We start from the raw sequence: 72,089 nt of genomic DNA, 5'->3' as shown, positions 1-72,089 counted from the left end.
GGGTGGTGTCGGCTGAATTGAGGTAGGACTAAGTGGGTACAAGTGGGAAAGGGCCATTTGTGTTTGTCCATGTTAATCAAAATGTATTAATTTTGGTCCCAATGAGAGTGAAAAATAAATTAGGATAAAGTTGTTTATTGATTAAGGAAGGTCTGTTAAGGGTCACAAAATGCTGCATGATGTTGCATATGTATTTCTCTCTTTGATTCGTCAGTTACATGTAACTTGCCACATAAAACAGGAGGCTAACGGCCAAAAAGCTAAATTTAAAGCATTAAAATGTAAGTTTGCTAACATATGAATGATATATTCTAGACTACATCTGTTTCTTTGCTCTTAGTCAAACTAAGCTGCAATTGTAACTAAAACAAACCATTTTAAAGGAATTGCAGAGAAAAGCATGTGTTTCTGCAGCTTCTGTGTTTACTCAGCACATAAAGGACTGTTTTAAACGGGACGTGACAACCTTGTCGTGTTCTTGGCTGTCTCGGGCCAACAACTATCACATCCACCAATGTAATCAGGTTTGAAGAATTAGATTATATACTGTGCCTTACATACATAATTTGATTATTTCATCAGAGTTCTGGATGTGGTGATGGATGATAATTCACTTAATGGCAGCCCCAACTTCAGAATATGCCTATAATAGCAAGAGCATGTGTTAATTCATCTTGTGCCAGGATGAGTGTGTATTAAATAATCTATTAGATTTGTGCCAGCCTGCTGCATCACAGCATCGTGATGCTGATGCATCAATATCAGGGAAGGGAAAAACAACACTGCAGTGTTGGAGAGGTCAGCAGCAGGTGTAAGGCGACATCATGAAGGTTCTTGACTGCTTCTCGATAACAGACCTTATGAAAGAAACGAGCAGCCTGTTTAACAAAAATAGAATTAAAATCCTCCCATAGGGTAAATGCTATGTTGTTGTAAGATTTTTGCTTGTTTGTTATAAATAAAAACTAAGATAAGGCGTTGTTCTGAAGGGTGAAGTCTGCTGGCATTTATCTTTCTGTCTTGCACTAAATTTAAGGAAGTCTCTTGCTGAACACACTTTGTTGTTTTTTGTTGTTAGAGCATGCAAAGAATCTTCCACTATTTTCAGCAGTTTGTGCAGCATTCATCTCTGGACAATCAGCTTCAGCAGCTCCAGAGTGATCCCCAGCACAGAACCAGCCTTCTGGATGAGCTTGTTCATCTTGTCTCTGGTTCTGATGCTGCAGCCCCAGCAGATGCTGCAAAGCTGATTGCAGTTTCCACAACAGACCTGAAGATATGCAACTTTTTGGTGCAGGCATTGAAGGATCTCAACTTCCTTAAGAAGTAGAGTCTGCTCTGTCCTTTCTTCTAGATGCTTCTGTGTTGCATTCCCAGTCTACCTGAACTCCAAGGTACTTGTATTGCTCTACCACCTCCACCTCTTTTCCCAGGATGTAGACAGTACTTTGTTTACTCCTATTCCTCCTGAAGTATTTAACTTCATCCTAAAACCTTTTCGAACTTTAAAAGCTTCTATTTTGTGTATTAAACGTTCACTTTTTGTTGAAGAAATGTTTTTTTTTCTAATCTTTTTTATGAAGAAATGCACCACAAAATAGAAATAGTCTTTAGTTTATTGGCTCCTACTTCATTAATTATCATTACAACCAGAAACTCTGCACACTACTTGATTTCAGATGAGTTGAGCATTTGGCGAATCAGTAAAACAATTCTATTATTTACCAAAGCTGAGTAGTTTATCTGTAAAGTAATCTATGGGATTTTCTTTGTGTTCAGAACGACAAGTCACCAACGTGGTGTTTGATCCACTTTGTTTTCACACTGCCCGATGGTAATATTTTGACTTGCTGTGGTCTCGCTTCATTACCAACCATTACTGGACTATTAACTGGCCAAGACCAGAGCAAGTTATGTCTCATCATATTTTCTTGTCTTATTTTTTTGGTTGTTGAAATGTCTGTTGTTGCTTCATCATTTGCCCTTCAGTACATTACTCCAGGTTTTACCAGTAGTGCTAAATAAATGTTTTATTTAACCCAGCTAGGTTAAATAGCTGGGCGGCTAAATAGGCTAAAAACTACTGTTGTAGATGAAGAAAGTTTCAAGGGCCACAGACGATGTCTCACTCTGTTTTGGTTTTGAAATGAAGTCATGTAAGCTGCTGGACTTCTGAAAGCCTGAACCCGCTACTCTAAGTGTGCTCACTGGTTTACAAGCTGTTGCCAGTCTGACAAGATCCAGATAAAAGTTAAGTCATGAATAATCTATCTGCTGCATGCTCCATAAAAAATGTAAATATGTAAGAATGTAGAGTGTTTTGTGTTTTCAAAGATGAAGCAGTGGGTGCAGAGACTTTAAAGTCAGTTTGGGGCATGCAGACAGGTAAGCAACTTGTCCATGAACTGGGATCTCAGACAGGCTTACTGTTTGCTGTGTGGTACCTGATATGAATTTTTCTTTCAGTTTAGTCACCTCCATTTTTCAGATCTGTGACATGTATGCGAGAGCAGAAAAACAGGTCAGATGAACTTATGAAACAAAAGAAAGACTGACAGGAAGCACCTTGCACAAGCTTTTACTTCTGCCTCCATTTCTGTAAGATAATGAGGGAAAAGTCGAGAACACGAGGAAATGTTATGATGCTATACACACACATACAGGTCTTAGAAGGGAGGCATGCAGCACAACCCACTGATTCCTGGTTAAACCTGCTCCTTCTCTATTTACCTGGCTTGGTGTGTGTGTATTTGTGTGTGTGTGTTGTACTCTCGAGACTGATTTTCTTCCTGCATGCGCAGTGTGTGTGAGTGGGTGTACTGTTTTGCAGAAAACTGTGGGACCTCAGATTTCTCCTCTGAGATGTTCTTTTTAGCTGATAAAAGATCAGTGTGTGTGTGGGCATATGTGGTTTATGAAATCATTTCACAGGTTTACATACAAGATTATGACATAATTTAACTAAACTGAAGTAGCTATGCAGGCAATGGTAAAATAAATGTAGTAATGGTTTGATTTATTGTCTGTACTGTGTGTAACTGCAGCTGTGGACCAACATGACTGTTATGTCATGTTGAGATCAGATTTATGAAATGAATTACCACAACTTCAGACCAGAGATAAAAATAAATAAATTCTAAGAAATAATAAAGAAATGATGATGATGTGCTCTGCAGGTTTGCAGAGGATAGGCAGACAAAAGAAGGAAAATAATTAACTTTAATGAATAAAAAAAGTGCTGCAGTTGCAGGGACTCCATAGACCTATCCCGATTACAGTGAGGAGTCGAGCACAACAAAACCTGACAAAGAGAAAAGTACTAAACATAACAAATGAAAATGAGGAGCTGGTGAGGAACAGAAAGAACCAATTACACGGCAGCAACTCAATGCATTTAGTCATGTAGACATGGTTTGTTCACTTGTTTGTTAATTTTAGGTTATTGAACGGGGACCATGTACAGCAGCACTGATCACAAAGGAAAACATACGTTGTACCAGACTGTAGCTCTGAGCTAATTTCCATCTGCAGTCCCTAAAACACAAAAATACGTTACACACAAACAAAATACAAAGCATATATAAAGACAATAGTGAGGTACTTTACACACACACACACACACACACACACACACACACACACACACACACACACACACACACACTGTTAATTCATTTTTGTGTATTTCTGGTTCCGGACAGTGCATTAACTATTACACTGTGATGTCACTCGTACGTCGTGGAGGCTCACACATGCACCATGCTAATTCCAACTATTAATTCTTAACAGTGGAATTTTTATTTCTTGCATTTTATCCATTGTATTTTAGCTTTTTTATTTAATTTCTTTTATTTCTTTTTAATGTCATTGCTTCCTGCACCCTGCTGTACTGCTTTTTAATGTTTTATGTAAAGCACTTTGAATTGTCTTGTACATGAAATATGCTACACAAATAAACTTGCCTTGCCATGTTCATACTGCTCATGTTCTGTTTTGAGTTTTGTTAATTTCTGGTTCAAAAAAAGTGCATAAATAGAGTTTACTTTCTAAACATATCCTCATGACTCATTTGTCGATTTTAAGTCAGCAGACCAATTTGACCCTGAACGGAAGAGGTAAATGGCCTGTATTTATATAGTGCTTTACAACATACATCACATTCACACATTAGGTGCGTTTCCATTACCCCTAGAATTGCGCAAAAGCTAAATATCGCAATAAAAAATGAGTATCGTACATTTCGAAAAACTCAAATATCTCCAAAAAGTTTTTACGCTCTCATGAGGTGGTTTTTCAGACGTGTCGATATAGAAGTATAAAATTGCAACTGTATTTATCGAAATGTTAGAAATATTGCTTTTGTTTTGCAAAATACTGTAATGGAAATGCAACTATTCACACACTGATGGTGGAAGCTGCCATGCAAGACACTAACCACGACACATCAGGAGCAATTTGGGGTTCAGTGTCTTGCTCAGGGACACCTCAACATGAGTTTGACAGGCAACCCTCAGGCTACAAGATCAGTGTTGGCAACTTAGGAACTTTGTCACTATATTTAGCAACTTGTCAGACCCCTCAAGCAACTTTTTTGTTCAAAAAGCGACTAATGACAAATCTAGTGACTTTTCCTGGTGTTATTAGAGACTTTTGGAGACTGATGTAAATTAACGTAGTTTACTTTTCTCAATGGCAAATGGGTGCTGCTCAGAACCTTCCCCTGTCCAAAAGCACTCAGAAGAGGCTTGTCCTCACGCAGTGACAGCAACAGTAGTTCCCACCTGCCTTCAGAGCAGATGATCACCTCTTCTCTATGACCAGGCTGAAAATGGAATGTTCAAATCTGCTGCTGCCTGATCCCATGCTGGCTTAAGGTGGATTTATGGTTGCGCACCGTTTGCGTCTGCGTCACCGCCGTATGTTTGGCATAGCTCCGCAGAGGCTCGACGCGCACCTGACGTGCACCCCTGCTTCACAGACGGTTACGTGGAGCTACTCCTTTGTGGTCAGTTTGGGATCACGTGATGCAGGATATCTGGATCTTCTCGCTGAATTTGTGTGGTAACCACCGTTTTTAAAAACAATAATCAGTGGATCGAGTTGATGAGAGGCTGATCAAATTATTTCATCTTTATTTTCCACAAGCTAATAAAGATGCTTGAACCATACTGGATGCCATTGTTGTTTTAAAACAGAAAATACCTATCGAACTGAAGTGAACCATCAAAAATACTCCAACCTGGTGAGTTTACAGGCCGATACCACCCCTGCTGCCACCTTCAGGTTGGGAGGAGAAACTGCAACACAACACCAAAACTACGTGTACCTCCTGCGAAAGCAAACTCACCAGCGTCAGCTACGGCGTAAACGACCGCGAGCATAAATCCGGCTTTACCGTCAGAAATTAAGGTCTATTAATGAAGAGTGTGGACGAAAACATTTAAAAATTTAAAAGTGTTGCGACATGTTGCAGATTCCTAATTAGAAAACAACCTACACTTAATAAAAAAAAACAAAAACAAAAAAAACCCTAAAATTCAAAGAAAATATTGACCGATTTTTAAAATTTATTTATTTATTTATTTTTACATTTTTAGGTTTTCTTTCCGTCAGTTTTTGCCTTTCCCATGACATTCCCCTCCATGATAGCCTCTATTTCAACCAAAGACTCTTTGTACAAGGCTGAGTATGCAAATTAGACAATGACGTCATTTAGCGACTTTTAGGAGAGCTAATAGCTACTGTTCTTACTGAGGCGTCTCATGTTAGTAATGAAGTTATTTAGTTTTAAACTATGTTTATTGGATTTTTCTTTTTTTTTTTTGGACAGCTATACAGGCCCTGACCAAAGATCATCCACATGACCATCAGATGTTGCCCCCAAGCAAACTGTTGTAATTTCTGTCCAGGCCATCTCCTCATGTTTGGAGCACTTCTTGCCCACACAACACCTGCCCTAATCCATGTCCAGGCTGGAAACTGACATTTGGACCACATCTGAGCCATAAGTGCCAAAAAATAGCCCAGATCAGGCCCAAATGTGTCTGCCATCTGAGGGATTTCACAACCTTTTTTTCACACAGTGGCTGCATTTTGTTTCATGGTACTGCGTCACACACCAACAACTGGAAAACACATTTTGGGAGTCTGAAAAGAAAAATACAAAGAAGAACACAGCAAGATACTGTATAAGTCAAGAGTCAACTTGGACAGATTCTTACTGGCTGGAGAGAGCTCAAAGAAGAGACAGGATGCGGAATGAGTCTTCTGAAGGCCCAGTTATGCTCAACATAGAAGACAGATACGCAGACAGACACTTCCGTCCATCGCTTGCGTTGTTTACGCACATAATTTGGTCAGTTTTCTCGGGCCTTGCAGATCTGTTGCATGACACAGCAATATATATATATATATATATATATATATATATCACGCTCTTTTTGACATCGTCCAATGGCTTGCAGACTTGAGTTGGGCGTGACCAGCTCAAAAGCTGACTTGATGTCTCTCACACAAGTCACTGCCATCCTGTTGGGCTCCAGCACCGTCTTGATTATGTTTTCTACAGACAGTTTTGCCTGATGAATATTTGTGGATGAAGACTACTGTATTTCCATATTTGTTGATGCAAATGTCTTGCTTGGAGGGATGTGAGTAGCAGCTTCCTGATTTGCTTCATAATCATCAGACTTAGAATTATCCTCAAGATGGTCTTCATCTTCAGATTTTTCTTTCACCGTCATGATCTAAGATGAGTTCCAGAGTGTCCAGGGCTGTCATCTGTTTACTTCTGCTGCTCATTTTGAAAAACTCTGACAGGGTTTATATCATATGCAGCTGCAGAACGCAGTGTTGGTAGGACTCCCTTTGCGGAGAATTTTCACATGTTTAGCCCCTCCCCTGATGAGTGTCCACTCAATGTGGGTGAAGCTTAACCACGGGAACAGAAAATATGGGAAATGAGCCATTTTAATTTTTGATTACATTAATTAAGACAAGCATAATACGTTTAACACCTCCAAAATATATGTTTAACTTTTTTTTTTTTAAGTTTTCTAACATTTAAAATTGGTTAGTTTACCCTACAATATCACAGGAGGGTTAACAACCACAGCCTACCTGAATATTGATGCTGGCCATGTCCATCCCTTGTAACACCACAGTGTTTGTGTATTTATTTAAAGGGATCCCCATTAGCTGACGCCATGACATCAGCTAGTCTTTCTGAGGTCCAGACTATAAACTATCGAAAGCAAGCACTACAGTCTAAAATAGAACAAAGTTACCATCTTCTGACAGCTACTTCCAGCAGACTAATGCACCATGTTACACAGCTCAGTTTTCACTGGACTCTAATGGCATCCAGATCTCAATCCAGTAGAGCACCTTTGGGATGTGGTGGGACGGGAGATTCTCATCATGGATGCAGCAACTGTGTGATGCTGTCTTGTCAATATGGAGCTAAACCTCTGAGGAAAGTTTCCTACACCTTTTGGATCTATCACACAAGACATAGGGCAGGTCTGAAGAAAAAAGGGATCCAACCGGTACTAGAATGCAGACCTGTTAAAGTGGACTTGATTGTATACAGAGGAAAGAATAATTAAAGTCTTTGTTTACAATGTTTTAAAAACACGTGCTAACATCTGGCTTCTTTGAGTAATGGGAAATTCTTCAATCAGCATTCAGTCATCTGCAGTAGTTGCAGATAAAAAAGAGACTAAATGGATAAATTTCAGCTTTCCCACAAAGAGCTTAAATTTATCCGTTTCGTCTCTTTTTGTAACCCCGCAGAACACCAAGACTTCTGTCAGTAAGAAAGGATTTAGGAAGTTTTAGAAAGTGTAAATGCAATTAAAAACTCATTTAAACTTGCTTGTACATATGGTAGAATTTGACTAACACCAGAAAAGTAGTTCACACTCCTACACTTACGTTATCTTTCTATGAAGAGAACTGTGAAGAAGTCTGGACATTAGTCGTAGTAGAAGAATAATTTTCTTTCCCTTTTTTTTTAATGTGACTAAAATATTGATTAAAAATTCAAGGATATAAAGAAAATGTGCCTCTTGTTTTTTCCCAGCATTCACACCTACTGCATCCCGCCTCCAAACAACACATTTTGTTCCAGTGCAACAGTAGGCTTCTTTCCAGACAATATGCCAACTTACTAGAGCCATATTTAATTTGCTTTGCTCTGGCTGTTGATTCATTTTTGTTTCCTGATTGGAGGAAATATATTTCCTCACATTAGCTTTGATTTGTTTATATGTATGTGTTCTTTCTCACTTTTCAAAAAGATGTACTCTTTTGGGATGATTGCATCCTAAATGTCATGGCAGCACTGCCCGGTCTCAGCGAGCTAGCAGGCAGTGACATGAACATAAACTGGTAATTAGGCTGGCAATTGAAAAGATGGGCCTCAGTAATCCAGAGATGTTATTTCAGAGATTGCTCTCTAATCTCTGCAGGGCAAAGACAAATGCACACAAACACATGCTCAGACAAAGTTGGTGTGTGGTGGCAGCTTGCTGCTGCCTGTCAGTCTGGTTAAACTGCACTCAGACCAGGTGTCACCCTGAGAAACCATGAGCTTTGTTCTCTCTGACTGGGACAACTAACACACACACGCGCACACACACTAACTGTCTTGGCAAAAGAGCAGCGTTGTCATGAGAAAGACGAGTGACATGGGGATTTGAGTGTGGGGTGGAAAGAGAGACAGACAGAGAGAAGATGTGGCTCGTCCCCTGCGCCTTGCATCACACAGAAGTCCTTTTGGCCTGTCATTCATCGTCAGCTTGTATTAGAAGCCGAGGGAACCCCCCGGGAAAGGGAAACAGCCATGTGGAGACAGGGATGAAAACTGCAGGATTTACAGAGGAGAGGGAAAGATGGTGGATGGTGAGGTGAGGGGAGGGAAGTTAGAAAAACAATATTATTGGAATCAGCAGGAATTATGGAAAACTGAAGAAAAGTAGGGCTGAAAGAAATACGATGTAGAACTTTTACATGAATTAATAATAATAATAATAAAAAATAATGGTCCCCTTTTCAAACAAAAAGTGAAAAAAAAATAAAAAAAATAGAGGAAAAAATATTTCCCCCTAAACTTCTAACTTCTTCCTCACGTGATCTCTCTCTGATGAGTAGAAGAAAAAAAATAAATAAATAAAAAAATTGAGACATTTGTTGTCCTGATTCCCGGATCTGGCAGAATTTGGGCTCTGTTATGTACAAAACCGGAAACAACCAACTACAGGATAATATTCAGAAACCCTTGGTGATGATTACAGAGGAAACCTGAACTTTAGAAGCAGGAATGTTGAAACAACCATGAAGAGGATGTGCATCTCAATCAGTGGTGTGAAGGTTTGGAATAAACTGAGCCAAGAACTGAAGTAATGTTCAAGTGTGACTGTGTTTAAAAAAGGCTCAGACTGATGATTTGCAACACGTACAGTGATATAAAGCTGCGGTAAATTCGATTGGGTGGCTCTAACGTTGTAAATGGGATTATGTATATGAGTGCTTGCAGGGTGCATAGTGTATGTTGGTGTGTGTATGTGTGTGTGGATGCAGGTGTCACTGGTTGATGGGAATGAGGATGTGAAATTACTGCTTTAAAATTTATTATGGAAATAATATTAGATTTGTTTTCCCCTATACAGTGTATATTTTCTTCTTTTTTCTTTTTCCCCCCATGGATTCATGGGAATCAGGAAACGGGATGATTGTAAAGGGTAATTGTTGATTATTGGAGAAGAGGTAGGATTAAATATGTTTTGCATCTTCCTACCCCCGTTCTGACATGTGAAGTGTGTTATGTGTGTTGCTGTGTGCGTGTATGTGTTGGGGTGTGTGTATAAATATGTAGATGTGCATATAGATGGGCGTATGCAGATTTATTTATATACTATAGATTTATTTTATGCATATGTATATACATACACATAGTTTGAAATCAGTGATAAAGACTGTTTTCTTATTGTGTTGGTATGTATTATGTTTGATTCAAAGATATCAACATGTCTGAAACAAAAATCAAATCCTTCTTCCTCTCTTTTAATTTTTTTCCTTTTTTTTGCAATTTTGTTCTGAACATAAATCATAAAACTGTGTTAAAACTATTATCCAATTTTTCCTTTTGGTTTAGGAAATTCAAACAGGAAAAACAACTCAATAATAATAATAATAATAATAATAATAATAAAGAAGTCATTAAAAGTATTAAAAAGGCAGTAAAGCATGTACAGTAAGCATTTAAGAAGTTCAATATTATTGCATAGACTATTGGTTATGTTGTCATCTACTTAATTTTTTATTTAGGTTGTCTTTGAGTTATGGTGGAGTCACCTGGTAACATCTAAGTTTATTTATACACACACACACACACACACACACACACACACACACACACACACACACACACACTATATATATATATATATATATATATATATATATATATATATTAGGGGAGGGACTTTAACGTGTTAATTACAATTATTAATTACAAAAAATTAATGCATTAAAATAATTAACACATTTGTTCAGGACCAGACTGGACATGAAACATTGTAAAGCTGCTGCTGATGATCCTGTCCTGGCTTAAAGTCACATATTAATGGCTTTTAGTGAAGAGTGTGGAGGAAAACATTTTAAAAGTTATGTAACATGTTCTAGACTCTTAATCAGAGAACAGCTGGAGCTGCCAGTTGAAGTACTTAAAATGACTCTTTAACTTTAGGCCTGTATATTTTGGGCCAGGGAGTTTTTTCTCTTTCTTTTTCTACTGTTTAAAATTTAAATGCAGTTACATGTATTTTTCTGGATGTAACTAGAGCTTTAGTTAACAATATTAATATGTCTGTGTCTATAATTTTATTTGGTTGCCCATTAAAATTAAACTGCAATTAATCAAGATTATTTCCAAATCCTGTAATTAATTAGAATTTTCTTTTATTCTAGTCCCATTAACTCATATATATATATATATATATATATATATATATATATATATACATATACATATATATATATTGTGAAACAAGCTCCTGTTGGGCATCATAGTGGCTAAGATAAGTGGGCACATGGATCAATACATGATAGAGACACATAAAGGCATTGGTAAGGGTACCAGAGTAGCAAAACACCAGCTGCTGGTTGATAGAACTGTCACCCAGGACTGCAAAACCAGACAGACCAACCTATGCACTGCCTGGATTGATTACCAGAAAGCCTATGACTCAATGCCACATACATGGATCCTGGAATGCCTGAAGCTGTACAATTTGACTACGCTCTAAAAGCCCTAATTGCAACCATTAATGAGGCTGTGGCAGACCACCCTCGAGGCCAACTTCAAGCCAGTTGCACAAGTCCCCATCAAATGTGGTATATACCAAGTAGATGCTCTCTCCCTTCTCCTGTTCTGTATAGGCCTGAACCCCCTCAGCCAGTTAATAAACAAGACCAGCTATGGCTGCTGATTGAGAAATGGGCCCACCGTCAGTCACCTCCTCTACATGGATGACATCATGCTGTATGCTAAGAGTGTGGGAGACGTTGAATGTTAATAAAATTAACTCCTAAATATATCACTGGGACATCCCTTTTTTTTAAAAACGTTGCGTAAACGTTATCTACATCTGCTGTTTTTTTTTACTCATCTTTGACTTGAAGAGGAAATATTATGTTTGAGACACTTTCCACAGCTGAAGGTCTGATACTCATTCTGTCATGAAATAATTGTAAGCCTCTAATCTGACATGTATGCTTTTAATTCTGCCCCTGTGAAGTGCAACTGTTGATTGCCGTGGTAGTATGTCAAGGTACCATAAATTGGGTACCAATATTTTTGCCAGTTTGATGTTTTGGAGTTTTTTAATCAGGAATTTGGAAAATCTTACGGATTTTGAGAACCAACAAGTGCGTGTTTTTTTTTTTTTGTTTTTTTTTTCGCTGTCTGACCTGACCACATAAGTGCAGAACTGGTTTGGATAGTATTAAGTCTGCTAGCGCCATCCCTGATGAGAAATAGTTAATAGTCTCTCTATAGTGGGAGCGAGGTCCCAGCTAGCTTTTTGCCGCCCAACGTAGCGGCCTAACTGACCAATGTGACGTCAGCGAGAATGGTCCATACACTAAGCACAAAGAGGGGGGCCGAGGGCTAGTGAGCATCAGGGCCACTATCCAAGATAAAACGTCCAAGCTCCATGAATACATCAGGAAGATGGCCCCAAGGGATGAAGCACTGAGTGAATGCCACAGGCAATGGAACCTGGAGGAGCCTCATTAGATTTTCAGCCTTCTCCATTGAGCAACACACCTTTCTCCTTCACACCTCTCTCCATCTCGGAAGTGCAAGATGAGTTCACTAAGCTGGATCCAAATAAATCTGCTGGCCTTGATGGTCTTCATCCCATGTTCCTGAAAGCAGCTGCTCACATTATTGCAGCACCTGTCACAAGTCTGTTTAATAGGTCCTTACAGTACGCTATCCTCCCCTCTGACTGGAAATCAGCCATGGTTTTTCCACTCTTCAAAGGTGGCTCTGGCACTGATCCAAACTGCTACTGACCCATCTCAATACTTCCGTGTTTAGCCAAGGTCCTGGAGAAGCTAGTGCTCAAACAACTAAACTGCTTCCTTGACTCAAACCACATTCTGTCTGATCTGCAGTCTGGCTTTCGGCCTGGCCATGGATGTATAACAGCCACTGTGAAGGTCCTGGATGACATCATCACAGCGCTAGACTCTAAGCAGGTCTGCTTAGCCACCTTTATCGACCTTGCCAAGGCCTGTGATTCAGTTGACCAAAAGATCCTTCTACGAAGGCTCTCCAATATCGGTCTGTCCATCTCCTGCTGTGACTGGTTCTCCAGCTTCCTTTCTGACCATGCCCAGTTGGTGAAAGCAGAAAATATCATGTCAGAACCACTCATTATCTCCAAAGGTGTGCCTCAAGGGTCTATTTTGGACCCCAGCCTTTTCTCCATTTACATCAATGACATAGATAAAGCTGCTGGCAGCTCCCGGATCCACCTGTACGCCGATGACACCATTTTGTATTCAGTCTGCCCCTCTCCACAAGCTGCAGCAGCTGTTCTTCAACTCAGCCTCACTTCAGTAGAGCAGTCCTTCCACAACCTCCACCTTCGCCTCAACTCCAGTAAAACAAAGTGCATCCTTTTTAGTCGGAAAACTTACCTTACCAATACTCAGTCAATAGACAGCATGGCTTTGGAATATGTCAATTCCTATAAATACCTGGGCATCTGGCTGGATTCATCTCTGTCATTCATCACCCACATCAATAATCTTCAAGCCAAAATAAAAGCCAGATTAGCCTTTCTTTTCCGTAATAAAGCCTCTTTCACCCACGCAACCAAATGCACTTTAGTCAAATTGACTTTACTTCCAATTCTTGACTATGGTGACATCATTTATAAAATGGCAACAAGCACAGCCCTTAAAAAATTAGACACTCTCTACCACTCAGCCATACGCTTTGCCACAAATGCCCCTTTCCACACCCACCACTGTGATCTCTATAAATTGGTGGGCTGGCCCTCCCTTCACACCTGACGACTCCATCATTGGTTTATTTTCATTTACAAGTCTATCTTGCACAAGACACCTTCCTATCTGTCATCTCTTCTCCACTCCGCTCACAGCACTCATCACACCAGGTCATCCGAATTTATTAAGCTCATTACTCCCAAAACTTCCACTGTTTTCGGCCGTAACGCCTTCCACTTTTCCGCTGCAAATGACTGGAACACACTGCAGAACACTCTTAAACTTCCATCTCTGATATCTGTTTCCTTGTTTAGACAGAGACTTCAACAGATTATTGTCGACACTTGTTCCTGCTGACGATGCTGACTCTCACTTATGCTTATCTTTTCACATAGATCTGTCCCATATACTGAAACCTACTCCCTTCCCCCTTTCATTTTTATATATTTGTATTTGCTCTGCATTGTTAGGTGTATTTTTTGTATTGTTGTAATGTGGTTCTTGTGTATGCACAGTTGTATGTTTGTATGTAAATACGTTATTTATTCCTGCTGGGGCCTCTTGGCCAGGTCATGTTTGCAAATGAGAACTTGTTCTCAAACATTTTTACTTGGTTAAATATAGGTTAAATAAAAAAAAAATAAAAAAATGGGAGGACAAGCCCCTGCATGGATGTACCACCTGGTGTGAACCATGAAACACAAGTTTCCTTATCTGGTGAATAATAAACGCAACAAAAGAGAACAGCTGATCAACAACAGCTGTCACGATTCATGGAGCAACATGAGAGAAGAGGGAAGAAACAGCTGCAGACGAAAGAGAGTTACTAGCGCAGACGTGTTTGTGCAAAACACTGGAAAAGTAAACAAACAAACAAACAAACAAACAACAAAACAAACAAACAAAAAAAAACCACATGAAAACTGCAGGTGTGGAACCCTCTCACCGGTAAAAGAGTGTGTGTTAAAACATCCTCATTCTCCATAGAGGCAACGGCCGTGGGTTTCTCCATTAATGTTGTGTTCATTCCCAAATCCATCCATAGAACCACCAGGCTGATTTTCCATCACGCCTCTCCACGTCCTACTATCATAAAGGAGAAATGATAGATGTATGGGGCTTGTCATGCCACGCATGTGCCTTGCAGTTGCCTTAAAAATATTAACGCAATTAACGGCGGTAACTAATTTATGTAATTAATTGCGTATATATTTTAATGCAATTGACACAACTGACAGCTCAATTATATATATATATATATATATATATATATATATATATATAACAGCTTTAAGCTGTCTTTCTTGAAATGTGGCCTGGTGCTTATTACTACTACAACTATTACTACTACTACTACTACTACTAATAATAATAATAATAATATTTAATAATGATAATAGACTTTTCAAGGCACTCAAAGCACTTTATAGTGAATCCATTATCCATTCACTCTACATTCACACCTGTTTATTTTAACGGTAAAAGTCTTCAGTGCACACAAACAGCAAATGCAAATACTGCAAGACTCAGAAAGGTGTTTAATGTCTTTTTAAAAAAACACTACCTGTCATGTTCGAGACTGTTTCCCAGCAGGTCTTATTTGCCACACTTTCTGCATTGCTGCACCTCCCCTCACCAATCTTAAAGACTGCTGAGGATTCAAAGACCATTCTTTAAATTCAAGTAGACATTTCAGAAAGAGAGAGAAAAAAAAAATAAAAATCACCCAAAAACATCACGGTGTGTGGTGTTGGCAGCATACCAGATTAAATAATAAATTTCACACCTTATTGTTAGATGTGTTGAACTGTTTTTCACCATTTGTATGTGGGTGATTTCCAGTATTTGCACGAATGACAAGGAAACATCAAAGTCTCGTTTTCATGCATATTTTAGGTTTAAAAAGATTGGTTAATATTTGATACTTTAATAAAAACCTTTAAACTAACAAAAGAAGAATAAACCACTACTTTAGATTCACTAATTTCTCCCCTTTTTCCAGGCACACTTGTGTTTAAATCCAGCCCTCACATCGCTCTCTGCCATTCTCTGAACCTGGCCGATACATACGCTGCTGTCTTCTCAGTCCCCCCCCCCCCTTTCTTTCACATAATGGTATGATCCGAGTCTTTCCTAGCATGTGATTAACTGCATGGTCAAAATAAAGTCCATAGATTCAGCTCTTCCTGACAGAAGTCGGTTCTCCTCTTTAACTACAATAAGCTCTTAGAATCAGCTCGCTCATCAACAACACAGTGATGAGACTCCAAACTGAATGACTGGACTGAGAAGTGATGGTGATAATTTACCTCGATAGGCAGCTTTATTCTCAGAGTCACAAGTCCTGGCTGGAACGTCCAAGTCCAGTCCAGATTTCTGCAGACCAGCAGACCCTCGTTTGAGGAACATCTGGTTAGTTTAGTTTTTCCTTTGACTTTAATAAGCAGGAACCCCCAATCACATTTTAATTATTTTTTGGAAGTGTTTGACCTTCAGTCCTCCTCAAATTTCACTGGCCACCCCTGTGGCCACCTCAGTCCTGACCAGTAGCTTGTTAAGTTTAACAGTAGAAGCAAAGTGAACATCGATCTTGTGCTTTTAATCATCTATATTGTATTTATTATTTTTTTACTTCTTGCTTTGGTGAGTGTCAATTCTTAATCTACACTATTAATTCCTTTACTTCTATTGTGTTACTTGTTTTGTCCTTTTTTTTTTGCTCTGTAAAGTTCAGATGTATTTTGATAAAATGCTCTTTAAGCTGAGTATTGTTTACTTCTACAGTCTGAAGGTGGTTAGGCAGTAGCATTAAGGGTCTTACCAAAGAACCCAAATGCAAGATATCAGTATTGGTACCCTGTGGGATGTGAACTGGGATTCAAACTTTCCCACATGGGAGACAGATGCCCTGCCAGCTGAGCTATACAGCTCCATATCCATGTTGTTATGTTGTATACATCGTTGTATTCTGAATAATGACTGAAGGTGACAACAAATGTTCCAGATGGTTCAATAGAAGCAACGTTACATATGTGGCTAACCAGTATATGAAATGTGTGTGAGCATGGGGCAAGGATTGAGGGTTTGGTGGGTAACCTTCTATTATCCTTAAAAACAGATCCATCAAATCTCATATAATCATAATAGTTTTTTGTGAATTTGGAAATGGCTCAAAGCCACTATTTGAGTTTCCAGACACCCAAGAATCTCTGAATTTCTGTCTTAACTTAGCCACCCCATTAAAAATTTCCTGTCTACACCCCTGGCATAAGTATCTGTGGGTAAAAATAATGAACTGCACAATGTTATGTGTGGTTACTAATCTGATTAATCACAGGACAGCTGTGGATTAGTCACATTTAAAAACAAAAAACACCAAACTTTTGCTCTGCAGATGTTGCACCCCTAAAATGAACGGCTAGGGAGATGGTCTGCTGATTCTTCTGCAACATTTATTGAAAAAAATAATTGCCCAAAGTTCAATACAAGCTGAAGTCGTTTTTCATCGTCTCACACATTTTTTTCTTCTACCCTTAAAAAAGGAAGTACACCGCTTCTCTCCTCTTAAAGGGGAAATACACTATTTTTTTTTACTCCACCTAAAGGAGACGTATAACCAAGGCCGGCTTTACGCAGGGGCAAGAGGGGGCAGTGCCCCCTCAAACAAACATTCTGCCCCCTCAATCAAATGCGCCGAAATGGGCAAATCTCTCCAAACGCTCTCTCCCCTCTGTACTGAACTCTGTGTGTCGGAGCTTCACAGGATCCATTGTACTGTCTTCAACAAGTCCTTCCCACCACCACAGAAAACAACCAATCAGTGTTTAGTATGCAAATGAGTTGACATACAGCCTGATCTTGCGGTGTCATATTTCTTCCCCTCGTAGAGAGAGCGGCTGCTGAGCTCCAGCGGTAAAACTTATAGAGTAAAGCTCTGTTAAATGTGTTGTAGCGATACTGAATAAATACTTATAATAACAGACGTATTTATTGCATCTATTCTGTCAACTGGGGTTTGTTTCTGTTCTATTTAAACGTGTCTACGCCTGTTAGTAGGAGCAGTGATCAATCACGCACGGGCCATAGATGTGACTGCCTCCTCGGTACTAGACTGAGGGAAAACGAGCTGCGCATATGAGACCCCTCAAGCTCCGCCCAGCCTTTAGTTCAGCATGCTAGTTTGAAGAAAAAAATAACAGAAAGTTTCACTCTACATTCCCGCTGCTTTCAGCAGTCCAGCTCAGAGCTTCATGTATGCCTTGTTGGTTCTTAAAATTTTGATGAAGGATCATTTAGTTTTTAGTCATTTTCATTTATTATTATCATTATTTCCCCCTGAAGATTCACTGCCTTATTTTGGTAGGGGGTTTAATTTTTTGCTCTGTTATTGTTGTGCTTGATAGTTATGATTCTTTAATCATTATGGTCTATATACAGACAGAAACAAACACACAGATAGTTGAGTTTATTGTTATTAGTTTCAAATTTATTCAAAATGCTTAGACATCTAATGGCTGTCCAATAGGGCAATTGTTATTTTGTTGGTTGTTAAAGCTTTGATAATGGATCATTCTTTTCTTTTTTCTTACTTCATTTTGTTATTGATATTTTCTGTTCCCCCCCCTGAGGGATTGCCACCTTATTGTGGTCAGGGGGTTTGCGTGCCTCAGTGACTCTAAGAGCTATACCAGCAGGAGCTTTGGTTTCAGGTGGGACACCCAAGCTGGACAGGTCTTAGAGTAGAGGCCTGACAAAGTGCAATCCATTTCTTTGAAGTTGGACTCCACTAACAGCACAGTTCCGTTAAAGAAACACTTAAAAAACAACAACAAGAAAATGCTGAAGTATGTACTCATAATGCCCCCTTCAAATTTATGCCTGCCCCCTCATGTATGCATTCCTAGAACCGGCCCTGCGTATAACTGACAATTATAACAGAATGACCCAGATAAAACATTTGCAACAAACTCATTATTTGTTTCAATTATCTGGACATAACACTGCGAAATAATAGAAACAATTCAGTGTGCTACACCCTCCCCAACTACAAAAATAAAATGTTGACATTTTCACAAACATTTTCACAGTCATATAACCTGCCTTTTCCACCCAGGTTCCACATTTAAACCCTATTAGTTCAGCGTTAACCAGTATACAGTCTTATTGCCAAAAACAACAATTACTACACATCTGATGACTACAACAGCATGAGTACAGGACACATAGATAATTATCTGTTTCCCTGTTTTGTTGTATCAATTTAATCTATTAGACATTGGTAGGCCTCCCAAGTCCGTTAAATCACATATGGCATTATCTACCATTCCAACATATTTCATGTATCTCAACATAGTACATGCTTTAGTGTGCAGTCCTTAATTACAAGATAATCCTCCGTGTCATCTTATTACTCTTGGACACCCTAATTCCTGTAATAAACCTGTCCATACTTTATGTGTAGTTTCTCGCTTCCTCAAAAGAAAACTATGTATTTTCCACTGCTCCCGAGTTACTGTAACTGATTCCCTCTACCTAACAAAAATAATAATCATAATAATGATTACAGCATTATTAACTATGCTTCTACCTACGAACTAAAACTATCTTATGTTGTATAATCTACTTTCTTAGCGCTCTGATGCTAGGTTCCCCTAACTCATCGTATGTAAGGGTACATCTTGGCTGGCGAGTTCTTGTAGAGCGTCTGACCCTCTCCTCGTCTTCACCCTCTTCTGATGGGGTGGCATCTGATTCCTGCCCCCTGGATTCCAAAGCTTGCTCTTCAGAATCTGAGTCCCGACTCAGACTCCCTTCCTGCTCCCGGGGATCCTCTTCCAGACGAATGAGCTCTGCCGGACCATCATCTGAAGTGGCAGCCACCTTATCTTGTAGCCGGCTCTTTTCTTTCCAAGAGGGTTGTCCCTTGGGCTGGAAGACTGGAGCATGTGGATTAAAGCGAACTTTCGGTCCCTGTCCAGGCATCCAAATGGCATATTCCTCTTCACTTGAGCTTTCAGAATTGTCGACTGTAAGAGTCTTTGCTTTTGGTTTCTGAATGGTTTTTCTTGGTTGCTTGACATCTTCAGTTCTTCCTTTCAGGTGTTTAGTATTCTGACCTTCAGCAAGGTAAGGACAAGGTAACAAAAGGTTTCTGTGTAGGACTCTGTCTCTACCCTCCTCATCCAATGGTTTCACCACATAGACTGGACCATTTGTTCCTCGCCTCTCTTTAACTACATGTACTTTGTTCTCCCAGTAAGCACGTATTTTTCCTGGTCCCCCTCTTTCTGACAGGTTACGAATGAGAACATGATCTCCCGGTTCAAGAACTGAGCTCTATGTCCCCTGATTGTAGTGCTTTTGCCCTCGCTCCTGAGTTTTTTTCATGTTTTTCTGTGCAACGCTGTAAGCTTCCTGCATTGATGCTTGCCATTTTTCAGCATAGCCCGTGGGAGATTCTGCAGCTGCGCTCTCTCCGGGAAACATGAGGTCGATGGGCAAGGTCGGTCTCCTTCCAAACAACAGGAAAAATGGAGAAAATCCTGTTGACTCGTGGACTGTACAGTTATATGCATGAACCACTTTGTTCAAATAGTCCTTCCAGTTAGGTTTTTGAGTCTCTTCCAGAGTCCGAAGCATACTCAGTAGCGTTCTGTTGAAGCGCTCTGCTGGATTAGCCTGAGGATGGTATGGAGTCGTCCTGGAATGCTGAATCCCACTGTAGCTTTGCAGTTTCCGAAACAACTCATTCTCAAATTCTCTTCCCTGGTCGTGGTGGATCCTGGCCGGGAATCCAAATCTCAGAATGAAGTCGTCGAAGATTTTACGTGCAGCGGTTTTTCCAGACTTGTTTGATGTTGCGTAAGCCTGTGCAAACTTTGTAAAGTGGTCTACTATTACCAGAATGTATTCCACACCACCTCTGCTTCTCTCCAGATGCAGATAATCGATGGAAATCATTTCAAAAGGAGCTGATGTTGTTATGCTTTGCAATGGTGCTTTAGTTTTTCTGTTTGGTCTTTTCTGTTTCAAACAACGGCACACTTTGGTCACGTGATGTTCAATTTCTTCTCTCATTTTCGGCCAAAAGAACCTCTCTCTGGCTAGAGATATCATCCTGTCAGCTCCTAGATGCTCCATTTCCTCATGTAGTTGCTTATAAATCAGTGGCTTTAACTTCTCGGGGACCACCAGCTGAGTTTGGGTGGTTGTTTTCCGCCACAAGATTCCTTCTTTATCCAGGTGAAGATGAGACCACTCCCTCAGGAAACGCTTCACTGTTGTTGGCTCTCTGATCTTTTCCTTGTACCTTAGATGCTCATTTTGTTGCTTTAGAGTTATTACTCTGCTTATCACACCATCTTCTCTCTGACCTGCATAAATGTCTTTGACTGGGATTGGTTTAACTGACATCTCACTTGTAGTGTTCAGCTCAGTTAATGCATCCACATTGCAGGTGATGGCTGAAATCCAGTCAGTGTCTCCTCTGTTCTGGGCTGCAAGTCCCTCTTTGACGGCTGTCATGTCATCTGGTTTACACTCCTCGGTGCATTCTCTCATTAGAGCCTCCATTTCAGCTGGCTGACGGGATAAGAAGTCTGCATCACGGTTGACAGCTCCTGGTCTGTACTTTAGAGTGAAGCGGAAATCCGCTAACTCTGACACCCAGCGGTGACCCACAGCATTTAGTTTGGCTGTTTTCATCACATATGTCAGGGGGTTGTTATCACTGTACACCACAAAGTGAGGCGCATGGAAAAGATAGTCACGGAACCGCTCAGTCACAGCCCACTTAAGAGCTAAAAATTCCAATTTCCCTGAATGGAGCTTGTAATTTTTCTCTGTCTGGGTGAGTGTTCGTGATCCATATCCTATCACTCTCAGAGTACCCCCCTGACGCTGGTATAAGACAGCGCCAAGACCCTCCTCAGACGCATCAACATGTAACACCAGTGGTTTTTCAAGATCAGGATATGCCATCACTGGGGGGTCTGACAGTGTGTCTATCAGTCTTTCCAACACCCTCTGATGTACTGCTGTCCATTCAATGGGCTGAGATGGGGGAAGCTGGGGAGGATGGCGACCTCTGCCCTTTTTTGTCTTTTGTTTCTCAGTTTTTGGGTGGGACAGCAGTTCATAAAGTGGCTTAGCAATCCTCGAAAAATCAGCGATAAATGATCTGTAGTAGCCCAGGAAGCTGACCAGAGATCTAATTTCTTTGACTGTCTTTGGTTGGATTTTTTTCAGAGCTTGGACAGCTTCTACTTCGTTTGGGTTCATCCGGTATCCCTCCTCTGAGATCACACGACCAACATAACACACTTCTCTTTTGAAAAAGTCACATTTCTTTGGTCTGAGTTTTATCCCGCAGTTTTTTTGCTTTTGCAATACTTTTCTCACATTGTCCACATGGCTGTCAAAGTCTTTACTGAAAACCAACACATCATCAAGGTAGGGTACACATACCTCATCCCTCAGTTCTCCGAGACAGCCTTCCATATACCGCTGGAAAACAGCTGGGGCATTTGTCAATCCAAAAGGGATTCTGAGCCACTCATATAATCCCCAGGGTGTAATGAAAGCGGTGCATGCTCGACTTTCTTCACTGACAAAGCCCTGGTGGTAGGCTTTCCCTTGATCAAGCACCGTGAACCAAGAGTTTCCTCCCAGATTCTCCAAGATTTCCTGAATTCTTGGGATGGGGTGTCGATCGGGGTATGTCTTTTCATTCAGCTGCCGATAGTCGACGCACAGTCGAATGGAAGAGTCCTTTTTCCTCACAATCACTATTGGTGATGAGTAGGAAGATGTGGATTTTTGTATCCATCCTCTGCTGAGTAGATCTTGTATGTGCTTTTTCACCTCTTGATAAAGATGACGGGGTATGGCATTGTATGTTCTTGTAACCGGGATGTCATCCTTAAGATGTATTTTCATCTGAAGGTCAGGAATGCATCCAGTATCCCAGTCATCCTGTGCAAAAACTTCACTCTCCTCCCTCAGCATCTGTCTCACTTTGTGTTGCTGTTCTGTTGTTAAATGGGACAGATCAACAGGTGGATCCCAGAGTTTTCCATTGGGTGTAGTTTCATTACACCTCTCCTCTGCTGTACCCTGACAGGATCTCGATTGGTCATTTTTTTTTTTCAGCTGCATTGTCATATTGTAGCATAAATGGTGCTGACATGGCTTCTCCCTCAACACTGTGGAAAGAATCCACAGCATGTAACCAGCCAAGTATGGTTCTGTTCTGTAGTCTGATGTCATTGTCTGTGTTGTTTTCAACCACCACTGAAATAGTTGCTTTGTTTTGATTGGGTAACTGTATCAACTGCTGTTTTACTTGTAATCCAGCTGGCCAAGGTGTTTCTTCATTTGGTTCCAAAATTGCATATGATTCGTTCAATATGCTTTTGTTGAGTTTCCCACAGGTCACTTTTATCATCTTGTGCTTTGGGATAATCACATCTTGTCTTCCCAACCTTGCAACTTGACTCTCTGAGCTGCCTCTCGGCTCTTTCAAAACTGAATATACTGCTCTTGCTTTTTTGTGTCCAACATCTAGAGCTGATCCCAGGCTATGCACAAACTTGCTTGCAACTATTCTGTCAGTGGACAGGTCTGTCTGTGCTAACTCTTCGATGACATTGAATCCTATTATTGGTTTTGCAAGTGGGGAAGAACTCACCAAAATAGGTACTAGCAGTTCACTGTTCTTATTTTCTGGCAGACTGAACTCCACTCCTATCCATCCCTCATAAGGCATTGCTGTCCCATTTGCAGTGGAAAGATCCAAAATGCCTTCTTCAAGAAGTTCATGTACTGGTCGAATTTCCGCATTTGGCACATTTTTCTTTTTCCACTCCATATCAACAATCGACACTTGTGATCCGGTGTCCCATAGCACTGTTGTTCGGATCCCTCCAAGGTTACACTGGACAAGGCTCTTTTGCCCCACTAGCTTTGCTGTCTTCTCCTGCTTTCTGGACATCGGGGTTTGACGAAGTAGCACAGCAGCCACATTTGACTGACCAGTAGATATTTCTATCTTGCAGGTGCTGGCTGTGGTATTTTTTTTCTTTCGACAGCCAATAGCCCAATGTTCACTGCTTCCACATTTATAACAGTGCGTGCATCTTCTTTCTGGGCTTGATTTTTCTCACTCAGCGCACTTTCTGGGACCTCGTTTAGCATTGCTTGAGCTGTCCTGCTTATTTTTAAGTGAACCGTCATCCTCCTTCTTTACTTTATTCTGACTGAGACTGGCAACATGTGTAGTGAGATTCTGGAGGGCTTCACAGATTACTTTATTATTAGCATCGAGTTTTTCAAGTATGGGGTTGGGCTTAGCTGAATGACTTTTATTTTTCTTTAAGCTACTGACCTGATCCCCTTGATGTTCTTCCTCTTCTTGAACCATCGCCACTTTCACTGCTTTTTGTTTGCCAACAGCTGAAAGCTTGCTCCTCCTCTCGACCTCTACACTGTAAGCAGCACTCATTTTCTCAAGCAGCAGCTCATCTGAAACCTTTGGGTCCTGCAGGAAAGGTTTGATGTCCCCTCGAACAGCATCGTCTTGTAACCCTGTCAGCAATGTTTGCAAAAACTGAGTCTGTATGAGTTCAGGGTTGTATTTCAGTCCAGCTTTAGCTCTCTCGGATGCAAACAATACTTTTTGTCTAAGGTCCATGACGCGGATTAGGAACTGGACTGGAGTTTCCTTTAAATCCTGGACAGCACGGGTCAATGAATGATACAGTTCTGTAGCACCTTTCTCTATGAACTGTGTTCTGAGGACTTGTCTTAAAGAACTCAGTGGTAGTTCTTGTCTGCTTTCTAAGTAGCTTTTCAGTTTAACTTCAGGTGCAATAGACTGGATTACAGCTTCGACTATCTCACCTTCATCATAGCCTTTTTTTAGTCCACGTTCAATCTGTCTTTCAAGGCTGGTGAAATTTAGTTTGTCTTTTTGTCCCACCTCACCAATCTGTCCAATAATCCTGAAGTCCTTCCTATAGATGGGATGCAGATTCACAGATTCCCTGGCATGCGCTGACTCTCCTGATCCCGTTGATCCGGTAAGTGATTCTCTGGCGTGTACTGACGCTTTCTGTGATCCTGATGAATGGCTCGGTCCATGTAATGAGGAGACTGGTGCAGCTGCAGCAACATCTTGTGCCACTGGAGGGCGCTCCAAGACTGTCTCATGCTGCTCTGTGTCAGGATCTTCCTGTTCTGCCATTAGCGGAGCTTTGTGAGTGTCACCCGCTGTGTTCATGTTGTCGATGAAATCATTTATGGCTAAAAGCACTGACAATCCTGTATCTTCCAGATTTATGACGTCTTCGCTCTCCAGATATTGCAGGACTGACCTTCTCAGTAGCCGACATGATGTTTTCACCTCCTCACTGGGCTGAAATCCAAGCTCTTTGCACACTGCATTCAGTTCAGAGAGAGTTAGCAATACGAGCTTCCTCTCAGCGTCTGCAAACAGCGATTCCCACTCACTGTCCATGTTTTTAGTGTCCACGTTAGTCCGACTTTAGAGTCTCTTTCGCTTGCCTGCTATCGTGACGAGCTACGCAGCTCCTGGTTAGCATCGCGAGCTAGCTCTCCACCGTTGTCATGCAGGAATCTTTTTTCTGCTCGAGACTTTATTGATGAAACTTGCTTGAACCGGGCGGAAACACCAAAATTTATGTTGCACCCCTAAAATGAACGGCTAGGGAGATGGTCTGCTGATTCTTCTGCAACATTTATTGAAAAAAATAATTGCCCAAAGTTCAATACAAGCTGAAGTCGTTTTTCATCGTCTCACACATTTTTTTCTTCTACCCTTAAAAAAGGAAGTACACCGCTTCTCTCCTCTTAAAGGGGAAATACACTATTTTTTTTTACTCCACCTAAAGGAGACGTATAACTGACAATTATAACAGAATGACCCAGATAAAACATTTGCAACAAACTCATTATTTGTTTCAATTATCTGGACATAACACTGCGAAATAATAGAAACAATTCAGTGTGCTACACAGACAGCTATGTTGAACCTGAAGTCGTAGCCTCAGCAAATGTTTGCTTGGTGCTGAAATGCCACCTCAAGCAAGAGGTCCCCACGACACCAGATTGCAGAAAAACCTCAAAAGTATTTTGGCAAACCACCCTTTCATCCTCCATGAAACCTACCATGTCTGACGCCAGTTACCAAGGTGGATAGGTTTGAGTCCTCTACCGTCTGCGGTACTGTGTGTACAGCGAAGCCGCACAACTCAAGGATATGACGTCAGATATAACACGTACCGATTCCCAATCCACCCTTCCTCAAGTTTTTTAAGCTTTGTAGTCAAGCATTTTTTGAAAAAGAAGCTAAACTTCTTCATTAGTCCAAAGAAATGTTTCTCTTTTGCCTTACAGTAAATCCTCAGCTTTCTTCTCTTCTCTGCTTCCAATGTGAACTTCCTGCAACACACAGTGAGCCTTTTGCTCCAGCTTTGGAGTGTTACTCTTTAGCACCCCCCACAGCCTTGTAGTATGTACTACAGCGGTGTCGTGGTGATGTTGAAGCTTTTCTCCTAGTTTTCGCCACTGTTTTCACACTTGAACCGGCTTTGGTGCCATGTAGACATAGCCTAAAAATCCTACTGACAGTATTTTTTATTGATTCTTCCATCGTTGTTGTTTTTCCTTATTCTCAAACTTTCTTCGAAAGGGCCAGCAAATTTTTCAAATTTTTCCTGCTCTGATCACATCCATTGGGAAGATGCAACAACTTCCTCCTTTTGTTCTTGTTCTTCATCATCTTCATCTTGTTTTCTTGGCGGTTGGCATGCAGTAATTTGGTGCAACAACACCTCCAACTGGTAAGGAGTATGAACCAGAATTTTAGATGCAAGGACTAACTGCCTTATGCATCAAATGGGTCACCCTGCACATTAATGTGTTAAACAATGAACACATTAATTACTTAAATTAATATTTTGGCATTAAAGAGTTTTACAGCCCCAGAGATTATTGCACTTCATTCTGGGTAAATGTGGATTGACGTGGACAACTAGTTTTCATTGGTCATTGCTCAGTAAAATAAAGCAATAGAAGAACCTGAGAAAGAAATTAAAGAGATTTATTTTCCTCAGAACACCAATTTGGGCATTTCGATTCAAATTTGTGGAAAATACAAGACTATTTCCTGCCTATTTCCTTTGACTGTTGTGATGTTAAGGCACCGTTTCACAAGCAACAATATCTTTTCTAAAAAGTGTTTTTTTTTTCTAAATACAGAAACCTGCAGTTTAATCATTTGTCTGATGGAAATCTCTTCACTGAGTAGACCCGCTCATTAAATTATCTGAAAGTACATTTAAATTTGATCATTTGCTGAAAAGGAAAGTTACCTTGATTTGCTCTCTAACTATGGTAAGAGCTGGGAGCCAATAAAGCCCCCAGTATAGGACCACTTTGATCTGAAGTGAGCTGAGAAAGGAAGGAAGGAAGGAAGGAAGGAAGGAAGGAAGGAAGGAAGATGTCAGATACAGAGGAGGGCGAATATCTGTGATGGATGGAATAATAAATGGAAAGAAAGAATATGTGTAAACGAGATTTAAAAAGAGGGAATACAGGAATGAAGTGGAGTGTGTGCGTGAGTGTGTGTATGTGTGTGTGTTAGAGAGAGAGAGAGAGAGAGAGAGAGAGAGAGAGAGAGAGAGAGAGAAAGAGAGATGTTCAATAAAGTAGATGGGCGGGGAGGGGGCGGTCGGCGCGCAGTGATTGGAAAATATCGAAGACACGCACGCGCTAATCTGATGATGAGTCTCCGTTACCGGGAGAAGGAGGGGTCTGTGAAAGGGAGAGAGGCGGAAAAAAGGAAAAGAAAAAAAAAGGTTGGTTTAGGGCGGGAGCATCTTTCGCTCACGCGCCACGTCCTTTTCTCCTGAGCCTTTTGTGTTTCAAACTCTCATATCTCACGTATCAATAATTCAGGTGCGCGCGAGAGAGCACCCGCGCGCTATGAGTTCTGCTGCTGCCTCCTCACTCGTCCAGGGCCCCTCAGCACGGCGCGCGACTCACGCTCATCGTGTTTCCAAGTGACAGAAAAGCTGCTGAGAAGTGAAAAAAAGAGGAGAAGAACGGGTGAAAACTGGAGAGCTGACTGGAGGTACAGGTGTAAAAGACACATTTCTGAAAAGAGAAAAGAAGAGACACCTTGAAAAAGCCCAAACCGTCTGGTTTCTGCTCACAGAGCGCGCGAAGCGAAGCGGGGTCCAGCTGTGAAGCGACCGGTTTCAGGTTTATTGGGGAAAGCCGGGACACTTCTTACTTTTCCTTAAAAGGAAGCGACGCTCAGTCTGAAGTGTGAAGACGACCGAAGAAGTTCGCCTCTCCGTTTTGGGCATGTTGGCGTTTTGCCTCCTAAGTGCCGCGTGGCTCGCGGCGAGCCCGGTCCGCGCTCAAAACGAGACCGAACCCATCGTCTTGGAGGGGAAGTGCCTGGTAGTGTGCGACTCCAACCCCACCGCCGACCCCACGGGCACGGCGCTCGGGATCTCGGTGCGCTCCGGCAGCGCAAAAGTGGCGTTTTCCGCAGTCCGGAACACCAACCACGAGCCCTCCGAGATGAGCAACCGGACTATGGTCATCTACTTCGATCGGGTAAGAAAAAAATGTCTGCTTTATTTTGTTTGGATTAGGAAATAACACGGAAAGCTACAGAAACGGCCAGATGTTGAAGTTTAAGATGTAAGAAATTTCTGTCGGAAGTAGTTTGCACAATCAGTTTTTGCGCCAAAACCATCCAGAGACATTTTAATTTTTCATTCATTTATTTGAGAAAAATGTATTTGAATTTTGCTGAGCAAGACTGGTGAACATATAATTTATGTTTGGCAGTAAAAAAGACGTTAAGTTGAGGTAAAATATGGGAGTGAAACAGAAGTGGAAAGCACTGGAAACAACAATGAGTAGAAAAAAAAATTCACTCATTTTCTAGAGAGAGGCCCGAGCCCTTTTGGAAAATGTACATTTTTTTTAGCCGAAGTTTCCAGGATATGGGTGCTAACATGTGTTCATATAATTTAGTTGTGGCAGGTGAAGAGGGTACGCTCCTCCCTGCCTGCCATTAAAGGTTAATTGTCCCTCAAAGTGCTGTTAAATTATGGGCTTTCATCCATAAAACCAGACAATTTGCTGCAGAAATGCATGATTAAAAAATTTCATTTGGAAGATTTCACTCCATTAAAGACTGGAAGTTCTGACAAGGACAAAAAAGAAGGTTCTCCTCCTACAGTTGTGAATATGAGCTGGTTTGGAGTCAAGGGGGCCCTGAGACTGTCCCGCTATAATTCTGAATAGAAACTACACAGATTAGACCGGGGTTGAACACATTAATCAGGTAATGTTAAATAAATCAATGACTGCAGCTTAATTTGACTTTGAGTATTTTGTTAAATCCAAATATTTTCGATTGCGCGTTTGGTGGTGCAGAATATGCCCACATAAGATGTTCCAGGGCTGTTCGAGCATATAAATCTTCAACCGAGGAACATTTTTATAATTTAAGTTCATTGTGTTTTTCTTTTTCTTTCATTCTTGCAGGTTCTAGTAAACGTTGGGAGGAATTTTGACGAGGAGAGGAGTAATTTCATTGCGCCACGTAAAGGGATTTACAGTTTTAACTTCCATGTAGTCAAAGTCTACAACCGTCAAACCATACAGGTAGTGTTTGTCTTTTATTTGATCTATATGTGTGTGTGTGTGTGTCTGTGTTTTGTGGGAGCCACACCGAGCGCCCCCTTGCTGGGTTTTTTGTAGCATAAAACTTGAATATCCACCACTGGGGCCGTCATTTTGTAGATGTTTGAAATGCCTCTCTCCGGAGACGACAGCAGACTGAGGCGGGTGTTAGCAGATGAAAGCTAATCGCTCGCCACCTGCTGGACCAATCATAATTAATCAATACATGCAGAGAGGAAAGCGGCAAATGAAGCGCGTGCAGCCGGCAGGAGGTGGAGGCGAGCCGCGGTGAGCGTGACGAGGGTCCGGCAGCTTCTCTGTCAGCACCACGGACAGCGACGCCTCCCTTCTGATGAGATGAGCCTGTCAAAGACTTCAGTTTGTTTTGAAGACTAAAACATAAAGAGGCAGGTATTTTCATTTCCTCCATCACACTCAAGTAACACACAGCTGGATGGAGATTTCACTTGCTGTCCCACTTCTTTGTTTTCTGCTCTGCCCCATCACAACTCCTCTTTCATCGTGCTAACAGCTCCTCTTCCGAAGCCGTCTCCGCTGTCTTTTGATGTGTCAAGCGATGGGAAGTGCTCGAGCAGACAGTTTCTAACGTTTAACATGCACACGATGGCAGAACAAACCACCCAGCGTTAATTACAACCTATCTGTTGCAAATTAAACTATCGTGTAATTACGCTGTTGGCTCCCCAGAGCTTTGGCATCATGTTTCGCCACTTATAGTTGATTATTGGAGTCCTGAATTAATGATGGTGGCGTCAGCAGTGACGGGTAGAAGAACTAGACGGCGATGTGAAGCTTGCCATGTAGTCCAGGTCATCTCTGTGTCACGGCACATGGATAGATGGAGGATGGCAAACCCTTGACTCATAACACTGAGGTAATTAACTCTGTCATACCAAGCAGAAAACAATGGCAGTAATGGCTGTCCCAGTCCATCTCCATCAGGGCCGCTATCTGCTGCACCATGTGTCTAAATTTTACATCAGAGCTTGCCTGGACGTTCCTACAACCTTTCAGCTGGAGGGCATCAGTTATTTACAAATCTTTAGTATTAATCTTCATTTAAAAGCAAACATGCATGAAATATGCAGCTGTAGGTTTGTCTTCTCTCCTCCAAACATCCAGCCTGCATGCTGCTCACCCTCCACCTGTTCCACTCATCCTCCCATCCATCCTGCGCATCTGCTGTGTTAGAAACTCCCACTGTTTGATCGGCTCAGAGGCAGCCGCGGTGCTGCATGCGGGAGATGAGAGACGGCAGGAGGAGGAGAGGTAGAGGTCTAATGTGAAAGAGGGAGAGGGACAAGGGAGAAGAAGAGAAGGAAAAAAAGTGAGGAGCAACAAAAAGGCCATGGGGAGGAGAAGAAGAGGTTGGTAGGTGAAGGTGGGCGCATAAAAGAAAGATGATGGAGGAAAGAGGAGGTTCAGGTAGGAGCAAAATGAGACAGTTTAGAGACAAACGTAGAAAGGGAAGGATGAACAGTTTGTGTATCTTCATCTGTTCTTTTCTGTGCATGATGAGGCTTTTTCTCTGCAGGTGCGTTTGATTTTTGTCGTGCAATTAAAGAAAAAAAATCACAAACAGGATCCAGAATTTACTCTGATCGGCAGATGACCCGATCACGCTTTCCTGCAAGTCATTCTCAGGCTTATTTCACGTGCAACAATTTCTTTATTTTCCTTCCTGTCCGCTGCATCAGACATGAAATAGAAACAAATAAATTCCATCTCATGGACTGAGAACATCTTGTTCCTGCTGCATGGAACAGAGAGCTCACAGATCAAACAGACAAGCACACAAGCTGTTGCTGGTGTGTCAGAACTCGGCTGTATCAGCTGCTCTCAGGTTAGATTGCCTCCTTCTCAATAACAAGTTTATTATTGTTTTTATTCTGACACCATAAGGCTGCATGTTGGAGATGATCAGGTGGAGGTTGATGTACTTCCTGCATACACACACAGACTTCATTATCAGCCAAAGCAGATTTTAGCCATGTTTGGAAAAAGTCATTTCAGTCACTTCTTCCTGGATTGTAATTTCAGGCTCTGCAGCTGAAAACTATGATGGAGCGAGAAATATTCGGGCAGTGACGGCTTCACAGTGTGAAATAGTGATATTTTGCAGCAGTATTGTGAGTGTCTGGGCATTCATAGAGGCCTCAGGTCACAACAGGACTGTAGCGCTGAAAGTTGCACAAAGAGCAGGTCTAGAAACGCCTCCCGCTGCGTGCACCAGAGGCCGTTCTACTACCTCGATCCTTTCATTCAGACCTGGAGGTGCTGCTTCCAGCTGATTTTACCCCTCATGGGATTTCTTTTGAGTAATAAAAAGTTATTTTACATTTTTAGAAGCTAAATCTGTTTCCAGCTTACCTGCGTTGTGTTGTTTTATGATAAGCAGCCTATTTTCCGTTTTATTTAATAGTTGTATCTTTTATTGTAATAATATTTCACTCTTAGGATATGAAAATATTTGTGTGGCTTATTTTCAGATGACGTTCAGAAAATTGTGAATGAAAATAATATCCCTGCAGCGATTTCTGCATTCATTTAATTAATTTCAGCCCTATACAATAAGCAGGGACCCTGCTTATTGTATATAATAGGAAAACAAAAGTAAATTTAACATTTTAAATTAAGAAAAAAAAAACTTTTTAAGTCTAAGCTTTTAGTAATTAAAAATTTAGGATTTTTTTTTTACTTGTTTTAATTTAAATAAACCAAAAAATTAAGTAATTAGAGGAGTAGAAACAACAAAGATGTTATTAAATTAATTATTAGAATATATTTTATCAGAATTTTTTTTACCAGTTTGTATTTTTATATTAAAAATAATTATGATTTATAAAACATTTAGATAATGTCTCAAATATTTCCCAACATTTAAAGCCCTTCATCACCTCTTTTCCACTGGTTCAGTTCGGTGGATTCATAAAATTTTATTAATTTTTTTAAGGTGGATTTATTTGATCTTTATCTTGTGGATTCCCAGTTAAATAAAAGAATAAAATGCTACCAGAATCCTGTGTGAATGTTGAGGATCAGAAAATGTGATGTAGGAAGGAAGCGACTGATATTCTCCACTTCAGGAAGAAGTTAAGCTCAAACCAGGAGGTTAAAGTGCATCATAAACTGAATCAGGACAGTTTACTCCGGAATCAGGTTTTTTCTGGTTTGTCATGAAAAATGCGGCATGTGTGAAAATATCAAGCGTCGGATCAGAAGGTAGATGGCAGAGTTAGTTTATTTAGCATATTTTAATAAAAAACAAATTATCCATTTAAAAAAAGACTAAAAATGATATTTTTAATAGGTTAAGCTGTGATGTGTATGAGCTCAAAATATGATTAATGCATATTTGTTATTTTATACTAAAATATGGCAAAATATTTTACCTATTTTACAGTGTCACCAAGAATATACATGAGTATCCTACAGGACAATCTATTTATAAATGCTCAATGGCCATTTTTTTAGGTCCACCTGTTCACCTGCTTGTTAGCACAAGTATCATTTGTGTACTTATGAAACTACTTAACGCTAATATCTAATCAGCCAATCACATGGCAGCATCTAGTCATGTAGATGTGGTGACGACAACTTGATGAAGTTCATGAGCATAAGAATGAGGAAGAAAGGGGATTTAAGAGACTTTGAACGTGACATGGTTGTTGGTCTGAATATTTACTGGATTCTCACACACAACCATCTCTAGGGTTTACAGAGAATGGTCTGAAGGAGAGAAAATATCCAGTGAGCAGCAGTTGCCTGGACCAGAATGTCTGGTTGATGTCAGAGGTCAGAGGAGAATGGGCAGACTGATTGGATATAATAGAAAGACAACCAGAAGTCCAAAAAGCACTGGTTCCAACCAAGGTCTGCAGTATAGCATCTCTGAACACACAACATGTCCAACCTTGAAGCAGATGGGCTACAGCAGCAAAAGACCACACCGGGTGCCTCCTGTCTGCTAAGAACAGGAAACTGAGGCTACAATTCACACACACTCACCAACACTGGACAATAGAAGATGGAGAAACGTTGCTGGTCTGATGAGTCTCCATTTCAGCTCCACAATCAGATGCTAGGCTCAGAATTTGGTGGAAACATCATGAAAACATGGATCCATCCTGCCTTGGATCAACGCTTCAGGCTGCTGCTGGTGTAATGGTGTGGGGGATATTTTCTTAGTCCACTTTGGGCCCCTTAGTACCAACATGGCCTGGTTTAACCACCACAGCCTACCTGAGTTTTGTTGCTGACCATGTCCATCCCTTTATGACCACAGTGTAGCATCTTCTGATGCTACTTCCAGCAGGATAATGCACCATGTCACAAAGCTCAGATCATCTCCACCTGCTTTCTAGAACATGATAATGAGCTCACTGGACTCCAACGCCCTCCACAGTCACCAGATCTCAGTCCAGTAGAGCAGCTTTGGGATGTGGTGGAACGGGTGATTCTCATCATGGATGCAGCCACTGTGTGATACTGTCATGTCGATGTGGAGCAAAACCTCTGAGGAAGGTTTCCAACACCTTGTTTAATCTATGACACCAAGAATTAAGGCAATTAAGGCAATGGAGGAAAATGGGGTCCAACCCGGTACTAGAAGGTGGACTTGATAAAGTAGCTAATGAGTATATAGATAAAGGAAGAGGGGAAGCGCTAACTGGACATTATTTTACAGTACCTTCTGTGTAACTAACCCTGATCATCTTCTGCAACCTCAATCTAAACTTATCTTTGGTTTAATCTTAAACCAAAACTTCAGGGTCGAATTTACAGAAAGATGTTAGAAGATCTGCTTTCTGCTGCCAGAAAGGAGACGAGTTCCCATAATGTGACTGTATAAACAGATTTATGCTGTTGTGTCATGAGTAATAGAAGTACACACACACACACACACACACACACAGAGGGTGTGTAAGGCAGATACTGGGCTTGATTTTTATCCAGTGGAAGTGTGTTTGGCAGAACATTACAGAGGGCTGCGCTGATTTGTGATCCTGTGTAAAAGAAATGAAATTCTTCAGATATTGTCTTTAAATGCGTTAAGATTCTCAAATAGTCAACAGCAGAGTTATTATGAATGTTGTCTAAAAACAGCACACTCGGTTTTTCTCAAGGCCTCATAAAATGTTTAACTCGGGTTCTTCTCCACAGTTCAGATCATTTAGATCATGATTATTTTCTATTTCTCCTGTCTCAGTGGAGATGAAGCTTATATGTTACTGGGATTCAAACTCTTATTTAAACTGCATTAAAGCTGAAATAAAAGACATCACAAGCAGAGCTGAACAATTGCTCTGAATTTCTCTGCTTTTTTGAGGAAAATAAAAATAATCCCAGAGGGAAAGTGCAAAAAAAAATTACAAGGAAAAAAATGAACATTCAGAAATCATTACATTATAACACTTAAAAAATTATTAAAAATGACAAAAATTTTACAATTGCCAAAAAAGGAAAAAAAATCTACAAATGATCATCAGACGTCTTAAACCCACGATTCTTGTGTATTTTGACTTTTGACATCTAATCCAGGGTTTTACAGAAGTCCTGATCCAGCATTCATTTCTCTATGTTTGTCTTCCAGCAGCTGGACTTCAAAGACCTTTATCTGCAGAACTATTGATCAAGACCATTTTAAGATTACAGCAAAGTGTTTCTGCATACATGATCAGTCCAGTCCTTAACGCTGACATATGAAAAAAGTTGTGTTGACACATAACAGAAAACTTAGCAAAGACTGTTTTAAATTAAATCTTGCAAACAATCCAAGAAAACAGCAGAAATAACAGTTTGACAGAAAACAGGATTTTAGCAGCAACAAGGTGATTCCCAAAGATCTGAAAACTTGCGATCTCAGCATGGTGTATCCTTAAAACATCCGAGGAAACTGCATTAAAAAGAAGAGTCAGGGCTGAAAACTATCTGAAGCAGATGAACAGCATCTGAAAGTGATTTCCTGATCCAGCAAAGACCTGAACCAGGACCTGAGAAATGCATCTGGACCTTCAGTTGATCCATCTACTTTTGGCCAAAGGCTCATCAGAAACAGTCTCCATGGAAACGTGGCTGTCAGGAAGCCATTTTTAGGGAAGGGAAACAGGGAGAAAAGGGTGAGGTATGTCACACGAGAAGAACTGGACTGAATATCAGTGGAAACAGATCCCATGGAGAGATGGATCCTCCCCAAAACCCGGACCCCCTCAACATTATTGAAGCAGAGTCGGATCATCTGGACAGAACAGAACAACAAGCAGAAAATCCAGGAAGAGCTTTGGGAAGTCCTTGAAGAAGCTTTAACAACTACGTATTCCTGCAACACAACTTAGAGATGACAGAAAACATCTCTGAGTTCAGACTGATGGCGAATAAAGCCGCTCAGACCAAATATTCACTTTCCAGCTTGTTGGAATTCTGACAAACTCTGTTTTTTGCCTTTTATGATTTTTAATATTTGCAGATGTTTCCACAAAACGCTGCAACAATTTCCTGTTTTCTTTGTAATAAATGAAGAAATTTCCCAGATTTCTTCAAACAAACAATGATGTTGCTCTGTGGCAGCATTGATTGTGGCCAGTTAAAGTTTTATGTTTGCTTTTAGTGCTCTGGGAGCAGAAACAATCACAGGTTTAATCCTTTACCTTTTACCTAACATTTAATCTTTTTAAAGCCCTTTATGTGGATAATAATCACACTTGACAGTAAGGCAGTGCCGAATGAAATTCAACATTAATTTGATTGTTTATGCCCAAGATTCCCTTTTACAGTTACTGAAACTAGTTTGGTTGAACAGTTAGACCTCCTGACCACAGTCATCTGCTTTAATTCTGTTTTGTGATGGTCTTGGTCTTTGCTGCTGGCAGCCAATCATGTACTCGGGCAGAAACTGGAGATGATGGAAGTCTCTCTGCTGGTTGAGAGGAGAGGTTGTAGCTGTCACCGCGTGACTAATGCAGGCTAACTTGATGAGAAGTTTTATTTTCTGTTTGTAATTGTTGTTCAGCTGCTGCTGGAAACATTTATTTGCATGTGAAGAATGATCTCTAAAGTATTACACCTCATTCATTTGTTCTAAAATGGGGAGGGGAGGAAGATAAGTGAGTAAATTTGTCTGACTGTACACAAGTTTTCTCTTTATACAACTTATTTGGTCAGCTGAGCAAATTATAAACACCTCCAAAACACATCCACTCCCATGTGAATCAAAGTGTGGGATAAATACAAGACGACAGGAGACGTCACATTTGTCTCCATCAGTGTAGTCTCTATTCACACATTGGTCATCTTATGTTAATGTTGTAGATTCATTCAGATCTACTGAGCTCATCCGGTGACTTGATAGACAATATATGAACTCTGGCCCACAGTTCCTTCATGGCTATATGAAACGTGGATAATTTGGATTTAATTTGATTCTAATCTTGGGATAAATTTTAATAATATCCCGTGATCTCTTGTGATTAAGCACAATTTCCTAATTAGTAAGAGACACTTCATTTGGGTGCCTAAAACAACACAAAGCAACAACTTTGGCAGGTTTTCTCACTATGGTGCCCCTAATGATATCTAATAGCGTCCGTCTTCTTCCTGCCTCTTCTCTGAGCTCTCTCCAACCAGTCCAAGTCAGTCTGATGTTGACTCTTGTCCCTGTCTCTTTTTCTTTTTCTCTCTTCTTCCGATAATGTCCTCTTGGGGTTCTTTGCTGAATCAGCCACGTGTACATTTGACCCTCTAATCCCATATGTATGTGATACAAAAAGTTTCTGAAACCTTTTGCATCACTTTATGGTAAAAGAAAAAATATGATCAAACTCAGTGGTACACAGTTTGAATCTTGTCTTCTGCCCTCTGTTAGATACAATAATAATACAATGATGCACTACAATAATTCTGACATATCACACGGTGGAAAACGACAAATATAGAAAAATTATTTTTAACTTTTTTTTACATTTTGTTACAGGGCCAAATAACGTCTTGAGATTTAAAAATATTTTTCTCTCTATTTTTTCTTTGGTTGGGCTTTAAAGGGTTAAAACAACCAGTGTTGAAATTGAGCCATCAATGTTTTAACCTTGGACAGTTGTGTTGCTTTATGGTGCACAGGTTGAAACTAAAACAATATGTGGACATTGGGCTACCCTAACCATAATGTGTAGCCATGCGATATAGATGTATTTTCTTCCAATGTCACAGAAATGCCTAAAAATATGACATAGAAAACAGATAGTTTTCTTTTTAAACAGCAGCAGTTAAAATATTTCTTAATATTTATAAAATCAAATATTTAGGACAAAGAAGGATGAAATGTTCAGGATTTACTAACTAAACGGTAAAAAAGCAGGATGAATTTAAAGCTGTGAAGCTGCTTCCTTCTAAACACAGAAGGAACAATATGTGATGAATATGAGCATCAGGTCAACAGACAGAAAGCAGGATTAGAATCTCACAGCTTCTAGATGGTGAGGAGAGAGAAATATTCACAATATGCACAATAACTTCCATCCATGCACCTTTACTACTTCATTATCTAGATTTCTGGCCTATAAATTCTCTAACTTTGCATTCTTAGCTTGACTGTTTAGCTTAACCTCTTGCGCCTAAACCCTCCACTACCGGGAGTTAAGGGGTTAACATCCAGTTTTACGGGTGTAACATTAGGTCTGTAAATATAAATATGACCATGTGTGGTATCCACAGAAAGTCCAGAAACTCAGCTAACAGCTCAGTAAAACCATTTCTATGACAATGTAACACAGTTAACACAATTAAAAGACCAGGTGCACAAAGTAAAAAAAAAAAAAAAAAAAAAAATATATATATATATATATATATATATATATATATATATATATATATATATATATATATATATATATATATATATATATATATATATATATATATATAAACACAACTACTGTCTGCCCGTGGCCACCCGACAGCATAACCTCGAACAAACGGCTCCTCTACTGAAAGCTCACATATCATAGATTCCTAGTTTCACCTCAGTATGACCCAAGATTTACTAGAGATTTAGAGGCAAAAAAAGGCCCCATTTATGCTTCATGCTTGCAAAACATAATCATAAAATACACCTTACTTTTGCTGTCTTGCCTCAAAACTTATGTCCACCAGAGTAAAACCACATAGGTAAAAAAATAAATATATCAATAAATCGGCTGATTGCAAACGGCTGTTGACAAACCTGCAGCTGACTTTAGTGGTTTGTTGACTTTAACTCTTTGAACACTTTTGTAATAATATAGCACCAATCTTTTAATCCTAATCCAAAACATCCGTTTGCAAGTTTTTAAACTATAAAGACAGAAATTATCTCTTTCTGGCCATTTCCTAATTAACTGATCTTTATTTCTCTTCTTGGAAACAGTAATGTTGATGTTTGTTTGCAGCATCTGTTGTGAGTTTGTGAGTGTAGGCAGCGCTGTGAGTACTGTGTTTCCTAGCAGCTCACGTGCAGTAAAACTGATGAAGATTTTATGGTTTTCTTTGCAGTTTTCTGTCTTCATGTGTTTTATGCTTCAGCCACAGGGAGCTGCTGAAATATCTGCTTTGCTTTGGAGGTTCTTTACTGAGTAAAATGACCTGAAGTTTCTGAGCAAAAGGAAAGATCGGAGCAAATTCTGTAAATAAGAAAAGACGTTTCATTGCTTCTTTTTGAGCATCTTCTTTAGCACACTGGAAAAACAGCACCATCCTTTTTAAAAGAAGATAATTCTGTCATACTTGGAACAGTATGTTTCATTTCTACATGTACAGGTCTTTTTCTGTTTTCTGTTCCTGATCTCTGACCCGCCATCATTCTAAAACTTTGCTTAAAACACTCGTTTCTTCTGGCTGACTTCTAGGCCTGGCTGAACATCTTTATTTTCATACATCATCTTACAATCACTATTTTAATTACTTAATGTTTTTTTTGTTTGTGTGCTTTTCAGTTTTTTAAAACTCATTTATTGCTGCCTTAAATAAATTTGTTCAGCTAGTTCAACACTGGTGTACAAGCTGTATTTATTTTCAAGTGTTTGACTTGAACTTGAATTCTTTAACTTCGAACACATTATTAAATAAATCCTGTGGATAATAATTCAGTGTTTTCTGATTAAAAAAATTCTACCATATGACTTCTATTCCAGGATCCAGAGATGGATGTGAAACATCACTGCTGATTAACACAATCACCTTCATTCATATCAAATAACACAAAAGAATCCTGAGCTCAGACATTTAAATGACTAAAATCTGTTACTTAACGAAAACAGACTGCAACACTCTGAATGTTGAGCTTTAAAATGTTCACGTCAAAGAAAACTGAAAGAATAAATTTCTATTTGTAGACATTAAAGGTTAAGCATATGTTTAGTCTCAAACCAAATGATGTACAGTTTAGTTATAATAACGACGGTGCTACAGTCTGACTTCATCGTATGTACACACCACAGCTGGATATCATTATTTTCCTCATCTTAATTCCATAACAAGCTGATCTCAGACATGTAAAAGATCTCTGGAATCTTTTTGCAAGAGAGCACTCAAAGTCCAAGACAAAAGGCCTGGACTGTACCAAGTAAAAGTCTGACAGAATTAATTACAGGCATCTCTGTGTACACGTCCCTCTGTCCCTCTGTCCATCCATCCTTCCAGTCTTCACTTGCAGTGTCAGTCTTTATTTTTCCCAGAACATTTCCTGTAATGTCAGACGTTTTCTGTTGTGTTTTTATCTGTTCATTCATCTCCTGAATGACCCTGAATTCACTTTTTTTTCATTGTTTTCTTTGTTTGAAACCTTCAGAAGGATGCTCCATTATGTATGTCCTCACGATGTCTGTCTCTGCCTGTAAAGAAAGAAAAACATTTGTGAAAGAGGAAGAAAGGAGGAAAATGTAAGAAAAACCAAAAGAATGTAAATGTAAGATGAAAAGAAGGGAAACAAAGGACAGAGAAAAATGTTGAGATCTGGAAAAGAACTGCTGGATGTCACCAAATTGTTTATTTAATGTACAGTATTTACAGATTTCTTTCCTTTATTTCTCCTCCATCCTCCTGCCTTTTATCTCTCCTCTCTACTAATACTCCTTGATTCTGCTTCCCCATCCTCTTCCTGTCTTTCTCTCTGTTATTCTGTCTCTTTCTCCATTACTCAGCCAGTTAATTGGTGCTCATGCATTAATGAATGCAGATCGATTGCGGTCTGACATGATGCAAAGCCCTATTATCATGCTTTTTATATTTATGGCTAGTAATTGTGTCTGTGAGAGTGAATGTGGGGGAGATGGTAGCCAGCCAGACACATGCACAACTATCACACAATTTTATTCATAGAGGCAAACCACTGCTTACCGTCCACTTTATCAGGTTCACCTGTTCAACTGCTCGTTAGCACTAATCAGCCAATCACGTGGCAGCAACTCAACACATGTAGTCATGTAGACATGGTGAAGACGACTTGCTGAAGTTCAAACTGAGCATCAGAATGAGGAAGAAAGCGGATTAAAGAGGACTTTGGGCCCCTTAGTACCAACGTGGCCTGGTTTAACCACCACAGTCTACCTGAGTATAGTTGCTGACCATGTCCATCCCTTTATGACCACAGTGTAGCATCTTCTGATGCTACTTCCAGCAGGATAATGCACCATGTCACAAAGCTCAGATCATCTCCACCTGCTTTCTAGAACATGAGAATGAGTTCACTGGAGTCCAACGGCCTCCACAGTCATCAGATCTCAGTCCAGTGGAGCAGCTTTGGGATGTGGTGGAACGGGAGATTCTCATCATGGATGCAGCAACTGTGTGATGCTGTCATGTCAATATGGAGCAAAACCTCTGAGGAAGGTTTCCACCACCTCGTTAGATCTATGACACCAAGAATTAAGGCAGTTCTGGAGGGAAAAGGTGGTCCAACCCGATACTAGAAGGTGGACCTGGTGAACTGGACGGTGATTGTATAAATAGTTCTGGAAATTAAGCAAACTAGTTAAAGAATAGAATAATTTAATACAATATGTAAATTAAGTTTTTTTGTATGTGAGCCTTCTAGTAAAGCTTTATCAGAGCTATACATTCTCACACACTCAGAGTGTGTGTTAAATGTAGATAAAATTCTACATTTTTCTACACTGAAACTAAGAATAAAATCTGTTGTCAGTGTGTTTAATGATTAGAAATCGAGTTTTAAGCTGCTCTACATTTAGGATGAAACAGTCGTATTCGAGACATCAGGTACTAACTGAAGATCACACGTGCCTTTTGGCTCCGTCTGTTAATTGTCTCATCATGATGTTTTATGTGTGTGTGGCCCTGGCTCACCACTGAGCTTTGTGTGGAAGCCAGAAAGCCATTATTTTACCTGATAGACAAGCTTGGCAACGTTAAAGATTTCAGGTCTGAATGGAGCCTCAGAGAGCGAGACAGCAAGGAAAGTGTTTAAATAATTGACTGAAAGAAAGATGGAGAGAGTGTGTGTGTTTTATGTGTTTGTGTTCCATGTGAGTGACTTGGCCTGGAAGGTGTGTGTGTTTCAGTGTGTATCGGAGGGTAACGGAGTGATGCTGGATTTTATTTTCTGTCTTTGTTTGGAAGCTTTACATGCGGACCGGACAGAAACTGTGTTCTCCCTCCCCCACGCTGTTCTCCTGCATCCTGGTTTTACTCCTCTGTCTCCTGCAGTCATGAGAAAAAGAACATTTTCTTTGGTTGAAAAATCTTCACCAGGTCTCAAAGGATAAAAACATCAGACAAACAGCACATGAGACTATTACACCGTAAAATTACTGATTAAATAAAACTGAAGCCAAAAAGCAGAATCAGTCAGAACCAGCAGCTTGTAGAAGCTGCTTAAGCAGCATTAAGTTGAGGTGATGGTTTTCTGGATGATGTTATCAGCATCTCTCATGGTTGTGGAGGAATTTTGCTCCACTTTTCTTTCCAACGTTGCTTCGGTTCATTGAGGCTTGCAGCATTAGTTTCTGCAGCTCTCTGAAGGTCCCACCACAGCACCTCAGTCGGGTTGAGGTCTGGACTGGATCATGTCAACACCTTGGCTCTTTTCTTTGTCAGCCATGCTGTTGTAGGTCTGCTGCTGTGTTTGGGATCATTGTCTTTCTGCATGAGACAGTTTCAGCCAAGCTTTAGCTGCCAGATGGATGGACTCACATCTGACTCTGGAATACGTTGGTCTCCAGAGGAGTTCATGGTCCACTCAGTAACTGCGTTGATCGAATGTCCAGTCAGAATGAAAATCCATTGTGTAAACATGTCAGCTGATCCGATTGGCCTTGATCGAAAAGAATCTTTAATCTGATAGAGAGGGGTGGTTTAAACCTTTTCACGATCGGATCAGCAGAAAAAATAAGCATGTCTACACTCATTCTGGTGGTTCTGTGAATGCCTGCATCATGTGGGGTTATGAGCAAACCACGGGGTGATGAGACGAGTTTCAGGGGAATACATGAAAAATGGCGGCAGCTAAACAGAACTGAACTGTGGAGAACATGTCTTTGTTGGAATACCTGAGCATCTCGAAGACCAAAAGCTTCAGAATATAGTTAATTTTCTTCTTCCCAGCCACTCCACACTGCATCATGTAAACTTACAACTGATCAGATCACTTCATCCTGCATCCATGGAAATATGTCAGCTGCAGTCTCTGATCAGATCAATTTAAATGTGATATTTGTCCATGTAAACACAGCTAACGGCTGTAAGGTGTCCCGGTCCTGCTTGACAGTTGGCATGAGGTGTTTGTGCTGATCTGCTGTGTTTGGTTTTCTCCAAAAATGCTGCTGTGCTTCTGGCACACACACACACACACACACATATGTATATATATATATATATATATATATATATATAAAATTTCATTATATCTTTTCATGGGACAACACTATAGAAATTAAACTTTGACATGCAGAATATCAAAGTTCTGTTAGATACTGTATGTATGTGTGTGTGTGTGTGGTTTTTTTTTTTTACATATGTAATATATACCTGTAGAAAAGTGACGTTCAGTGCAGTTTAAGTTTTTGCATTTTTTCCTCTTCCTTGATTTTTCAAATGAGGAAAGCCTGTAGAAAATGATTTCAATTGAAATTACTCTGGAAAAAAGTGCATATAGAGCCATAAGAAATAAATGCAACAGATCTTTTTTATTTCTTTATTAAATGATTAATGTTGTTTTATAGGCAAGAACTAACAGGCTGTGTTAGTTCCAGGTTCAATATGTGCAATAAGGTCACTTTAAAAAGGTTTTGAATAAACATTGAACGAGGCCGGACCTTGTTACAGTTTTTTTTTTTTTTTTTTTTTGTTAAAGTTTAGTGCAAAAAACATTTTATGAAAAAATCGTGCCAGAGAATCATGATTCACATTGTTTTCTGAATCGTACAGTCCTACTAGAGAGTCTTTCTTTATCAACAGTCACCAAGCATCACTGAAGGTATTAGAGTTGTCAGATAGTACAGTGTGTGGTCTGCAGCATCATCTTGAGTGATGTTGCATGTTGGTGTGAGCAGGATAACATGCAACCTGGATTTTTTTTTTTTTTTGCAGTGATTGATGACTCTTGGAAAAATGTAACTTCTGTAATCAATCAGGACGCATCGTGTTGTAGCAGTTTCTACTGTAAGAAGGGTGGATGGGAAACAGCAGTGAGATAATATGACACGTGATGAATTGTCTGTTTAAAACCTTCGTGTGTCAACTCAGCTGCTCAGGTGTAGACAAAGAGGTGACAGACGATGCATAATTGGTGTTATTTCTGTCAGAGTTCGGTCAGCTGCTCAACATCTTACATGTTTATTTTTATTCTCTTTGTCTGGGTGACAGCAGATGATGTGGACCGAGACTTTCCTAACGTTCTGAAGTGCTCTGATTTTGCAAACGTCACAGACTGAGTGAGTCTTGTCTGGTCGCTCCTTCCCCTGGACAGTATAAAACATGCAATCAAACTCTGGCCTGCCCTGGACATCGCACTGCTTGGATTGCTTGGATATGCACCCACATTTCACAAATAATTTCTACATCATGTGCAGCAGGTTTTAATAGTTTGTAGGTATGTTACAATAACTTATAAAATGAACTTTTAGAACATTACAATAAATGTTGTTTCTCCAATAAGAAACAAGTTAGAAGGATGGAACTCATTTTGATGCCCTCAGAGACTCATTTCTTGTGTTTTGGAGGTAATGTGTGGATGGGTCTGCCTGCTCAGCAGCACGGCTGGGATAAACCATCATCTTTATGCCACAGTGAGGGGGATGAACAGACTGGCACAGCTGGCATTTTGTTTTACCTTCTGACAGTTTTCATACCACCTTCTCTGTTTTTTTTTTATTTTTATTCTTTAATAGGATATCTTTTAACCACCTCTGCTTAGATTATTTCCTGCTTTTCTCTGACAATATCATGTGCAGACCCAGTTAAAGAGGCAGGGAGGGGTCATTATAGTCTTTCCTGCAAACGCCATACAGTACAAGGTACTGAACCATCAGTCTGAGCCTGGCTGCAGTTCTGAACGATACACATGTAGATAACATTTTATTGCACATTATTCCACCATTCCTGTCTCTCGCCAGTATGTGAAGACTGAACAGCTTCTCCTCCATCGGCACACTGACTCTTGCTACAGATAAACCTTCAATACTGGTGTTATACTGAAGGTTGCTGGTTCGAGCCTCTGCTGGGGGGAGGTTCGAACCTGGGGGGACAGTGGCCTTTCTGTGTGGAGTTTGCATGTTCTCCCTGTGTATGCGTGGGTTCTCTCAGGGTACTCCAGCTTCCTCTCACTGTCTGAAGATATGTATGTATGAGGCGGTATGGCTCAGTGGGCAGAGAGGTTGTCCTGTAACCCTTGGGTTACAGGTGAATGTGTACAGGGTGAATGTGACGTATAAATTACGCTAAATTAGGAGCCGTTTGGGAGCCAAAAGAGACGGCTGTCTGAAAAGAGCCGAACATCCCACCACTAATATATATAGTTGTAATGGATGCTACTGTGGAGAGGGATGTTGTGAGAAAGGCAAACATTTATGAAAAAAGACAACCTAAAAATGTTTAGAACAGCAAAAAAAAAAAAAAAAAAAAATTAAATTCTTCAGTCAATATTTTCTTTGTTTTGTGAGTGTAATTTGTTTTTTAATTAGGAGTCTGCTACATGACACAACACTTAACTTTTTAAATATTTATGTCCACACTCTTCATGAATAAACATTAATATCTGACATTAAGCCAGCACGGGATCAGCCAGCAGCAGCTTTGTATGTTTAATTTTCAGTCTGGTCATAAAACAGGCGATCATCTCCTGCTCTGAATGCAGCTCTGCTGCTTGAGGAACAAGTCTTTTCTGAAGAGTAAACTATACGCTCTTTCACATCAGCCTCCAATATCACCAGAAAAAGTTGCTAGATTTGTCGCTAAATGCTTTTTTGGGAAAAAAATAAATAAAAAGTCGCTAGAGGCGAGTGAAAAATCGCTAAATATAGCGACAAAGTTGCTAAGTTGGCAAGGCTGCGTACAACTAGCTGCCAATGGTAAAAGGTGGCCCTTGTTCTTTAGGCAGCTTAATGAAGCCTTGGTCTTGCGTTCGCCCCCTGGTGGTTGGCAGACTACTGGTTGAGAATGGTTGTGATCAGAGATGCATGCAACAGAGTTCGCATTTTGAATGTAAATATCGTTGACGATCAGGTTTAATTGTGGCCACCAAAAACGTGATGACGATCGAAAATCTAGTTAATTGTGCAGCCCTAATCTGGGCTCCAGACAAACTTTTTTATGAGGAGCACAGTGGCCCATAACTTAAATTTTTAGGAGCGCAAGCAGAAAATTTAGGGGCGCACACTGAAATCGCCTTGCATAGCAAATATTCACATTTCCTCTCATTTTAACTCGTTTTATAGGCAAGAACTAACAACTTGGTTAGTTCCAGGTTCAATGTGTGCAATGAGGTCATTTTAAAACGGTTTTAATAAACACTGAACCGGATTTCAGCTTGTTATAGTTTGTTTTGTTAAAGTTCAGTGCAAAAAACATTTTGTGAAAAAATAGTGCCAGGGAATCGTGATCTCAATTCTGAGCAAAAAAAATCGTGATTCACATTTTTTTCTGAATCGTGCAGCCCTAGTGTGCACCATGTTCTGGGTTCGTGTGCGCCTCTTTCCGGCTGCACCACGGTTTCGTTTCGACCTCCAGCATGTCCAGAACACGATAGGGCCAGACAGGAAATCAGACACAGGAGCAGTGAAAAGCATCCAGTAAATTTCAAAATTAAAGGCCTGTGTGCATCTCTGAACTTTGTAAACATTACGTCATTTTGTGACCTCGCGGATCCAGCTATGCGGACTACCTTTGTGGGCGCTCTGCGTCTGACACGCACCCGGTGTGGGTTGACATGCCACAGAAGTCGGAACAAAACCATGGCGCGGTTTACAGAGACCTGGTGGAAATTGGCTGTTAGCTAGCTCAGAAACTGGTAGGACTAGGCTGCCATGTAAACAAACACCACTCAAGAAGAACTAAACAAACTGAAGGCAAAAATCAACATTTAAGCATTTGGGTCTTTTTGTTTTTCCTCACCCCAACCTCTTTTCGTGGCAGTTTCCCCCGCCTTTCCTTTCTGTGACATCTTTTGCATTACGCATACTCTCTGATGTGGTGTGAGAGGGGTGGGGCTTGGTGACTGAGCATGCCTGGGTCTGAGTTTGTGATTGGTTGGGAGGAAGCAATGACTGTAGTATTAAGCTATTTGGTTATAATAAAACAAGGAAGTGAAACTGCACTTCTGTTGAACTTTTTATTGACTTGTTTTTTTATTGCATTGCACGTCTATCAGTTAATATATATTGTCGTCCAGGCCTATGATGTAAAATGATATAGCAGCATACATGCCGAAGAAGAAATCAGACTTTATTACTAACAGAACTTTGTAGAAATAACACACAGATCAACAGTGACCAAACCTTTTCTCATCTGCACATCATTTTCTCAAGCCTTGGCTTTCAGGAGAAAAATATTGGCACTGAAACAAACAAACAGAAACTATTTCCATTTTTCCACTTTTTCCTCATTTCCAGTTATTTCTGCTACTATTTACCTGCTATCCTCATCTTGGCTTTATTCCAACCATAGAGGAGCATTATTTTGTTCTTTTCAGACGCACATAGAACTTTCTGCTCACTGGTTGATCTTTGGCTGCTCCTGATTGGACATTACCGTCAATCTAAGCTCTCTGATTGGTGGAAAGTTTGACAGGAAGTGGCTTCATCATCATTTCCAGGTCTAAATAGAGGTCTCTTAGCAACATAGTAGTGATAGTGATCTTTTTATTATGAAAATGTGATAAATTATGATGTTTTATAACTGCTTCTTTCTTTTTGTTTCTACTTTTATAAAACCTCATGTACATATTGTATGACAATGAAATTTTATATGTTCTCAAGCTAGACTTTCCACTCTTTCCTTTCCATCCTGCACTCCATGTAAGAGCTTACATCAATAGTAAAATACTACAATGTCTCACTGCTGCAGCTTCAGGTGCAGCACACTGAGGATTGGTGTGTCGACCTGAGTGTTATCTGGGGGTGTATCAATGCATCAAGTTACATCAATGCATTGATTTAAAGATTAACAAGCCCACAGCATCATTGCAGTTATCATTTTTAACTGCAGAATTTATAATATTGGCAAAAAACAAAAGGTTATCTATTTATTCCGTGTCCTATCATTTTGTGATCTGAGCCAACAAATACCGTAAATTACTGCAGAGTTGTTTAACATGGGACTGAATGCAGATTAAATGCTCCGATACTTACCAACACTGTGTAGTTTCCCCGTTTATTCACATACATCCTGCTTCTTAGACCATAAATGTTAAAAAAGACATGTTTACTGCTAAATTATAACAACCTTTGTTTTTATTAAGATTATGAAGCAGCTTCAGACATTGTCAACAGCTTGTCCCAAACTGGGGGTCCCAAAATAATTTCAGGGGGATCATTGTAAAAAAAATATAGCTATTACTGAATAAATTTTATCGAATCTTCCTTCAGGGTTATCATGCGTTTTTCTGCATTAATTTTTACTTGTTTACAGCGGAAGCCAGCAGCTTATTGTCTTTTTGTTTCTTCTTTTCAGCTTCTATCATTTATTTATCTGTTCTTGTTTCAAAGTTCTTCTGACTTTGACTTCTTGGCTTCCACGAGGACTGCCGAGGTCAAGTCAGGCGAACCAAACCGTCTCACACAGAGACCTTCTTCACCTCTTGTTACGCTCAGATGGTAACAGTCTGCAGGGCAGAAGAAGCTGAATGCAGTTTGTTTCATTAAAATGTTTGTCTGCTGTTGGCTGCTTGTTTCTGAATCATAACAAATTCTTTCAGTTTTAATTAAACAGTGAGAAATGAATTTCCTTCATCCCGAGTTTAATTGTTGCAGCCAGAGAATATAATTAGATAAAGAATTAGACTTTTTCTATTAAACTGTTTTTACCTCTTACTTAATTTTCTGTGTCATGTTTACAGTGACCTGAACTTCTTTTTCCATTCTGACAATTAAAAAAAAAAAACTATTAAAGTGTAGTTTGAGTGTTTTCATCAGATTCATGCATACACACACACACACAAACACACACACGCTCATTCAGGCTGAGTTGCCAAGTTCAGTTTGCTGTTAAGAGGAGTGTTGTACCGGGAGAGCTCTTGACTCTGACAGGCTCTCCATCTCCTGCCCACACACACTAACACACACTCCTGGCCATCAGGCAGAACGAGCTGTTTAAGTGTATAATTATGGGATGTTTATGACTGTGTTCCATCAGTTACTGACAGTTTTACAATTAGTTGCTTCCAGAAATATTTGGACATATTTCGAGCTTAGGCGTGAATTTCTGATTAAAACGGACTTTTCTGCAGTAAAAACCTGGTTTTCGTCTTTAAATAAAAATGTTCTGGTCTGCAGAAGAATCTCCGTAAAACTGTTTACAGCCGGCTTTAAGCAGCTTTTATAAAACTTGTTTTTTTTTTTTTGTTGTTGTAAACCTTCTAAGATGTTCAACCATATTGGGTAAATTAATTCATTTTAACCTTTAATTTATACAAGGGAGTCACCCGTGTGCGCTCTTTTTCTCATACAGTTAAAACCAATAATCTACTGATACAGTTTAATTATGTGTAATAAATAATCAATTATAATTAAATAGAGGAAATAAGTCAAGGCAGCAAAAGCATGTCAAAATAAGATCACATAAAATGTAGATAGATGTAAATTAAAATATAACTATATAATATTTAATTATGTTATCCTGTATTTACTATAATTATAATCAAATTATACATTAAATAGTTATTTTTTAAATATTTTGTAATATAAGTCTTTACAGTGTAGTGTGTCAACATTGTGTCATCATCTGGGATTAATAAAATATTTTATTTTTATTTAGTAAATTATAAATTAAATGAATAGATTTAAAATGTAAACATAGTAGAGTAAATGAAAATGCATGCATCCATGTTGTTTTGTGAGAGATTTAAATTTTTTAAAGTGACCATTTTTTTAAACCAGCTGTAACCTGGTTATCATGTCTGTAAAATCTTGTTTTTATGTGAAAAAAGACATTTTATGAGCAGTTGTAGCCATCAGCTTTTCTCTTGCTTAATGTTTGATTATATTCAGACTGTACTTATTATTTTTTAAGCTTTATCTTGATTTGTTTTGCTTAATGTGAGACTTGTTGATAAATGTCCCTCTTGAATTTGTTCTCTGGGTTGTTTTGTCCAAAAGCGATTCTATGTGTATGGATAAATGCGCTCATTGAAATGGAGAAGCACTATTTTCTTTGGTGGAGATGCTGCAAAGAAATGCAGAGATGTGTAAAGGAGTCATAATAACAGCAGCAATTCCTGTGTTTAACACATAAATGGAGATGTTGTACAGAGACGGTGGTTCAGCCACCGGCTGGGCGGAGAGGGCGAGAAACCAAGAGTCACATTCTGTTTGTGTGTTTGGTTTGTGCTGCATTCATGTTCCCATCGAGCCTCAGAAAAGTTTATTTGAAAGTGGATCAACACTCGAAATAATCTGCATCAGAATCAGTTTTGAGGAGGAAATAAGTCTGCACCATAGAAAGAAAACATGCAGTTTATATTATTGTTAAAAATTGAAAGGGACTGAGGACGGGAGTTAGCTTTGCTATCATGAAGCATATGTACATCATATATAAATGTATAATATGTACTCTCCCTTTAAAAAAACACTCAAATAAATAAACTCAAATAATGACTGGACTTGCAGTAATGCTTCAGTATGTATGCTGATCGCAGGTGTGTTAATGTGGGCTGCATCTCACTTGAAGAACTTCCTGATGGGAGTGCAGCCCTCAGTAATACCTATGCTGTGCTTTTTTCCAGTCTATGTTTCTTTGCAGTATTCTTTTGTGACAATACATTTGTAATATTATATTTAGCTTCCTATAGGGCTGGGCGATATGGCCTAAAAATAAAATCTCAGATTTTTTATAACCAAATCCGATTTCCGATTTTAATCGATTTTTTTTTCCTTTTCTTTTACAAAACATAAATAAACTTATTAAAAAAATTAATTTGTTTATATTGATGAATGCTAGCAAAAATAAAGCATATAATGTCATAGCTCTTCCACCATATAAACGACTTCATATCTTACACTGAAATATGCGACACAATGCATCCGTGATCTCTTTCCATCTGGATCCTTATCATACAGGATCCACTGCAGAAATAATTCCCCTGATGAAGGTTGTCTCTTAACTAGGGTTTGTGGGTTAAGTTGATTTCTGCATCTCATAGAGAGCAGCATTTCTCACTGCAGTTATACGCACAGCTAAATCCCGGCGTGAGTGAAGGGTCACTTTAATGAAAATCTGTCAGACAAACACCATTCTGGTGTGGAGGGAGGGCTAAGTCTGCTGCTAAGTAACTATGGAAAAAAATCCCGATTTTCAAAAAAATTAATCTCCAGAAATGGAAAATTCGATTTATCGATTTTATCGATTAATCGCCCAGCCCTAGCTTCCTAGTAGAGATGCACTGAGTAACTGGCCTTTTATCAGAATCAAATGAATTTCAACTCTTTGCAGTCTTTGACTTTATCAAGTGGGTTGTTTTATTTTTTCACCCCTCTTTGTCCAGCCAGTGAATGCACCCTGTGCATAAAACTTCAAGCATATCTATTTTTTGTAAAGTTTTCACTGAATAAAGACCCAAAGCTGGCAATTTCATAATTTAGAATGTAAAGGAAAGACGGAGCATTTACAGTAGTAGCGGTTTAAAAGTTCCCCTGTTTCCATGATGGGTCCTTGACTGGTTCTTGACTGGTCCTTGACTGGTCCTTGACTGATCCTTGGCCGATCCTTCACAGGTCTGTGGGGGTAATGTAATCCCCCGCAATGACGTCGTCAGCGAGGCTCTGCCCCTAAGCAGCCCAAGTAAAAAAACAGCTGCAATCCCTCTTTTGTCCACGGGGAGGAGCAGTGATTTGATCTTGCTGCTCTCTAAACAGTTTATAATGAGCTGTGTCGCTCATTTGTTGCATTTTTGCCAACATTTAAAAAATGATTTGATTTGAAAATGGCGTCAAATAAATGTATCAAAAAAGCCGACATGTGTAGCTAATGGTGTTATGAGGCAAAGCACAACCTCCTCAAGTCGGCTAAGTGGTGAATGTCACTAGCAGCGAGCTTTCTAAACATCCCGAGGAGCGCTGCCAGCGGTCATTTGACTGCAACGTAAGTTATTCACAGTGGGGGTTGATACAGCTGCTGCATAACTGAATATTGACAAAATCATAACGTAATATCGGCAGGTAAAAATAACATAATACTGATAATGTGTAAAGCAGGGATCACAAAAGTCCGGACCCAGCCCAACCTATATTCTGAATTAGGCCTCAAAGTGCTATTATCCTAAGTAGATAAGTAAATAAATGGTTTATACTGTGAAATGAAGTGTCCCTGGATTTTATTCATAGCGATCTAGTGATAAAACGTGATAAAACGTCATACAACTGTGTCTCAGCGGTGGGACAGCTGCCTGCCCGCTGTCTGAAGCAGGCACATGCGCAAAGGCTGGTAGGAATGACAGGAACCAGCAGCCTATCAGCACACAGGGTTTGTGATCTTACAGCCAATCAGAAGCAGAGTAGGGCGGCCATTTATTACAACTCCATAGCCTTGTTATATACGACAGTTTGGCTGAGAAAGAGTCTCCCTGAGCGGCTCTGTGGAAGTTTAGACGTGCTAAACTGCTCGTAAATATTGATGTGTTTACTTTTCCAAACAAGTAAGCAGGTAACTATAGACAACAACTATATAATAAAAGTCCTAAAATACCAGGTTCAGCCGTTTAGTTTTTAATACACTATAAGCATGATAGCGTGACTGGCGGTCATCAAAAGACCGCTGGCGATGCTTCCAGTGTTTAACACTAGAAAACCCAGAGATTTCTTATCCCTCTACCATGCCCAGAGTACAACCAAAAGGCTGCCCGGTTTGAAATTAACAATTCAATGGCCAACAATTAGCACCTTTACATTTGTAAACACAGCCATTACCTGCCGTTAGCTGTTCAAGCATACTCCTTGGGGGGAGGAGTGTGCTTGAAAAGAGCCTTGTGGACTGTGCTGTATAGTTTCACTCACCACAAACGGTATATGTGCTTTTGACCATTTCTCACATTTTCATGTACCCTTTATTGAGCATTGGTCATGTGAGTTTTCATCGTCATCACACTATTGTACGCCCAGCTTGCTTTCAAGTGAGAGATTATCACGTTTCTGTTTCCACAAAGGCAAGAAGGAAAGCATAATCAAGTATTTCAAATGAGAGATAATTACATTCCTTTTGACCTGGGAACAGAAAAGCAAAATCAATTTAATGTTCCTCACTTCCTAATATGGTGCAACAAGGTTCACAGTCCTCAATGTTTTTAGTAAAAAAAAAAAAAAATTAAAAAACACCTTACTAACAGGGTGGAATGGAACATAACAGAGTGGAACAGAATATAACAGGGTGGAAAATATTTGTTCCCAATTCCAAATAAAAACGCTTCAATGGCCAGATGATCAGCAATGAATAAAGATATTTCTACAGTGATCCAGATTTTTTGTTTGTTGTTTTTTTTGTTTTACATTTTAGATTTTGTAAGAGATGGGTGTGTTTTAACAACAGCAGTTTTATCCGTGACTTTAATCGACAATTATTATCATTATCCAGTGTATAAAAATGTTGGTGTAAAAACGCCAAAGATAGATAAGCATGATGCTGAACTTCGTGGTCTTAGCTCCTGGTTTGGTGTGTCTTGTTCTGTTTATTATCATTCTGAAAGGTATACCAAGTTACTTGAACAAAGGCTAAATTCCTCAACATTCGCACTTGCTCCAGAAAATTACCATCTCCAAGGCTCCTCCACCACCACTTTGACTATGGATTGATAAGTAAATGAGCCGCAGTTTTGTAATTGTTGCATTGTCAAAACAGTTCTGTTAGTGTTGTCACACAAAATTCAGTAGACTAGTTGGTTCCTATGCAGTGAATTTACATGTTATTACAAAAATACACAATAATAAAATAGGCAAGTGGCAAGATTAGAATAATGTTATAAGTTCTGCGCAAAGACTCCTTTTTCATTTTCCAAAACAAAACTGACATAAACAATCTTGAAAAAAATGTGCACGTAGGCTATGAGGAAAGAATGAATGCAATGAAGTAGGGACTGGTTGAATAAACACGGTTTAACTGGACGCCTAAGCGAGCGCTTTGCAGGATGGCTCCAGATTTTATTGTCAAATGGTTCCAGGTCAACCAAGTCCGAACTGCTTAGAGCAGAGTCCTGCACGGTTCCGTTTTGCTACGCATACCTGCTCTAACCCGTTAGAATGACTCCCGAACCCGACTCGTCACCAATGTATTTATTCCATTTAAATCCGAACCAGACTGATGTTTAACCCGCGACCCGAGCCATTAACGCATCATTGCCATGCTGCACCGCTTCTTTTCCATTATTATAGCCTATTGTTGTTTTATCATTGTGTTAATCTAAAACACATAGATAGCCTATGAATGTTTATTTTAAGCTTGCTCAACATTTTTAAAACAGCTTTATATTCCTCTGACTGAACCATTTCAGAGTGAAGACTAAACCAGACCAGTGTGTTTTATTTTGCCACTGAGAGGGTATTTATAATAGGCTACTCGGAGATTGCTGTGCTTTAACAAAATGTAATCCACCTTTCCTGGCAGCAGCTGTGTTCTCCGTTCCTGGACTACAAATCCGGCGGCAGAAAACTCTGCTGCGCAAATACCAGCGTAAAATAAACTTTCATATATTTTCTCTGTGTTGTTGTAGTATATTCAGATGATAAAACAACAATATAATAAAAAAGAAGACTTGGAAGGAGGAACAGCGGTGCAGTAGGCTATGGCACACGTTAACGTTAAAAAGCACACTGCTTGTTGTAAATACTTGGTTTATGCTTTAAGAGGTAAATATTTTGGTTAACATGTTGAAGAAATATCGTTGTTTCTTTTTTCATCTCTTGCTATGCTATTGAATTTGGCAACATTAACATGGAAATTCACTGCATTAGGACCGACTAGCCTACTGAATTTCTGGTAGCATGACAACACAAACTGGACTCGTTTGACCACTCTTACCCAATGTGCAACGATCACAAAACTGGGTCACTTGTTCAGCTGCCTCATTGCGGCTCATTTACGTATCAATCCACAGTCAAAGTGGTGGTGGAGGAGCCTAAGAGATGGTAATTTTCTGGAGCAAGTGCGAATGTTGAAGAAGGCGCATGTTCAAGTTGGGGGCTGCATACAGTACCTTTTGGAATGGTAATCAGAGCGTGTCGGGGAATAGCCCACCTGGAGGGGTGACGTAATCGGGATTCCCGGCGAGCAGGAAGTCGCAGCACAGCGAGTGTTGGATGTCCCCCCGCGATTAGACACATTGAAGTGGAAGAAATTATCTCCGATCCTGCGTGGGGCTTTTATCTGTCGCCCTGTCTTCTTATGGAGGTGAAATAAATAATATGAGAATAAAATAACCCTTCCTAGCTACCTCAAACAGATTCTGTGTTGCTTGATCCAAATCTGATTTGTCTATGTTAATAATGCTAATATTAAAAGATTAATCAGTATGATAAATACATCCTATTGAGAATAGAGCTAGGGGCTGTGATCCAGTATTTGAAAGGTTTTATTAACCTACTAGCATTCATTTCTGAATAAAACAATTGGCAGCGCACAAGCATGTTACAATTTCACATTCCACGTCAAACGATGATTATGTATTAAGTTTTATGCATTTTTATGAATTGTGACTGGCCATCAGAAGGTGCTTTGAGTGGCGCCTCTGCCGGTCAGTGTAAATTCAGATAAAATCTGACAGACTACGGGCGATGAGAGGTCTGTGAGAGAAGCGCCATCTTCTGGGTCTACCCTATATTACAAGGAATGGGTGGAGTTTGATTAAAACATCGACACTCCCAGGAGAAGGAGGGGGCCTCTCTGGCGGCTGGAAGTTGGAAGGCAGCTGGCTGGAACTGGAACTGGAATGGAACTGGGCTGGAAGCCGGCAGGTATTCGGCTGGCTTTCAGCTTGGATGGGAACTTTTAAACCGCTACTACTGTAGCTTGGCTGGAAATGTCCTGAAAGGGCTGCGTGGTGGAGTGATGGTAGCACTGTTCCTGGTAACCAGAACATCAGCTGTTCTCCCCGTGTAAATATGGGTTTGCTCTGTGATGGACTGGCGACCTGTCCAGGTGTACCCTGTCCGCTGACTATATTGGAATAAGCCAGTGAAATGGATGGCTGGGAAATGGTTTGGGATTGGACTGGCTCTATATTTGTTTAAACCTTAAGGCACTTTGGTTCATGCCTGTTTTCCATTTCTTTTTAAATGGTATATTTTTTTTCATTTCCAAGAATGCACAGACAAACTACTCTGTACTTTTATCATTTAAACTGAGTTTAAAGAGAAAAACAAAAAGATTAAGAATGTATAATGTAGTACATAAAAGTAATATTCTGCAATCTTTTTGTAGGAAGGACCTCGAGGGAGAAGGACGCAGGAACCAGGATTTATTCAAAGAAACATAAAGCACATAAAAAGCAGAATAAAATAGATCTACAGCCAAAACTAAAATAACAAATCTCTTAACGGACTAAAGGAATAATTTAGCAAAGATAACACAAACTAGGACAGGGTGGTCGAGAATCCAGCACGGAACAAAAGAAACTTACGGAGGGAGCTAGTGTGGTCATTAGGAAGCGACACCAGACGGGACAGCAGAAGAGAGGAACAAGAAACAGGAACAGAAACAGAAATCCAACAAGAACTAAAACCCACATGTGTTTAATGAAAATGCAAAAATTCATGTTGCTTGTTCAGTTTTGGAGAAAATGTACAAGTTTATATTCAGTGTGTTTTTTATAGTTTAAAAAACTGCTGACTATAGCTCTTAGAAAGAGATCTCTACAGGTATTTCCAGATTTTCTAACAATGTATTAGGTCGAACACGATGTAAGGACAAACACAACAAAAAACATCCAAATACATTTTAACCATGGTTTGTGGGGATGTTGGTGGTTTTCTGAGATTGGGATAACACCAGGAAACACCAGGAAAGCTGAGGAGGGCATCACAGGAAAACGACAATATAAGGAGATTTCTTTTTTTGCACGTTTCATGCATCCACGTGCCACCAGGTTGTTCATAGACTCGGTTTATGCTTCTGTGTAAATCAGATGTGACATGGAAAACGGCTGCCTTTTTATTTTAAAAGACTTCATACTCGAGGTGCAAAGGAGGACATAAAAAAAACTTAATCAGTCATTACTGACAGCTGCAGGAACCAGCAGTTGTAAAAATGAAGTGTTTCTTATTTCTGATCAGGATGCAGAGTCTGCTCACTGGAAGGGGTGTAATCCCACACGGTTTATAAAGTGTGACTGTGCATAAGCAGACTTTCCTCCGACATTTCTCTTCGTTTGTTTTAGCACCGCATTGTTTCCAGAGGTAGCACAAAGCCGTGTTTTTATTTAAGTGAAACATGAGAGGGGGAATCAACTCTCTGGAGTGCTTGAGTTTCTGCTGTTGCTCTAAAGAGAAGTGATGAAAGCTGTTGTCTGGTGTTTTTCTGCCGGCTGTGTGAAGAAGGGAGGGGGACACATCACTGACAGGCAACTCTCTCTTTACAATCATATTCCCTACTGGAGTATTTGTTGTGTCAGATACACTGCGAATCTCTTGTCGTTGCATTTACAAGTCTGTTAAATTCTCTATGAATAGTGACAAAAGAATGGAAGTTCACTCCTGACAAATTTATTGCTGACTTCACAAAGCTGCAGACAAAATGCTCTGCTGTGTTCATCCATATGATCGGCTGTGCAAATGTACCTATTTCTTTAGATTTCTGCTAAAACAACAAGAAGTTGGTGCAGGAATTTATTAATACAGGTAAAAAGAGTCTGTCCAAGTTTAAGTAGTTTTAAAGTGAATTTTTGGTCTGAGCAGCTTTATTCTAACACACAGTCTGATCCCTAAACAAACTTTCTGTCCTTCAAGTTGTCTGCAGGAACAGTTGTCCAGAATCCTTGAAGGTCTTTCCAAAGCTCTTTTTTTATGTTCTTCCTTTTCTTCCATTCTGTTCCCACACTGCTTCAACAATGTTGAGATCCAATATTTTATCATCATTAATACACATATTTGTGGATTCATAATCTTTAAACTAATTATTTTTGATCACATACAACTGTGAATTGTATAAAAAATACATGCACTATTCTGTTCTGATTTCTTCCAACACTACAATAAACTCTGTCTTTCTGAATCATTTTGATGATACAGTGACATTCATTATATACATTCCTGGATCCGCTCTTGCTCTGCAACACCCTGAGGCCAAGAAACTTTTTTTCCTATCCCGGCTGTTTTGAACACGCACTGTGGCTGATTCAGGAAAGAAACACAAGAGAGGATTATTGGAGGAAGAGAAGAAAAGAAAGAGAAAAAGAGAAAGAGTCAACATAGAACTGGCTTTTACTGGCTGGAGAAAGCTCAGAGAAGAGACAGGATGCAAATTTTTAGCTCTCTACAGGGGGCGCCTTGGTGAGAAAATCTGCCAAAGTTCAGCAGTGTTGCTTTAAAGTGTAACTCCATCTCTTACTTTTTGCGTAACTCCACCCACTGCCGAATTTGAAAAATGCCTGAAACTGCAAGAGTTGGGGTGGGAGGTGTGGGGTGATCAGGGAGCGGAGTTAGGGTGGGTCAGGATACACAGGCAGAAATGATTGACAGACAGCAGCTCAGTTCACTGGCAAGATGGAAAGCGAGATTCACAAAGCACCTATGCCACAGAGCGTCTTTGAGGAGGAAGATTTTCCTCTCCTGAATCTCAATCAAGGTGGTGCTGAACCATATCAGTCTGAGCCGTTAGCACTGTTAGCTGGCCTATCAGCAGCTCCAGCAGCTCTGGAAAGCTGTGGAGACTCGCGGCAGGTTGTGGCAGCTGCAGGAAGTGCTGCTGGAAGTTGCTGCTGCTGTGATTTGAGCTGCTGTTTATCGCCAGATGGGAATCAGCAGGTAAAGAATAAAGTCCGGTGTTACTTTTACACCACTCAAATGCAGAAATCCGTCCTATTGCAGGAATATTTATTTAGAAACTTTGTGAAAGAATGAAGAAAGTCTAAAACTATCAAATCTACCATATAAGTTTGCATGCCTTCATATGCGTTGGTGGGCGTGGTTTTCTATGCCTGCTAGGCGAGGGCTCACCATTTTTGGGTGCACTACCACTTTAAGGACGTCACTTTTAGATCCTGTTCACTGCTGGAGATGGTCTTTTAGTCCTTACCCTTTCTTTGTCTTCAACTTGTCCAGTTTCTGCACACCATGCAGAGATATGCTGATTTTTCAGCTAAAAGCTCTTTTGAAATGTAAGGAAGTGTGAAGCTGTCAAACAAAGAAAAAAATTGGGACCTTATCATGTTATAACATGATAAGTTTATTGTAAAAATATGAAATGTATCACGTTATAACATGATAAGTTTATTGTAAAAATGTGAAATGTATCACGTAATAACGTGATAGTTTTATTGTAAGAATGTGCCCGTACTGTATGCAGATGTTGTTGCGACCTATATTGGCGCAAATACATTTTATGGAAAATATACTCATCAAGCAGAAACATTTCAGTTCTTCTTGCCAATAATTATTTTGGTTTATTGTTGTACACACAGAAATGTGGGAGAGTTATGAGCAACACGGTGCGTCACCTGCCTGAGCGTGTGTCTGAATTGCCATAGAGCAGGCATCACCAACTTGGAACCTCTTGAACCAGTCTCCTACAGGTTTTCAATATGTCCATACTGCAGCACAGCCGACTCAAATAATGGGTCATTAAGAGGCTGGTGCAGACCTGGTTTATTTTTGTACACATAGAAATGTGGGAGAGTTATGAGCAACACAGTGCGACACCTGCCTGCGCGCAGTGAGACGGTACATGCGTGTGTCTGGTTGCCATAGAGTGTGTGCGCTGCTTTTAGTTAAATAAATAAACCAGTGATTACTAAAAGTGATGATTAAAGGCTATATGCACTGCTGGGACTGGGAGAAATAAGTTGCAGACACAAAGATGTAGTCCTGCTTTAAGGGTGCAACGTCAACAATATCACAGTGTCCTCCAAGCTTCACCAAATCACAGTTTCCCCATACAACAACAAATGTGGTTTATAGTCAACATTTTCACCACAAAACATGTTAATCATGTTATAACGTGATATGTCTCATGTTTTTACAATAAACTTATAACATTGTAACCTGATAAGATCCCAATTTTTTTTTTTTTGGGGGGGGGGTGACAGCTTCACGCTTCCGTAGGAATGACCTTGTTGCTTCTAAAATTCTTATCCAACTTCAAATCCAAATCTTATTCTTGGGTTATTTTCTATTATGTTCAAGATATGATCCAAGTTTTCCTTTTAGGTGTCGAACACTGGTCCATCTGTTGAGTTAGGAGCCTTTTGTCTGCCTGAACGTTTCTTAAGTCACAGTTATGTGGCTTAACAAACAAGACAACTGTAAATGAGTCACTGGATAAGAACATTTACAGAGTTGTGTTTATTTTCCATCTGTTAATGCCATGATTTCTGTCATAATTATGATCTTAAAAAACTATCTGTGCTCTTCCTGATCCAGGTGAGCCTGATGCACAACGGTTGGCCGGTGATCTCGGCATTCGCTGGCGACCAGGATGTGACGCGTGAGGCTGCCAGCAATGGTGTTCTGATCCAGATGGAGAAGGGGGACCGGGCCTACCTCAAACTGGAGAGAGGAAACCTAATGGGAGGATGGAAATACTCCACCTTCTCTGGCTTCCTGGTGTTCCCAATGTAGAGCGGAGGAGGGGGAGGAGGAACAGGGGGCGGCTGGTGGAAGACGGAAAGTATGATGAAGATAAGGAAAAGCCAGAAAAGTGGGGGGTGAAGAGGGAAAGGACAAAAACAAGATGGTGGAGAAGGAAATGAAGACTGGGATGTGACATCAGACTTCTGTTTGGGACTTTGCAGAGGGAGGAGGGATGAGGAAGGATGGAAGATGATGAGATTATAGGAGGGTAAAATAAGTGAGCAGTTACGGAGCCAGTACATTAGAGAGTACGGCCAGCTTCTTCACTTCCCTTCCCCCTTTCATCCATCCTTTTCCTCCCTCAGTTTTTCTCTGTGGCTTGACTGCAGCTTTGGACAGCCAAAACTTTTTTATTCTTTGCTGAAAGACGCAACTGATCATTTGTATGTGTTTTCAAGCCTGAGTATAAATATCCCTCCTTCCCTCCTCACTCATTCATCCACTCATCAATCACCATCAACATCAGCTTTGAAGAATGTTTCTTAAGCAACTGCTCCCCACTTTTCCCATTTTCTGTTCCATATTTTTAGTCTTTTTGTCTTATACGTGAAATAAATTGCACTGATTTTGGATCAGATTCAACCCTTAAGCCAAACTAGAATTTTTTATAGGGAAAATATTAAACTCTGATCTCAAAATCAGGGGCTAAGGGCACGTTTGCCTTCCCTGTAAAGCTGTATTTCATGTTGATCATTACAGTTATTAGCTTTATGTTGTGTTCCTGAAATGTTTCTTCTGCTGTCTATTAACCAGTCCACCCATCACAAGTTTTAACTTTTTAATTATTTCTAGATATTTATGGCATGTGTTAAAAGTCTGATAAAGATCAATACTCTGCTTAAATTCTAGAAAGGAAAGATGCAGAACTTAAAGGACAAGATGTGATGCTTACTTAAGAAAATGCATAACCTTTTCCATTTAGCTTATTTTAGAGTCTGAATCTTTAAAATGATATCTAATTTTCTTTAGTTTCCACCAAATGTCAGGATTTGTGTATGGCACAAGCATGTAGCAGTTTGTCTTTAGTTAAAAACGACAATACAATGCAGAAATTAGGACATAGATTATGAAATGTTTGTTTTTTAACTTGTATTTAAAAACCAAAAGATGTTAACATTCCCAAGAGGTTACTAGCAAAGAGCTTTTTAGGTGTTTGTGTTCCCTGTAAGAAAAGAAGTTTGAGAAGCTGATTCTTGCTCACTTTGCTCTGATTGGACAGCTCCTCTGGCCTGAATAGAAAACAACCACATGGGTTCTGCTGAAATTCCAAATTTAAGAAAGGCTTAACTGGATTAAAAGAAAGTACACACTCCGAGTGCAAGATGTGACTGTGCAAACAGCTGCAAAATTAGATTTTTGTCACTATGAACCAGATACGGTCGTATAGTGAATGTGAAGGTATGCTTTCCATTGTTGTATGCACGGAGGGGAGCCTAATCTTGTCAGGATTTTCTTTTTTTTTTTTTTTTTTTAAATGAATGGATGGATTTGTTTTCCCCCATTTATTGAAGTAAATAGATTTTAATACCTTGACTATTTTATGACGTCACATGCAGTTGATTTTATGAATCACTGTGATAATGAAGACGTATTAATCTCATTAAAAATGTAATGTTTTAACATATGTTTAGTGTTTGGCTATGAGCAGAGGTAGATTTTAGAGACGGTGCTCACACTTTAAGAGTAGAAACACTAAAGTTAGAATTCAGGGTTTGTGCATACAGAATACACCCTACAAGCAAAGAATAACACAATATGGAATCTAAACAAACCAACACGATGCTAACATTCCCTATTGGTAAGAGTTATTGCAAAACACTAGAATCCAAGTAAAGCAATAAATAAATAAATAAGTCAAATTAAAAAATCTGCATTATGCGTTTGTCATATAAAAACATATTTTTACATTTTGATCATTAATCAGAGATTTAATGATCAAAACAACAAATAAATAAAGTTATAAACAGATTAGCTAGGAAAGCTGCTCGTGTGAACCAAGCTAAACATTAAAAATGTGAACTCAAACACAACCTACAGAAGCGAAATATTTAGGTCACTTTCCAGATGTGGACTAACATTTTTAATTGTGTAACTTCGATTTTCATGGTGACTTTCAACTCATGCTAATCATATAGCTGAGCTGCTATCGTAGTAACCAAGCTAGCAGGAGAGGAAGTGAGTCAAACTAGCTATGCTTATAATAGCACAATTAATCTCAGCTGTCCCTTGTAAAAGTTTCTAACTACCAGGAGAAAATTATGTCCACATACAGTGCTGTAACAATAGGTACCAGATTTTTAACTTGACTCTCCAGTCCACAAAGCAAAAGTCAGATTCTCTGAGCTTGTGAGTAACTACACCAACATCAGCTTGTGTGTTTCAGCTTCACTCTTTACAAAACTTATCCAATTCTTCTTGTATTTTTTCCCAATTTATAAAAGAAGCTCCATATCTGACATCCAGGGATGATACATTTCTATGACTAAGGCAGAACACTTAGCTAGCTAGTGGTCAGATGCACAACTAGCATGGTAGCTTACTCAAGGCCAACGTTAGTGCACTGATTTGTAACATTACAGTGCACTGTTGACTATTGCTCACCTTATACACCCTCTTCTCAGTGTTGCAGAGCCTGTAACGAAAATCCTGAACAGGAAATAAATTACGGCCCATCTTCACAATTCAGTACAATACGGTTCTCATTTTCTTAAGCAGCTACTGTTTTGCACATGGGACATTTTTCAATTAATAGTCTTGCTTAACTTTAATAATTACATTTGATTTCATGGAGATAAATAAAAATACTAACTGCACATAATATAGCAGGAATTTCAGATTAACAAATAACTGCTAAATAATACAATAAATGGTTTGAAGTGACATGCAGCACTTTTTTCTAACTGTTGAGAGCAACTGCCCGATGAATCTCCTATTCTATATCGATGCACATGACATAGCAGTAATTTGCTTTGTCATTGTTTTTGCCATCTGTCTTGCCTACATCCAGTCATTTAAACCAACCTGTTTTGTCATCTTCATCATGTTCATCTTCCACACATTCACCCACCCACTTTCACCCCACTCATGTTTGTTCAGTTATCCATACTTCTCCTGGATCCTTTTCTCTTTCTTTTTGTTTTTGCATACCTCTGTTAATCTCACATTTTCGTCCTCCTAGAGGACATCATAGTCCTCTAGAATCCTAGGATCTTTCCTACTCACGGTCATGTCTGTATTTTATCTGCTGCTGTACTCCTTTGCCTCCCAGGATCCTTCTGCATTTCTTAATGTTGGACTGTGGACCCTACCATGAACTTTATATATATATATATATATATATATATATATATATATATATATATATATATACATAAACACAATGGATATATAAATATATCGAAATCTAAGCCACTGTTTTTATTCTGGTATTATAATGAAAATGATGGTAATACTAGTACTGAAAACTGAATCTGATTGATGACTATAATATCTGTATTTCCGTACTTCAGTGTTATATAAAAGGAAAAATATTCTAAAAGAAATCTGCTAGTGATTGTGTGGAAATCTAAAGGCTGCCATTCTGTTCTTCTGATTAAAAACATGCTTCTTGTTTTTGTTTTCAGTCAAACCAAGTTGTGGCTATACAGCTGAGACTACTACTTGTGTATAAATGATAGCTTAAAAAGACTTTTATTATTATTATTATTATGACTGTAAAAACATGAAGATATTTAGATTATGACAATTCTATTTGATTTATCAAACAAATCAATTTATCTACTGTTTTTGTTATTTATTTATTTATTTGCTCTAAAGAAATCAATAAAATTAAATGGTACTTTTATTTTTCTTTAACTTATAAAAGTCTGTCCTGGTAGTTTATCTTTTTTTAAAGATGGCATAACTTCTGAAAACAACCAGAAAACACACACAGCCTCAGGTGTGTTTCAGTGTGTATGGGTGGGCGGTGTGTGTGTATGTGCATTGTATCCATAAATTCTGTCAATTTAGTTCCTTTTTTCTGCATTTCTTCTGTCCTCTTTTCTCTTTCCCCTGGCCCCGCTTAGCTTTCTGTCTCGCTCTTTCTTTTCCATTTATTTACTCTTTGTTTTCTTTGGATGCTTACACACCCCCTTGCTCTGTCTCTTTTTCTGTCTTTCTTTGCTTCTCCACTCTGTTGGTTTTTAAGGTTTTGTGGATCGTTTCTCTCCAGACTTTAATGAGCTCCAGGGGGAAAATTAGTGCTGAAATAACAAGCAAACACAAACATTATTACCCCTCTTTCCTCCCGCTCTTCTTTTACTCTTTTTCTTTTGTGTTTTTGCCTGATTTCACGTTTTCTCTTCATGTTTTATTTTGCTGCCTTCCTGTATTCCCTCTTTAACAAATCTTTACTCTAACCTTGCTCTGTTTCCAGGTCTTACTGTCCTGTCCTTTTTAGATCCATCTACCAGGCACTTTGAACTTTTTTCCTCTTCCAAGCTTAAGGTTCAGTTTAACATCCTAATTTATTCTGATTAACTTTTTTTTTATTTTATTTTTTTCTTAATTACTTTGGAAAAGGTGGAGTTGTATTATTCCATGAGAAGCTTTTAAATTTTTTTCTCTGTTAGTGTCTTTCACTGTTTGGTAAATAATAATAAAAAAAACAAAAACAAAATTGGGTACTTGCAGAGATATTAAAAATTCATGACTGGTTGTGGGTTTGCCTTTTTTCATCTTTGAGGTTGTCTAATATCTGGCTAACTGAAATGACTTGGTTAAAGTAGAGAAGAATTTCAGGCAGGGACCCCCCCTTCATTATTCATGGAACTAGACAAGACTTAATTTTTCAATATCATCCACTTGACAAATATTGAGATGCTGTAAATGCTGTTTTCCTTTTTTTCCTATAGATTCATTTATCAAAGATGCCCAATTTTGCCAGTTTTGTTTACCATCCTGATGGAAGCCTACCTGGCTCTGCTCAGAACAGGCTTGGAAGGTGCCACATACTCATTAAGTCTCCTTATATGCAGATGATTTTATTTTATGCATTAAAAATCCAGTTGGCTCATTCCCTGCAATTATCAGTATCTTGAAAGAGTTTGGCATAAACTATGGTCATGGTTTTAGCCTAAAATATCCGCCACTACACACACACATACAGTGAAAAGACAAAGGGTATCTAAAGGCCATATTTTGCAGGAACAGATAAATTGGTTCTTGGTCCTAAGGTGACAAGAACAAAATATGTTTTGGAGTTTTTGCATCTTGTTCTTCACATGTCATCTGGGCTGAACTTTTTTCTCGTGTGGTGTCCGTCAACTATTGTGTGATTGGTAGGAAATTTGAATTGGGTGTGGTCAATGGAGAAAAGTGCGAAGCGGAAGTTGTCATTTTCAAGTTGGATATGACTGGATAGTTTTGATGTACAGCTGGTTGAAGCGGTGAGAAAGAACGCAAATCTATACAACACATGGCATATAAAGATTACCCAGCTAAAGACGAGGTTTCTCATGACATGAAAAAACCCAGCCAGATTTCTCTGTTTTTGCAGATTATGTTACAACCTTAAGGCATGACAGTGTGACACCAAGCAATCCTCACACTTTCAACTTCTCATCCAGTTTTCAAGACAGAGTTAAAGATATTCCTCGCAAAGAGAAATAATGATAACAGACATTTAAAATATAATTACGTGAACGTATAAATAAACTTAAACTTTAAGATTTTCATATATTATATTTGCATCCAATAAACAAACAAAAAAGTGTCATGAGCCAGTCACTGTCAGTGATTTAAAACACTTTTTGTAAACTGCAGAGTTAAAATAAATTTTGCTGGATATACAGTAACCCCTTGGTTCCTTGGAAGTGGAAGCATCGCCAAGCAAAGCGGCTGTTCTGTGGCTTCAGAGCTGATCGTGGCAACTCCAGTCTTTCAGAGTGATCCCACCTGGTGTTCCACAGAGCGTTTCTGAAGCATCCATGAAGCGACATGACGTTCTGCTTCCCCAAAAATACATGGCTGTCGATGAAAAGCAATGTGGATACAGTCGATTTTAAAAATAATATACTACGTGCAGACCTTGGATTGCATTTTACATAATCAAAATTACATCATAACGACACCAAGCCATCAGGTGAGATAGGGTTTCACTTAATACTTGACACCATGGACGATGAGACATTTATCTTGGAAGTAGAAAATCACACCATTTTATACGACACCACCCTTCCCTGTTATAAAGATGTGACTGGCCAAATAAACTTTTGTTTGTTTATTGTTCTCTTTCAATGTCCAGAAGTGCACCAACTATCGCATGATGTTGCAATTCTCACATGACTGGGTGAACTGGGGATTCCAGCCGCAGCAGAAACGCCTTCTCTTAAACGCTTTTGGTGGGACAAGATGCCAGGCGGAAAGCTTGCCGTAGTCGCTTCACTTTCGCTTTCAGTGGAACCAGGGGCTTTCTGTCTTTTTTCCTATGACCTCATTATTTTGTCTTAAATCATTGGACAAATTGGTACTGGAAACAGACTGATACCCGATTTGAAGTGGTCTTGACCGTGAGTGAGGGGTTAAATGCACTGAGTTGATGCCATGTGATTGGTTGATTAGGTATTTGTGTTAAGCAGTTGAAAAGGTGGACCTAATAAATTGGATGGTGAGTATCAGCCTCAACATATTACATGTCTAAAATTTTTTACACATTTCCTTCTTTGTTTGGATTTGTTGAATCATGTTAACTCCCATGATGTCGTGTAAATCACATCTTCACAAAACTAAATCTTTTGTTACTGTTTTGGTTCATAGAGAAATAATACCAGCTAACAAACATGTGTCTCAGAGGTGTCTGATTATACTAATGGGTTTTTAAATGTAAATCCACATCCAGAATCCAGTTTTCGGTGGCTAAAATGTTCATTTAATAACTTGTGTGTGGTGAGTTCTGTGGATGTCATTGTCAATTCAAGACATCAGCCCAATAATCCCTGAAGGCCCTGAAGAGGTGTGGAGCATCAGAAACAGAAATATAATGTATCAAACACTGGTAGAATCATGACACCTGGACAAAGGGATCCTAAAACTTGTTTTAAGAGCTCAGGGTTACTATGGTCTGATTTGAGTGCTGCAAGAACAAGGGATACTGCTTTTTATGATCTGGCTCTTTGGCATTGTCAATACCAACACAGGTGGTTTTATTTATCTATTTTACAAATGTATTTTTTATCTGTGTTTTGTCCTGTTGTTGTTACTACATTTAGCAGGTTTTCAGACCCATTTAGTGATTCTATTTTTTAAAAAGAGACTAGTAAATAATTTTTCTGGGGATATTGGAGACTTGATGGCTTCCTGAGATATTTACCTGTGTAACATGAAAGCACGCAACTTTTACTCTTCTCATTGAGCAGCGGTGCTGCCCCTTCCCGTTCCAAAAGCAGTCAACAACCTGGGTCCTCATGCAGCTCCAGCTCCACAGCAGAAAATGTTCACCTGTGATCCATGACCAGACTCAAAGCTGCTGCTGGCTGATCCCACCCTGGCTTACTGTTAGATATTGTAACTGTAAAGATGTAACGTGTAAAGACATGTTTAATAAGAATTGTTATCTACAGACCGACAGAGAATTCGTAGTTATATTTAAAAGAATGTTAAAATATAAATGTTCATAGTATGTAAAATGACATGGGGATGTCTTGTGTCTGATGTGTGGAAAGTGACATGATAAGGTCAAGGGTCATAGCCACTGCCTTATGGGTAAGAGAATTGGTGTGGCTGCTAAAAATAAGAAGTATAATTTAAAATTAAAAACAAAAGAGAATGGAAAAAGATAAAAATATTGGATAAAAACAGTATTAAAACACGATCAACTTAAAAAATTCAAGCTTAAAAGAAACAGATTCAGATTTCTACTTCTGGGGCAGCAGGGCTCAGTGGGTAGAGTGGTCGTCCTGGAAACCAAGGGTTGCCGGTTTGATGTCGAGGTGTCCATGAGCAAGACACTAAACCCCTAATTGCTCCTGATGGATCGTGGTTGAGCGTCTTGCATGGCAGCTTCCGCCATCAGTGTGTGAATGGGTGAATGTGACGTATATGTAAAGCGCTTTGGGTAAAGGTACTATATAAGAACGGACCATTTATCATGTACCAAATAAAAACTATAGAAATGCAGCAGAGAACAGGTGGGTCTTCAACCTGGATTTAAATAATCTGAGTGTTTCAGCTGATCTAAAGCTTTCTGGGAGTTTGTTCCAGACATGTGGAGCATAGAAGCTGAATGCAGCTTCTCCATGTCTGCTTCTGACTCTGGGAACTGATAAGAAACTGGAACCAGATGACCTGAGGGTTCTGGTAGGTTCATACTGGGTCAAGAGGTCTCTGATGTATTTTGGTCCTAAAAATGGTCTGAGAAAACTTTGAAAGACCTTCAGAAAGTCTGGAGAGCTATTGATGAAGACAGCTTTAGAAGATTACAACACAGTCGAGCTGCTGATAAGTAATGCATAAAGAAGTTAGGTGCATCAACACTTCTGCACAGGACTGTATATTGGTGTGCATGACAGAATGTGTGTGTTTTAAATAGAGTGATGGTGTTTGTGTGTGTTTTCATTTCCCTCCCAGCAGTGGCTCTGTCCAGAGGCCTTGTCCTCCAGCAGTAATTTGATTGTGGCTGAGCGAGGGAGACATTATCGTCTGCATCGCATGCCAAACAAAGTGTGTGTGTTGTGTGGTACTCTCCAGTTTTCTCCCTCCCTTTTCCTCCTCTCCTCTCTCTACCCTTCTTCTCTCAATGTCAGGAGAAAGCTGACAGTTGGACCTGATGCAGCATTATATTTTCAGCTCTATGGAAATGTGCACACTCTTATTTACAGTTTCCAAGAGCACACACTCACACATCCTGCTGCCACTCACATTTCTGCCCTTGTGCCCTCTTGCTGCAGCCAGATGGGCATGCAGGCACAATGTTGGAAAACAACGACAAGCCAAGCCAGACTGACAAGTGAACAGAACAGATCAGCATTTTAACTTCTGTCTTTCTCTGTTTTTTTTTTTTTTTCCGGGTCCCAAGCTTGATAACCTTTGACCTGTACCCAGACTCATCCATTGCTAAGGTCACATACAGCCACAGTAGCCCAGTGTCCACCATTTTCAGATCATCTGACATCTGCTCCCGAAGGCCCTCCTCTATGTCTGACTCCCTGTCACTCAAACAGTGTGCAAACACAAAGAAAAAGAAAAAGAAAAAGAAAAGTCAGGGTGGAAATTTATTCAAATCCAGAACAAAAAAAAAAACAAACTCAGCACCTGGATTTAACTAAGCCAATAGATACTAACATCCCACTGGATAATTACTGCATAGATGATGATGTTTCAGCTGCAACAAGTTATTTAACCCCCAACTGATGCAGCAAGTAGCTTTTTATTTCCTAAACAGCCATGTAGGAAGACATGTCCTATGGTCATGGGAAATATATGAATCTGTTTATAATATGTTCTGCTATGACTCTGCCTTTGCTTGACTCGAACCATGAAGGTCCTGCTGGTTTCCATTAGGATGAAGGAGTTTTTATAATGAAGGATTCACTGTTCCCATCATAGGTAAATGTTTCTAAGGTGAACGTGGAAGCTATCCCTGGATCCTCCTGACTCTGACCAATGATAGCGGTGTCCATCATCATCATCAGCCGATGGCTTCCTGAGATCTTTAACTGTGTAACACCTCTATTAAAACACCTGGAAAACTACTCAGGTTCCCTTTTTACCATCTACTGTAGCATAATTCCTCATCAGATATTACTTTACTTATTCATGGGATTAATTTACTCATTCCTAGATAAACTGGGCTGCTATTCTCTGGTTTTTACTGAAAGTAAAGTGAAGAGAAGGAAGACACAAGTAGAGAAGCTGGTGAAAAGGCAGAGTCACAGCAAGTGAGTTTTAGTACTCAGAGTTGTGACTTGGTCTACATAATTAATTGATATTTAATAATTTATGTCGCACTAAAGCCTCTACTTGTCCTTTGCATATAATTGTACAGACATAAAAGTAATTTTTGTTTGGTACAGAGTCCTGCAAAAAATAGACCATAATAACTTAAGAAAATGTATTAAATCTAATATTCCTGCTAATGTCACAAGTTCTATGCAACTGCATTGATTTTTTTCATTAAATAATCTTGCACTATTTAAAATATTTTCTATCCCCTCTAAATTTGCATAATATCACAATTAAATATCCATCTTAAGAGAAAAATCCATCCATATTCCAGGGGCCTCTGTGGGCCACTTTTATGTCCCCACCAGTGTCAAAACAAACCTACATCCCTGCTGTGTCCCCTCCTAAATGATGAAAATACTTTTCCTGGTGTAAAGTAACACTAAAACACTCATTTTAACAAAAAAACAAACAAAAAAAAAAAACAGGTTCAGTGTGGCAGACAGCATATGTGACAGAAATAGAATCTGAACCAAAATTTCAGTTGTATTACTGGCCAGCAAATATACAGGTTTTATTCCCTTCATCTGCCAGATTAGAAACAGATGTATATGCTGCTTCTTCTCTAGTGCTGATTTGTTCTCTTTTAGAATTTTGGATTCAGCCTCCTGGTTTCTGTCCACTGTATTAAATCACTGTTCCCTGATTTTCCAGACATGTCCCCAGGTCAGTTGAGGGAGGAATTTCTGAGCTCTGGTTTCTACCAAAAATAATTAGTTTCAAAAGTGTACGGTAAACTCTAATTCCTCCTAAAAAATCTGAATTGATGATCAGATTTCTGGGCTCATACAGCCCTGAAAAAATTCCTATAGGAGTCATATCAAAAGAAATAAATGCAGATTAAAGTGATTTCAGCTTGGTAGTGTGAATGTAGCCTTATTACCTGGATGTGAGTGAATGAAAAAAGAAGCATTCTCAATGAGAGCGGAGTTGGATGATGGGCTTTTAATAAAATGAGACATTCAGACCTGAGAGCTGTGATTTGCTACAAAACCAAACATCATATTTCTGCTTTTGATATATTTTACTGTGTTGTTGTATGATCTCTGCAACTTGAGCATCAAAGTGTTAAGGACAATTTATTTATTAACATTTCAATCCAATTCCAAGCATGACACAATGTGACATGCCCAGTTTAAGCATCATGTGTCCAACCTTGACAAAGACCTCCGCCAACAAGCAACTACCATCCTCCCTCAGGTGTGTTGCAGAGAATGACTTTTTTTTTTACTGAGTCACTGGAAGGAGACGTTAGAAGACCAAGGAGATAAAACACGATGATAAATTATAATTATAATGATAATTATGATAATAATAACCTCTAAATACTGTAATATTTGTAGTACTTTGTATATAGAATTTATATAAACTAAGTAA

At 39.5% G+C, this 72,089-nt stretch overlaps 1 protein-coding gene across 1 annotated transcript; it reads left to right on the top strand.

The window, feature by feature from the left end:
- Nucleotides 1-27,385: 27,385 nt before the first annotated feature.
- On the top strand, nt 27,386-62,175 carry cbln1 (cerebellin 1 precursor). Its single transcript, XM_041998138.1, has 3 exons — nt 27,386-28,170; nt 29,113-29,232; nt 60,522-62,175. The coding sequence occupies exons 1-3, from the start codon at nt 27,913-27,915 to the stop codon at nt 60,717-60,719; spliced, it is 576 nt and encodes a 191-aa protein (XP_041854072.1). The 5' UTR covers nt 27,386-27,912; the 3' UTR covers nt 60,720-62,175.
- Nucleotides 62,176-72,089: the final 9,914 nt, after the last annotated feature.

The sequence above is a fragment of the Melanotaenia boesemani genome, chromosome 10 (genome assembly GCF_017639745.1).
Source record: "Melanotaenia boesemani isolate fMelBoe1 chromosome 10, fMelBoe1.pri, whole genome shotgun sequence".
Lineage (NCBI taxonomy): Eukaryota > Metazoa > Chordata > Actinopteri > Atheriniformes > Melanotaeniidae > Melanotaenia > Melanotaenia boesemani.
Note: the sequence above shows the minus strand (reverse complement) of the source record. Positions and strands in the feature narration are given on the sequence as shown.

Bases quoted from the DNA above. Each gene is read 5' to 3' on its own strand.
- cbln1 (XM_041998138.1), top strand. From the start codon at position 27,913: ATGTTGGCGTTTTGCCTCCTAAGTGCCGCGTGGCTCGCGGCGAGCCCG. The intron at 28,171-29,112 runs GTAAGAAAAAAA...TCATTCTTGCAG, and splicing joins TGGTCATCTACTTCGATCGG to GTTCTAGTAAACGTTGGGAG. The intron at 29,233-60,521 runs GTAGTGTTTGTC...TTCCTGATCCAG, and splicing joins ACAACCGTCAAACCATACAG to GTGAGCCTGATGCACAACGG.